General features: G+C 46.7%; 1 protein-coding gene across 1 annotated transcript; it reads left to right on the top strand.

Annotated features, from left to right (window-relative positions):
* The first annotated feature begins 18,211 nt into the window (after positions 1-18,211).
* On the top strand, positions 18,212-42,427 carry GRPEL1 (GrpE like 1, mitochondrial). Its single transcript, XM_077477832.1, has 4 exons — positions 18,212-18,369; positions 28,207-28,357; positions 30,846-30,927; positions 41,745-42,427. Exons 1-4 carry the CDS (start codon positions 18,305-18,307, stop codon positions 42,089-42,091), a joined length of 645 nt encoding a protein of 214 aa, XP_077333958.1. The 5' UTR covers positions 18,212-18,304; the 3' UTR covers positions 42,092-42,427.
* Positions 42,428-60,948: the final 18,521 nt, after the last annotated feature.

Genomic DNA, 60,948 nt, shown 5'->3' with positions numbered 1-60,948 from the left:
TGAAGGCTCTGTGTTCCGTGATGTATGATCAATAGATACACACACACACACACACACACACACACACACACACACACACACACACACACACACACACACACACACACACACACACACACACACACACACACACTAGCCATGTGCACTGCCAAAAGATTTGTTCGTTTTCGCTTCATTAATTGTTTGTTTTTGTTTTTCAGGTCATTCGTTATGATAGCAATTTGTGCATTCCTACATTAGAAAATTCATACATTCGTAAATTAGAAACTTTGGAAATTTCGAAATTCAAAAATCTGAAATAGTAACTAACTATTAAATTATAGGTATTGTAATTTCCTTTTACATTTGGCTGTTAGTGAAGGTAACGATTACAAATTTATCCAAAGTTACTGAAATAACGCATGCCACATCTAAACAAATGGAACGGAATAAATTAATAATAAATAATAATAAAACATTTTTATTATTATTGTTATTTATTATTATTAATTAATTATGTTCCATTCGTTTGGATGCGCCATTTGTTATTTCGGATAATTCATAACTTCGGATAAATTTGTATTTGTTATGTTCACTAACAGCCAAATTCGAAAGGAAATTACAATACCTATAATTTAATAGTTAGTAATAGTTGAGTTATTATTCGTTAATTATTATTTCAGATTTCCGAATGTACAAATGTAGGAATTTACAAATGTACATATTTACAAATTTAGGAATGTACAAATTTGCGAATGTACGAATTTACGTATGTATGAATTTACGTATGTACAAATGTACAAATTTTCGAATGTACGAACTTCCGATGGACTTTCCAAACGAACGGACTTCACACACAAGCACACCAAAGTCCGTGTTTTAAATCTAAAGTCCGTCTGATTTTTAGACAGCAAAGGTCCGATGAAGCCCACACATGATCGAATTGTCAGGCAGATTTGTTCCGTCGAAAAGTCCGGTTGTGGATACGTGACATTAGTCTCTATATTCAGCTATCTGGATCAGCCTTTCCTTGCCATACTGGGAACCATATTGAGGGGCTAGCCTAAGATGTGACCTTTGGGCATTGAGTTCAGCATTGTGGTCCATTCCAAGTCATGGTGCAGCAATGCCTCAGTGCACTGATAGATACCTCATTATTAGAACCACTGAGTGTCTCTAATGCCTCATACACACAATCAAACAATCTGGTGGAAAAGTCTGGCGGAAATCCGCCCATGTGTAGGCTCTGGTGGACTAAGAAAGTATTTTTGCACTCCAATCTGTCCGCCGGACTCGCATTTCGGCGGACAATCCGGCCGTGTGTGTGCCAGTCCGCCGTACTTTTGAAATGAATGGACTTTTCCCGCCCGGAGAAAAGTCTGCTCATTTTGAGCGCGTCTCCAGGTAGCCAGGGCCAGCGAAGGAGGCGTCTCTGGCCCCGTCACCTGGTATGGACTTAAAGGGGAATCCCTACGCCGAAAAATCGGCGTGGGGGTCCCCCCCCTAAATCCATATCGGACCCTTATCCGAGCAACGCTACCCGGCCGGCCAGAAAAGGAAAGCATCCTCTGGGACTGTGACATCATAATGGGTGGGGACATCATCCAGTGATGTCCCTATATAAGTAGCCGCGCGCCACGTCCCTGCCATTGTGACCAGAGACAGCGACGAGGCATCATCTCCAGAAGAGAAGAACAGAAGACCGCAGCAGCGGCGACAGAAGACCAGCCTACCGCTTGTAAAAGAGCTAGAAGAAGGCGCGGTGGCCCGGCAAGAAGAACCGAAGAGGGGGACAAGACCCCCGAAGAGGGGGACAAGACCCCCTAAGTCAGAAGAAGAGGGTGGCGGCGAAGAAGAAAGCCGGGCTCCTCCGCTAGTGAAAGAGCTAGCAAAAGAGCAGAAGATAGCGGAGGAGTCTGGCGAGAAGACCCCGAAGACGGAAGAAGACCCCCGGAGCTGTGCAATAAACTATTTTAACCCTTGTCTGTTGTTTTTTTTTTTTTTTTACTTTTTTCACAGGTGAATGGGTAGGGGTACATTGTACCCCATACTCATTCACATAGGGTGGGGGGCCGGGATCCAAGGGCCCCCTTATTAAAGGGGGCTCACGGATTTCGATAAGCCCCCTACCCACAGACCCTGACAACCAACGGCCAGGGTTGTTGGGAAGAGGCCCTTGTCCTCATCAACATGGGGACACGGTGCTTTGGGGTGGGGGGGGCCGCGCCCCCCCCCTTCCCCAAGGCACCCCCCATGTTAATGGCACGCGGCCAGGTATGGCTCAGGAGGGGGGGCGCTTGCTCGTCCCCACCCCCTTTCCTGGCCGGCCGGGTAGCGTGCTCGGATAAAGGTCTGATATGGATCTAGGGGGGGGGGAATCGATTTTTCGGCGTAGGGATTCCCCTTTAAGTCCATACCAGGTGACGGGGCCAGCGACGCCTCCTTCGCTGGCCCCGGCTACCTGGAGACGCACTCAAAATGAAACAGGACACACGGCGTGCGGCGACTTATATAGGGTCATCACCGGATGATGTGACGATGATGGGGCTGCGACATCATAATGGGCGGGGACATCATCCGGTGATGTCCCTATATAAGACGCCACGTGTCCTGTCATAGTGACCGGAGACAGCGACGAGGCAACATCTCCAGAAGAGAAGAACAGAAGACAGCGGCAGCAGTGACAGAAGACCGGCCACCGATTGTAAAACAATTTTTCGGCGTAGGGATTCCCCTTTAAGTCCATACCAGGTGACGGGGGCCAGCGACACCTCCTTCGCTGGCCCCGGCTACCTGGAGACGCGCTCAAAATGAGCGGACTTTCCTCCGCGTGTGTGGGCGAGTCCATTCATTTCAAAAGTACGGCGGATAGTCCGATGGACTTAGTACGCTGTATTAGTCCGCCGCAAAAGTACTGTGTTGGCAGGTAGCTCGTTCGGAAAGTCCGGCGGAAAGTTCCTCCAGACTAAGTCCGCCGGATAGTCTGCTACGTGTGTACGCGGCATTAGTTTCATGGCCTCTGTAATTTCTACCATGGAGGCAGATAACATTGAGGTATTGAGCACTGGTGTCATCTGCTGGAGAAGGGCGGGGGGAGCCAGTCCCGCTGTGCCAGGTGCCATCAGCTCACAGTCCATGGTTTTAGTGCTGTCTTCCTGGGCTGTCTGACACTGACTACCTAGAATTTTGCCGTTTTTAATGTCGTCCCTATCTCTTTCAGTCATGGCCACTTCCTGTGCTCCATCCAGGGATGATTTAAATACATGTAGCAGCTACCTCTCCAGGCTGATTGAATCCACAAGGGAGAGAGCTGCCTGCTAGCAGCTGAGTGGGCTTTTCTCCCCACGTCCTGTCCTCTCACACACACACACACACAACTGTTTACTTTGTAGTCTCCCTATTGGAAGAGACTAAGAGACAATCATCAGGGAGCAGCAGCAGAGTACTGTGGAATATAAAGTCCCAGCACAAGGCAGCCTGACTGACTGTGTGAGGGGGCAGGACTGAAAATCCCAGGCTGCACTGCCGAGAGTCAAGAGGATTGTGGGAGAGATTATAAAAGTACAGGGCGGACTAGGCCAAGGAAGCCTTGTTTCCTGGATCCCATCGAGAGAGCAACCTTCTGCTGCTCTGTGAGGGGATTGCGGCCTACCAAGTTGAACACAGCCTGCAGTTCCAGCCCAAAGGGACAGAGCCCTGAATGCTTCCAGAAGGATGCTCTTCAGTAGCCCGGAATGTCAGGGATTATGCCGATTCACTGGGTCAGCAGACTGAAAGCCATTGCGACACATCTGCAGCCAAGAGAATTGTTTGATTGCTCTTCGGAAGACCACTGAATGTGTACAGGATTTGATGAGGGGGCTTTGCCCAGGAATCTTATTGCCTTTCATAAAACACCACACTTGAACACTGTGCACAGACACTTGTTATCCGGATCACGTAGAGGAGTGCTATATCACAGCACCAGCTATTTTACATTACTCCCCATCACTCTGTTACATTGAGGGACCCTTGTCCACAGAGCTCCAATATGTCGATGAAGAGAACAAATGCAAGGCCTTGCTCTTAGAACATTATCGTTGTTGCTCTTAAAGGGGACACGTCACTGGTGTTTATATTACTTCATTGTGTGCTGTTATTGAAGGTACTATAGGCCAGCCTGGGGTTCCCCTTTAGCCATAGTATTCTACATCAATCATTAGCTTGTTTGGGGAGTCCATTTAATCTGTGTACGTTATTCTTTTATTGTTGCAAAGTGTTATTGACTGTTTTGAAAACTGTTTCAGCCAAGTCCTAGCTACTTATACAGGATTTCGCTGACTAATGTTACTTTAAACTTTTCTCTGGTCCAAGTAAACTTGAGAGAACAGAATTGTGTCTGTGTGTTATTACTGTATTATTCCATTAATCACATTGCTAGGTGCGCCAGAAGGGCTGGGACAGTTCTTTGAGGTTGAGAGGCAGAGTAACGGACTGAACAAACAAAAGCAGCTCCTTCTGGGGTATCACTACATACAGTTAAAGATGTTTGGGCCAAATAACACTAATGATTACAAGGCCATACGTGTGCTCCTGCTACTTCGCATACAGAATCTATCTGGCCTGTCTGTGACCGTAGTGGCCTTTAAGTCTTCAGCCACCAAGATGCTGTCTGATGTTGAGTCTCTCGAGTCCTTGATGGACAAACCTGCTTCTGAGGAGTCTTCAGCCATCACCCCCAAACTAAAAGAGACCATTTTATCACTTATTAATGTGGTATGCAGAACTTTAAAACTGATGGAGCAGCCTGTGATGTCCCTTATCTAGGTTCCTTTAGGGTTTCCAAGACCATTCCAGTGCATTTGTGGTCATCCTTTATGAAGACTGGAAAAATTTTGATAGAATGTTTGTACCTATCAAGCAGCTATCAGACTTACCAATTTGAGGAGGATTTTGTTACAAAGTTGATTACTCTCTGTGGATCTGGCAGTATGCTGGCTTAACAAAGCATCTACCATTCCTGTACCAGATGCACATCTTTAACCTCTTGCTAACTCCTTCCTTTAAGGGATTCTGAATGACAGATAGAGGAGGTGGAGTTTGTTATTATGGGCCTGCCATCTCCGCTGACAGCTGCATGTTACTAATTCAAATTTGGTAATGATTGGCAGTTGTAGGTGAGGCTGCAGGCAGCTGTACAGCTGCACCTCCACCCAGTGGTGGTGGAAAGAGCCAGGCTAACAGGCTTAGAGCTTAACTCTTGGCGTATAGTGCAGATCCTGGGAGTGCAATTAAAAGAACCCTGGTCCAAGAGGGAAGGAAGTTCGGCTCCCCTGATCTAAAAACAAGGAAAAAAAGAAAGTGTATACCCAAGCATTAGGGGCGTGGAGGAGGAGGTGGTCAGTCGGGCGGTAGATTCTATGCTTCGGCATTATTTTTCACTTTCCTCTGACTGAGATTTCTTCATCCACATTGATCAATGTGAATGGAGGAATCTCTTAGGTTTTTTTTTAGTGCAGCCCACGGACTGCAGGAAAAAAAAAACATTACATGTATGCCCAAAATTAGAAGAGTGGGTGGATGTGCGGTGGAAGCTCCTAATGTTGGGCATAAAATGGCAGGAGTTTAAACAACTGCCAAATGATCCCTTTTTGGAATGTAGGCACATCAAGTTATTTGCTGAAAGGCATGTTGAGTTCATGGGAAAAAAAATTCCAGCATGATGAACCTCACTATGCTGGTCCCAGGTTCACCGATGGGTGCAGAACCTGGAAATCCAGTGGAGGCAAAGATAGCCAGTAGGGGATATCACCAGAAGAGGAGGTTAGGGATAAGTTTAACATGTTTGTATTTTCATTAAAAAAAAAATACTGTTTAACAGGTAAGGGAGATATGCAAACAAAAGTTTTCTGATCCTCTTCCCCTCTACCCAGTGAAATCCACCTTGCAGATTCTAGATTCACCAATGGGTACACAAAGACCAGAAAAATGGAGATGGAGCATGTGAGTGGGGGGCCGACATTTTCCGGGATATGTGGAAGCGATCCGGCAGAAGCAACAGAGTGCAGATTGAAAGCCAGGACCCGGAAGTGACGTTTTTTATATGCTGCTTATGGGTCATTAACAGAAAGGGGAGATCAGTAAGCGCTGATCTCCCTTCCATCTACCCAACAGCACCCGCCATGCTATCCCAGGTTTCTGGATGGGTGCAGAGCTTGAAAATCAGGTGGAGGATTACACAAGCTTACCAGCAGGGGAAGAGCAGGTTTAGGGCCACTTTGTGCAATAGCATTGCACAGAGGAGGTAAGTATAACATGTTTGTTAATTAAAAAAAAAAAAAAAAAAAAAAAAGCTACAACTGCTTTAAAGAAAATATCCTTCCACTCTACATGCTATGGCACCAACTATGCATGTTCTGGGCACAATGAGCCCGGAAAAGATGGCAAAGGTGCATGTCAGGGGGGGACTGGCATTTTTTAGGGTATGTGGAAGTGATCCAGCGAAAGTGCTTGGATGTAACTTTAATTTTTTACACTTTTGTACATTTATTTCTCTAAACTTTTTATCCACATGGGAACAAAAAGTCCCACATGTGATGCTTTTATAGTGACAGGTTCTCGAAAAGGCCCCTGATGTTTCACCTGCCCTCCGATAAAACTAACAGAGAGCAAATCGCAGTCTGTTTTTCCTCCCCAAGCCACATTGACTGCAGAAAGTGACACCTGGACCCAGACGTGACGTTTTACATGTCGCTTCAAGGTAGTTAACAGGAAGGAAAGATTACCAAATGGACATTCACTGATTCCCATCTACCTGGTGGCTCCCGCCAGGTTTTCTGATGATCAGTAACAGGAAGGAGAGATCCTCAAAGGGACAGTTGCGGATCTCCCTTCCATCTGTCTAACAGTCCCCACCATGCTGAACCCAGCTTCGCTGATAGGTGCAGAGTGGATGGTGGATGATAAGCCAAGATTGCTGATGGGGGACCCCAGAAGAGGAGGCTCGGGGTCACTCTGTGAAATACCATTACACAGATAAGATAAGCATAACATGTTTGTAATTTTAATTATGTCAACTGCTTTAACAGGAAAAGGAGATGGCAAACAGATGTTAATTGATGTCTGTACAGTACATCACTGCCTACAGCGATGCAGGAGGATATTTCTCATCCACAGTCTGTGGGGAAAAAAAGAACATTGCATGTTGCTTCTAAGTCATTAACAGTAATTGGAGATCAGCAAATGGACCTTTCAGTGGTGGCTGAGCTCAAATTTTTTGGGGGGGCGCAAATGAACTGAAAAATTCAGAAAAATACTGAAACAAAACAACAAAAACATCAATTGCAGCCACTGTGCCCATCATATGGAGCCACTGTGCCCATCATATGCAGCCAACTGTGCCCATCATATGCAGCCACTCAGCCCATTATATGCAGCCAACTGTGCCCAGCAAATGCAGCCAACTATGCCAAAATTATGCAGCCACTCTGCCCATCATATGCAGCCTCTGTGCCCAGCAAAGGCAGCCAACTGTGCCCATCATAGGCAGACACTGTGCCTCTCCCCCAGCCCACCCGCTCTATCCATTTTACATAGAGGGGGTGGCTGGAGAGGGAGGGGTGCCTGTGCGCTCTTAATAGACACCGCCACTGGGACCTTTGCTGATCTCCATCACGTCTACCTGGTGGCACCCACCATGTTGCTACCAGGCCTAGAAATTTGGGGGAGGAGGAGCCAAGATTACTGGCAGGGGACCCCAGGTGAAGACTGCTCTGTGCAATTCCATTGCACAGAGAAGAAAAGTATTAAATCTTCATAATTTTCATTACAAAAAACAGACTTTACTGAATGCAACTTTAATTGTTTTTTCCTCATATGGGGAGAAAAGGTCCCATATGGGCCTATTTTTGGTGACAGCTTCTCCTTAATAAGACATCAGAGTTCTTAAAGACTCCCGATGCCTTACCTGTCACACATTCTTGAATTTCCGCCGCGTCCGCAAAATATGCGCCTTTCCCGATATCGTGACCTTGGACCTTTGCAGAAGACTCTTTTTGGGTCACGGAGAAGACGATGAACGCCATTCTTGATGCTTGGATTTTGGATTGAACTGGTAGCACCAGGTCTCTCCCTTGTTATGATGGTTCGCAGAAAGTATGGATCCTGGTCACACATGGAAATTAAATCTCCTTAGGTTTCCATCCGTTTTGCTTTCTGTTCATCTGTTAGCTTATGTGGCACAAACATGGAACAGATCTTCAGCTTACTTAAATCATCGTGGGTGATGGTGTGCACTTTGTCCTTGCTAATGCCCAATTCCTCCACCATCAATAGTAGAGTCAGTCGCCGATCTTATGTCAAATGGGACACTATTCCTCCCACTAACACCAATTATGGGACACTATTTCTCCTACTCACACCAATGATGGGGCATTATTCCTCCCACTGACACCAATGATGAGGCATTATTCCTCCTACTGACACCAATGATGGAACACTATTCCTCTCACTGACACCAATGATGGAGCACTATTCCTCCCACTGACACCAGTGATGGGGAACTATTCCTCCCACTGACACCAGTGATGGGGAACTATTCCTCCCACTGACACCAATGATGGGCAACTATTCATCCCACTGATACCAATGATGGAGCACTATTCATCCCACTGATACCAGTGATGGGGAACTATTCCTCCCACTGACACCAATGATGGGGCAACTATTCCTCCCACTGATACCAATGATGGGACACTATTCCCTCCACTGACACCAAAGATGGAGCACTATTCCTCCCACTGATACCAATGATGGGGAACTATTCCTCCCACTGACACCAATGATGGGGCAACTATTCCTCCCACTGATACCAATGATGGGACACTATTCCTCCCACTAACACCAATGATGGAGCACTATTCCTCCCACTGATACCAATGATGGGGAACTATTCCTCCCACTGACACCAATGATGGGGCAACTATTCCTCCCACTGACACCAGTGATGGGGAACTATTCCTCCCACTGACACCAATGATGGGCAACTATTCCTCCCACTGACACCAATGATGGGGCAACTATTCCTCCCACTGACACCAATGATGGGCAACTATTCCTCCCACTGTGTCAGGGAAGACGGGCTTTCCATGTAAGATCCTGGCGTGCACGCATGGGTACTAGCACTTTAAGACACACACCTGTCACTAATACTGAAGTCAGGCGGGCTATTTAAACAGGGCTCCTACAGAGGTTCATTGCTGTTTGGTCTGCAGCTTCTGTGTTGTATCCTGTTTCCTGTGTGACCTCTGAATCTGATCCAGCTTGTCCTTTCCTGTGATTGCCTGCTGCCTGTTCTGATCCCGGCTTCCCTTTGACTCTGATCCTGCCTGCTGATTCTGTCTGCTGATCTTCCGGTACTACTTGGCTTGTGACCTGACCTCTGTTTACAGGCACTCATACCCCACCGTGCTCCTGTGGCTGCTGTATCAATACCAGTGGTCTGTGAGCCGGAGTTGTACGAGAGGCCTTTCTCTGCACGTCAGGCTCACATCCCAGGTACGTAACAGTACCAAACAGCCATGTCTGAGCCTGCAAGAGGACCCTCTCCAGTGGATGAAATATGTCAGCCTGTACTATGGAGAAGCCGGTCACTTTGTACGTACCTGTCCTGCCAAGCTGCGTAAGTGTCTTTCCCTTTCTTCACTAAACCAGTCACCCCTGCCCACCTTATCTGCCAGCTCAGCTCATATCTCTCTGCCTTTTTCCTTCCAGCTGTCGGGAAGAACCGTATCAGTGACCGCTATTATTGATTCGGGAGCATGTAGCTGTTTCATCGACCAGTCCTTCGCAGCTCAGCAACACATTCCTCTACAAACCAGAGGACAGGGACTCACTGTATTTCTGGCTGATGGGTCTCACATTAAATCTGGACTGGTAACCAAGGAGACCCCACCGATGCTAACCATCTCTTCCACCAACCATCGAGAGCTGCTGCGTTTAGACGCAATCTCTTCACCCTTGTACCCCGTCATCTTGGGTCTGCCCTGGCTACAGGCCCACAATCCACAGATAGACTGGGAATCCGGAAGTGTCAAGTTCCAGTCAGCATATTGTCAGAGACACTGTTTGGAAACTTCACCACCATCACCTGCTACCCTGCTGTGTATGGACGCAGACCCTGAATTATGTCGAGTAGTTCCAGATTCCTACCACGAATACCTGGACGTTTTCAGCAAACGAGGAGCAGACACTCTTCCTCCACACAGACCTTATGACTGCCCTATTGAGCTCCTACCCGGGGCCGAGATTCCATTTGGGCGCATCTTTCCTTTATCTGAATGGGAATCAGGAGTTTTGAAGGACTATATTGATGAGAATCTGCAGAAAGGATTCATCCGTCCCTCTACCTCACCGGCTGGTGCTGATATATTTTTTGTAGAAAAGAAGGATCATTCCCTGAAACCATGTGTGGACTATCGTGACCTAAATAAAATTACAGTGAAGAATCGCTATCCCCTTCCTCTAGTTCCTGAACTGTTCCAAAGACTCAAATCAGCAAGTATCTTTACCAAGCTGGATTTAAGAGGGGCCATTTAACCTGGTTCGTATACGAGAAGGGGATGAATGGAAAACTGCCTTCCGTACCCGATTTGGACACTTTGAATATCTGGTTATGCCCTTTGGCCTTTGTAATGCCCCTGCCACCTTTCAGTACTTTATTAACGATATTTTCAAAGACTTTCTGGATATTTTCGTGGTTGTCTAGCTTGATGACATTTTGATATTCTCCGTATCACTAGAGGTGCACCGAGGACATGTTAAAAGTGTATTGTGCCGGCTCCGCAAATATGGACTTTATGCCAAAGCCGAGAAATGCGACTTTGAGCAGCAGAGCATCCAGTTCTTAGGTCTGATCATATCGACCGAAGGAATCAAGATGGACCCACAGAAAGTCTCAGCGATACTAGATTGACCAGCCCCCACAGACAAGAAGGGAATACAACGCTTTGTGGGCTTTGCCAATTTTTATCGCAAGTTTATCAAGAACTTTTCCGCTATCATTCACCCTATTACACAGCTGACCAAACAAGGTATCCGTTTCTGTTGGACTTCTGAGGCTCAAGCTGCTTTTGAAACTTTGAAGAGACGGGTTACCATTGCTCCTGTCTTAAGTCACCCAGACTCTACCTTGCCGTATATTGTGGAGGTGGATGCTTCAGAAAGTGCAGTTGGGGCCATTCTGTCACAACGTCAAGGCCTCAAAGAAGTGATCCATCCAATGGCATTCTTTTCACACAAACTCACGTCAGCTGAAAGAAACTACGATGTAGGTGATCAGGAACTTCTGGCGATCAAAGCTGCATTGGAGGAATGGAGGTACTTGCTGGAGGGAGCGGCCCATCCAATTCTGATCTACACGGATCATAAGAATCTTGAATATCTGTGATCCGCTAAACGCCTCAAACCACGCCAAGCTCGTTGGGCACTCTTTTTTTTCAAGATTCTCATTCCATATTACGTACAGGCGCGGATCAAAGAACACTAAGCCTGATGCGTTGTCGCGCATGTTCGAAGATCCAAGAGACATCCTAATACCAGACACCATCTTACCAGCTGAAAACGTCCTACTATTACACGCTGACCTTTTGTCTCGGTTACAGCAAGCTTCTGCAGAAACACCCAGTCCTGCAGGGGTCACACTACAAGCAAAGAATGGACTATTATGGAGGGGTAAGCAGATTTTTGTACCTAAAGAGGTTCGAGCAATGATCTTGGGGGTTTGTCATGACCACCCTTTGGCAGGCCATTTTGGGGTTCATAAGACTGTCCAACTTGTACAACGCTCATTTTGGTGGCCAGGATTGGAGAAAGACTGCAGAGCCTATGTAAATACATGCACCACCTGCATCCGGAGTAAAAGTTCCCGTAACAAAGCTTGGGGATTACTCAGACCTCTGCCTATACCTGACAGACAGTGGCAGATGATTGCTATAGATTTTATAGTTGAACTTCCACCATCTGAAGAATGTACTGCTATCTTTGTGGTAGTAGATCGCTTATCAAAGATGGCTCATTTCATTCCTCTAAAGGGTACATCATCGGCTTCAGAAACTGCTCGGGTGTTTATAAAAGAAATTGTCGGACTCCATGGAGTCCCTGCAAATATTGTATCTGATCGCGGTGTCCAGTTCACATCCAGATTTTGGAGGGCCTTGTGCGAGATCCTACAGATTGAACTCTCATTCTCTTCTGCTTACCACCCACAAACTAATGGGCAGACGGAGAGGACTAATCAAACCCTAGAGCAATACATCCGTTGTTTTACTTCTTTTGTCCAGGATGATTGAGTATCATTATTACCCCTGGCGGAATTTGCCTATAATAATGCCAACCATTCTGCCACTAAGCAATCTCCTTTCTTTGCTAATTATGGATTCCATCCCACCTTCTTACCTAATCTTGTTGCAGAATCTTCCGTTCCAGCTGTCCAGGATACTCTGGACTTTTTCTCTCGTAATAATATGTTGTTACAGGAAACCATCGCGAAAGCACAGGAAGACAGCAAGAAATCATTTGACAGGAAAAGAAGGGGGGAACTGACCTTGCAACCAGGAGATCAAGTATGGGTTTCAACAACGAATTTGAAGATGCTATGTCCTTCAAGGAAGCTGGCACCAAGGTTCATAGGACCATTTCCGGTAAGGAGAAAAATTAATGATGTTTCTTTTGAATTAACTTTACCTGAGTCTTTTAAAATCCACCCAGTGTTTCATGTATCCTTGCTGAAGCCTGTTGTGCCAGATCCATTTCCAGATCATAGACCAGGTCCTCCCACACCTATTATTATTGATGGGGATGAAGAATTTGAGGTTGAGGCTGTTTTAGACTGCAGGAAAAGAAGGGGTCAGACGCAATATTTAATCAAGTGGAAGGGTTATGGTCCAGAGGAGAATTCCTGGGAACCTGCACGAAATGTACATGCCACAGACTTGATCCGTGCCTTCTTCCGCAGGAACCCGCAAAAGAGGAACCAGTTGGGCACCCGGAGGTTGCCCGTAGGGAGGGGGCAATGTCAGGGAAGACGGGCTTTCCATGTAAGATCCCGGCGTGCACGCATGGGTACTAGCACTTTAAGACACACACCTGTCACTAATACTGAAGTCAGGCGGGCTATTTAAACAGGGCTCCTACAGAGGTTCATTGCTGTTTGGTCTGCAGCTTCTGTGTTATTTCCTGTTTCCTGTGTGACCTCTGAATCTGATCCACTTTGTCCTTTCCTGTGATTGCCTGCTGCCTGTTCTGATCCCGGCTTCCCTTTGACTCTGATCCTGCCTGCTGATTCTGTCTGCTGATCTTCCGGTACTACTTGGCTTGTGACCTGACCTCTCTTCTGCCTACCGTCTATGCCTGATCTGCCTGATTATTACCGACCCGGCCTGTCTGACCCTGCATCTCGTTCATCCAGCCTGCTTCAGCTCCCAGCCCTGCAAACCAGCATCTGGTCCTGCTCGTGTGAGTTCATCCACTACCTGCCTGCTGATCACCACTACTACAGGGACTATTGAACTGTTTACAGGCACTCATACCCCACCGTGCTCCTGTGGCTGCTGTATCAATACCAGTGGTCCTGACACCAATGATGGAGCACTATTCCTCCCACTGATACCAATGATGAGGAACTATTCCTCCCACTGACACCAATGATGGGGCAACTATTCCTCCCACTGACACCAATGATGGGGCAACTATTCCTCCCACTGACACCAGTGATGGGGAACTATTCCTCCCACTGACACCAATGATGGGCAACTATTCCTCCCACTGACACCAATGATGGGGCAACTATTCCTCCCACTGACACCAATGATGGGCAACTATTCCTCCCAATGACACCAATGACAGGCAACTATTCCTCCCACTGACACCAATGATGGGGCAACTATTCCTCCCACTGACACCAGTGATGGGGAACTATTCCTCCCACTGACACCAATGACGGGCAACTATTCCTCCCACTGACACCAGTGATGGGGAACTATTCCTCCCACTGACACCAATGATGGAGCACTATTCCTCCCACTGATACCAATGATGAGGAACTATTCCTCCCACTGACACCAATGATGGGGCAACTATTCCTCCCACTGACACCAATGATGGGGCAACTATTCCTCCCACTGACACCAATGATGGGGCAACTATTCCTCCCACTGACACCAATGATGGGGCAACTATTCCTCCCACTGACACCAATGATGGGGCAACTATTCCTCCCACTGACACCAGTGATGGGGAACTATTCCTCCCACTGACACCAATGATGGGCAACTATTCCTCCCACTGACACCAATGATGGGCAACTATTCCTCCCAACGACACCAATGACGGGCAACTATTCCTCCCACTGACACCAATGATGGGGCAACTATTCCTCCCACTGACACCAATGATGGGCAACTATTCCTCCCAATGACACCAATGACAGGCAAATATTCCTCCCACTGACACCAATGATGGGGCAACTATTCCTCTCACTAACACCAATGAAGGGGCACTATTCCTTCCACTGACACCAGTGATGGGGAACTATTCCTCCCACTGATACCAATGATGGGCAACTATTCCTCCCACTGACACCAATGATGGGGCAACTATTCCTCCCACTGACACCAATGATGGGGCACTATTTCTACCACTGACACCAATGATGAGTCATTAGTCCTCCCACTGACACCATTGATGGAGCACTCTTCCTCTCGCTGATATCAATGATGGGGTACTATTCCTCCTACTGACACCAGTGATGGGGCATTATTTCTACCACTGATACCAATGACGGGGCATTATTTACTCCCACTGAGGCCAGGACATTTTCTTCTCCCAATGGTCACAGTCTGGTCCCCCTAAAGTCTGAAGGACTGTAAACCGGTTCCTTGCTTAAAAAGTTTGGAGACCCCTGTTCTACTCTATAAAAAACAAAATGATAATAATAATAATGACTCCCAACTGTCCCTGATTTGGAGCAATGTCCCTCTGTTCCTCCTTATTGTTCCCTCATTTTGGTCTGATCCATATAGTTGTATATAAAATGCACTTTTTCACTTTCATAAAGTGTTTCCCAGTGCTAAACCTTTCATCCAATTTCTAAATTTCTGCATTTGTAAATTTCAAAAGCCAATATAAAGGAATAGTAGTGGTAAAAGAAAGCACTTGTGGGTTTAACTAATTTTTTTAGGTTAATTCTCCTTTAGGGGGGGCGTGTCCTATGCTACATGCTTTTGCTAGTAGGTGTCCCTAATTCCCATCTCATAAAGTTCGGAGGTATGTAATGATTGTAACCCTCTTCATGTTCTTCCATATAGGAATACACACTAGAGATGAGCTGCTGTCATTGGCTGACATTACATTCTACAAAAACTGTCACAACTGATATGGTTACACAAGTCTTACAGGCCCCGCCCAGTTGCCTCTAAAGTCTCCACCCGCTGCCGCCCCTTCTCACAGGCTCCGCCCACTATCTCTTGCAGGAGTCTTTCGCCATTCACATGTTTGACATTTCAACTCCTCTACAACCCACCTTGATTAGGTTCGCAAGCCGGAGCGTGGGCTCTGTGCGCATGCGCGATAGGAGATCGGGAGCTGACGATTGGCTGGTGTAGTGTCACAGTTTGATGCCTATCACAGGATGGTGCGGAAGTGACGTTGTTGCGTACTGCGCATGCGCGATGCGCTCCAAACGCTCGCGCCGTGCGTTCCAACATAGTTTCGGCAATACAGTTCAGCGAAACCATCACATAATGTTACGGAAGTGATGTTACACACAACACAAACACGGGCCACGTTGTTGCGTACTGCGCATGCGCGATGCGTTCCAAACACTTGCGCCGTGCGTTCCAACATAGTTTCGGCAATACAGTTCAGCGAAACCATCACATAATGTTACGGAAGTGAAGCTACACACAACACAAACACTGGGCCGTTCGTTACAACACTAATACTTCCCTTGTTACCTAGTAGGTTTTGCATTGCTGGGACTTGTAGTGCCTATCCTGAGCTACATGCTTCAATGTTCAGTGTCCTCATCCCTATCCCCATGCTTCAATGTTCAGTGTCCATCCTTATCCCCGTGCTTCAATGTTCAGTGTCCTCATCCCTATCCCCCTGCTTCAATGTTCAGTGTCCTCATCCCTATCCGCGAGCTTCAATGTTCAGTGTCCTCATCCTTATCCCCCTGCTTCAATGTTCAGGGTCCTCATCCTTATCCCCGAGCTTCAATGTTCAGTGTCCTCATCCCTATCCCCCTGCTTCAATGTTCAGTGTCCTCATCCCTATCCGCGAGCTTCAATGTTCAGTGTCCTCATCCTTATCCCCCTGCTTCAATGTTCAGGGTCCTCATCCTTATCCCCGAGCTTCAATGTTCAGTGTCCTCATCCCTATCCCCCTGCTTCAATGTTCAGTGTCCTCATCCCTATCCGCGAGCTTCAATGTTCAGTGTCCTCATCCTTATCCCCCTGCTTCAATGTTCAGGGTCCTCATCCTTATCCCCGAGCTTCAATGTTCAGTGTCCTCATCCCTATCCCCCTGCTTCAATGTTCAGTGTCCTCATCCCTATCCGCGAGCTTCAATGTTCAGTGTCCTCATCCTTATCCCCCTGCTTCAATGTTCAGGGTCCTCATCCTTATCCCCGAGCTTCAATGTTCAGTGTCCTCATCCCTATCCCCCTGCTTCAATGTTCAGTGTCCTCATCCCTATCCGCGAGCTTCAATGTTCAGTGTCCTCATCCTTATCCCCCTGCTTCAATGTTCAGTGTCCTCATCCCTATCCCCCTGCTTCAATGTTCAGTGTCCTCATCCCTATCCACGAGCTTCAATGTTCAGTGTCCTCATCCTTATCCCCCTGCTTCGATGAGGACACTGAACATCGAAGCATGGGGATAAGGATGAGGACACTGAACATTGAAGCTTGCGGATAGGGATGAGGACACTGAACATTGAAGCACAGGGATAAGGATGGACACTGAACATTGAAGCTCGGGGATAGGGATGAGGACACTGAACATTGAAGCAGGGGGATAGGGATGAGGACACTGAACATTGAAGCTCGGGGATAAGGATGAGGACACTGAACATTGAAGCAGGGGGATAGGGATGAGGACACTGAACATTGAAGCTCGGGGATAAGGATGAGGACACTGAACATTGAAGCTCGGGGATAGGGATGAGGACACTGAACATTGAAGCTCGGGGATAGGGATGAGGACACTGAACATTGAAGCATGGGGATAGGGATGAGGACACTGAACATTGAAGCTCGGGGATAAGGATGAGGACACTGAACATTGAAGCAGGGGGATAGGGATGAGGACACTGAACATTGAAGCAGGGGGATAGGGATGAGGACACTGAACATTGAAGCTCGGGGATAAGGATGAGGACACTGAACATTGAAGCTCGCGGATAGGGATGAGGACACTGAACATTGAAGCAGGGGGATAGGGATGAGGACACTGAACATTGAAGCAGGGGGATAGGGATGAGGACACTGAACATTGAAGCTCGGGGATAAGGATGAGGACCCTGAACATTGAAGCAGGGGGATAAGGATGAGGACACTGAACATTGAAGCTCGCGGATAGGGATGAGGACACTGAACATTGAAGCAGGGGGATAGGGATGAGGACACTGAACATTGAAGCTCAGGGATAAGGATGAGGACACTGAACATTGAAGCTCGCGGATAGGGATGAGGACACTGAACATTGAAGCACAGGGATAAGGATGAGGACACTGAACATTGAAGCACGGGGATAAGGATGGACACTGAACATTGAAGCATGAGGATAGGGATGAGGACACTGAACATTGAAGCATGTAGCTCAGGATAGGCACTACAAGTCCCAGCAATGCAAAACCTACTAGGTAACAAGGGAAGTATTAGTGTTGTAACGAACGGCCCAGTGTTTGTGTTGTGTGTAGCTTCACTTCCGTAACATTATGTGATGGTTTCGCTGAACTGTATTGCCGAAACTATGTTGGAACGCACGGCGCAAGTGTTTGGAACGCATCGCGCATGCGCAGTACGCAACAACGTGGCCCGTGTTTGTGTTGTGTGTAACATCACTTCCGTAACATTATGTGATGGTTTCGCTGAACTGTATTGCCGAAACTATGTTGGAACGCACGGCGCGAGCGTTTGGAGCGCATCGCGCATGCGCAGTACGCAACAACGTCACTTCCGCACCATCCTGTGATAGGCATCAAACTGTGACACTACACTGGCGCTGGAAGGAGCGGTGTAGGTTGTGTCCTCTGCGTGCAGTACGTGTGAGCGCTGATAGGAGACTGACATGGCGGCCGGGAGCGTGCGAGTGTTTGGAGTGAGGCTGGGGGCGCTGCTGAGGTCACCTCTAGGGTGAGTAGTGACAGGCTGACACCTATCATCTGTTCGGTATAATATACAGCAACTCGGGGCATGCTGGGACCTGTAGTAGTTCTAGGTCATATGAGGTCCCTCTACAGTGTGAAGACCAAGCTGGTACTTGTAATGCTGTGGAGCTGGAAGCCTCATGTGACCTCAGGAAGGAAATGTGGTCCCCATGTATTCTACATTCCAGGAAATGTTTGTAACTTTGTTTTATTTTAGAATGTATGATGACAGTAAGATGTGTGATCTCTATTCTTCTTTTTGATTGGTGCTGTCACCATGGTAGAGTGTTCATGGACTGTACATATATCCCCTATTACAATACATGGAAGAGGGCAACATACAGCTGGGTGAATATTTCCCCTGTAAACTTTGGGTTACTATTCGAAAGGGCACGCTGCCATGGGAGAGAGAAGAGTCCTGGTACACCCATACCTGGTGTTATGGCTCATGGGGACCCGGGAAAACCTGCTTCTGGGTGCACCCCAGAGTCGTAGGAGATGGTATGGCCCATGGGGACCAGAGAGAAGCTGCTTCTGGGTGCACCCCAGAGTCGTAGTAGGTGGTATGGCCCATGGGGACCAGAGAGAAGCTGCTTCTGGGTGCACCCCAGAGTCGTAGGAGGTGGTATGGCCCATGGGGACCAGAGAGAAGCTGCTTCTGGGTGCACCCCAGAGTCGTAGGAGGTGGTATGGCCCATGGGGACCAGAGAGAAGCTGCTTCTGGGTGCACCCCAGAGTCGTAGGAGATGGTATGGCCCATGGGGACCAGAGAGAAGCTGCTTCTGGTTGCACCCCAGAGTCATAGGAGGTGGTATGGCCCATGGGGACCAGAGAGAAGCTGCTTCTGGGTGCACCTCAGAGTCGTAGGAGGTGGTATGGCCCATGGGGACCAGAGAGAAGCTGCTTCTGGGTGCACCTCAGAGTCGTAGGAGATGGTATGGCCCATGGGGACCAGAGAGAAGCTGCTTCTGGGTGCACCTCAGTCGTAGGAGATGGTATGGCCCATGGGGACCAGAGAGAAGCTGCTTCTGGGTGCATCCCAGAGTCATATGAGATGTTGCGGTCCATGGGGACCAGAGAGAATAGGGCTGTGGGTGTACCCTAGAATAATAGATGATGGTGGAGGCCGTGGGGACAGCAGAAAAGAGGATTCTGGGTGCACCCAGGTTATTGGAGATGCAATAGTCCATAGCAGCCTTTTTCAACCAGGGTGCTCAGGCACCCTGAGGTATCTTCAGGTGTGTTTTGGCAAAATGCCTAAAAATTGTATACAGGCCTGCCTTTTAGTTACACAAAGCCACAGACGTTTATTGTGCACCATTACAACCTTCTAATAGGGATGAGCCGAACCCCCTCCTGTTTGGTTCTCAGCAGAACATGCAAACAGGCAAAAAATCCAGCAGAACACACGAACACCGTTAAAGTCTATGGGATACTAACATGAAAAATCGAAAATGCTCATTTTACAGGCTTATATGCAAGGTATTGTCATAAAAAGTGTTTGGGAACCTGGGTCCAGACCAGGGGGACATGTATCAATGCAAACATTTTATTTATTTTTTAAACGGCCGTTTTTTTTAGGGAGCAGTGATTTTTTATTTATTTTTTGCTTAAAGTGAAACAATAAAAATGAAATACTCCTTTTAAATATCATGCCTGGGGGGTGTCTCTAGTATGCCTGTCAAGTGGCACATTTTGCCCATGTTTTAGAACAGTACCGCAGCAAATTGACAAACTGATCGCAGCTATAATGAATTGTCGGGTCTCGGCAATATAGATAAAATCCATTGAAAAAAAGAGCCCCCCCCCCCCCAAGTGCATTACCAGGCCCTGAACATGAATATTAAAGGGAACCCCGAACCAAAAAGATAAGTGTCTGGTATGGATTTGGGGGGGGAGACCCCTATGCCATTTTCTTTTAATTTGGTGCAGGGTTCCCCTTAATTATCCATATCAGACCTGAAGGGCCTGGCATGGATTTTAAAGGGACCCCCCATGCAATCAAAAAAATAATAATATATATATATATTATTTTTTTGATTGCATGGGGGGTCCCTTTAAAATCCATGCCAGGCCCTTCAGGTCTGATATGGATAATTAAGGGGAACCCTGCACCAAATTAAAAGAAAATGGCATAGGGGTCTCCCCCCCCCCCCCCCCCCCCCAAATCCATACCAGACACTTATCTGAGCTCTCGGGCTTTCACACTGAGACTGCAGGGGAGCAGTTTTGCAGGCACTTTACAAGCACTATTTTTAGCCCAAAAGCACCTGAAAAACTCCCCACTGAAAGGGATCGAACTGTTAGGTTAGGCCAATTTTATTTTTTCCCCCCCTTCATCTCATAAAATCTATCGGCCCACAAAAATTAGCATCATATATATCGGCCATTGGCCACCGTGATTTCTAAATACCGGCATCAGCCAGAGAAAAACCCATATCGGTCAACCTCTAGAGAAGAGACACGTTTGCTGTGAAACAATAAATCACCTCTAACGCTGGGTGTCCTACGTGTGTGGATGTTGCTGCATTATGTAAAACTATTAGAATAGTTTTTTACATTTTAGAATGGGGTGCCTTGAAATTGTCCATAATTGTAAAGGATGCCTTGACTCTAAAAAGGTTTGTAAACATTGGTCCATAGGAACCAGAGAGAAGAGGCTTTTGGGTGCACCCTGGAGTCATAGGAGATGGTACAGTCTATGGGGACCAGGGAGAAGAGTTCTGTGTGCAATCCAGAGTCCTATGAGATGATACAGTCCATGGGGACTGCAGAGAAGAGGGTTCTGAGTGTCCAGCTTATTGGAGATGGTATTTGGGCACCAAGGAGAAGAGGCTTCTGAGTGCCCCTAAGTTTTTGGAGATGGCATGGTCAATGAGGACCATAGAGAAGAAACTTCTGGCTGCACCCCAGAGTCATAGGAGATGGTGCAGTCCATGGGGACTAGAGAGAATAAGGTTGTGGATGCACCCCAGCATCATAGAAGATGGCGTTCATGGGGACTGCAGAGAAAAGGGTTCTGGGTGTCCAGGTTTTTGGAGAGGGTATGGTCCATTTGGGACTAGAAAGAGGCTTCTGACTGCACCTGGGCACCAAAGAGGATATGATTCTGGCTGCCCTTGGTTTATTGGAGATATAGTCATTTGGGACAAGAGAGAAGCAGCTTCTGTGTGCACCCCAGAGTCATAAGAGAAGGTGCAGTTCACAAGGGCCTGGATCTCATCACATTGTCATTGTGGAGAATTCCTTCCATATACTGTACAGTAAAACCTTGGATTGCATGTAATGCGGTTCATTAACGTCTCGCAATACAAGGTGTGTGTGTTTTTTATTTATTTTATTTTTTTAAATCCTGACTCAGGATTCAAGCCCTGGGATGTGCAGTAACTCATGTGGCCAGAGGTGCGGGGACGCTTGGAGCCACTCGGTAACACTCCGTTCCCTAGTGTCTCCTGCGCCCCCCCACCTCTGGCCACATGCGGACTGCATTCACTAGTGGTGAAAACGGAACAAATTATCTGAGTTTCCATTGATTCCTATGGGGAAACCCGCCTTGATATACGAGTGCTTTGGATTACAAGCATTATTCTGGAACGGATTATGCTCGTAATCCAAAGTACTACTGTATTTGATTCATCAACCTTTGTGTAGTAGGCGGAATTTTTTATTTTATTTTTTACATCATGCAGCAAGAAGAAATAGTTTGACCTGACAGACATATAAATGTATTTACAAATTATATTTAATTTTTTGCTGATTTATTAGGCATCTCCATTTGAACAAATAAAAATAACAAACTTAAAAAGTGCCTGACTTATTGATTATTATTGCTCAATTGTCAGTTTGTGCTTTACAGACTAGTTCCTGTAATATTGGGACTGGGGGACCTGGTGAATAAGGGTTCCTGGTGGGAGTTGAACCGAGGACTCCAGTGATTTAGAAGCTACACAATATTGTTCAAAGACAATGCATTGCAAGCCCCTATTCTGGATTGACTCATTTGCCCTTCATGTCTGTAACTAGTGAATGATTGTACAGCAGTTGCATCATTACCAGACACAGCATCTACCAACGTACTGAGTTACCCAATACCTTTTTAATACTGTTTTCATACAAATGTTCCTAAGGTAAAAGCTGAGCAGCTGTATTTTCTGATATACAATAAGATATCTGAACAATATTTCAGTTTTTTTTTTCCTACTTATTGCAAGCAGAACTTTCAGAAATTGCTTGTGAAATAAGCCTTTAATGTCTGCTAATCCCTTTTATTGGGATATGTGAAATGGTATTCTCAGCTCTTGTTGTTAAGCACACTAGTTCTATGAATGTCCAGCATGTATATGGTGGTGGGATGTCCTGTGTGCCATACATAGAGTAAAACGTGTACGTAATGAGAATGAGTAAATCTATGTAGTCGTAGGGTAAGATGTGTGCTATAAAGTGAAGGGACAACTGTGGAGAGTAAGCCTAGGTTCACATTGATACATAGTAGGGGAGGTTGAAAAGCAGACACAAGTCCATCAAGTGCAACCCATGGATGTGATTATATGTCAGTATTACATTGTATATCCCTGTATGTTGAGGTAGTTCAGGTGCTTATTGATGCTCCCTGCTGAGGCCACCGCCTGTGGAAGGGAATTCCACATCCTTGCCGCTCTTACAGTAAAGAACTGTCTACGTAGTTTAAGGTTAAACCTCTTTTCTTCTAATTTTTGAGTGGCCACGAGTCTTATTAAATTCCCTTCCGCGACATGCTATACGATTTGACATGTCAAATATTGCCGGCAATGGCACCATCCGAATCGGTGTGGTGCCGCACCAATTCCCAAAAGTAGTTCCTGTACTACTTTTGTTGAATTTGGGGGGGGCGATTTGTATAGACATCTGTGCAGGAACCTGCAACAGATGTCTGTGAAATCACCACTGAAGTCAGACTACATTGCCGGGTTGAACTTGCACGATTTCTAACCTGCAGCAATGTAAACCTAGGCTAAGATGTGTGCCATAAGGAGGAGGATCAGTCCTATGTAGAGCAAGATGTGTGCCATAAGGCGGAGGATCAGTCCTATGTAGAGTAAGATGTGTGCCATAAGGAGGAGGATCAGTCCTATGTAGAGTAAGATGTGTGCCATAAGGCGGAGGATCAGTCCTATGTAGAGTAAGATGTGTGCCATAAGGCGGAGGATCAGTCCTATGTAGAGTAAGATGTGTGCCATAAGGCGGAGGATCAGTCCTATGTAGAGTAAGATGTGTGCCATAAGGCGGAGGATCAGTCCTATGTAGAGTAAGATGTGTGCCATAAGGCGGAGGATCAGTCCTATGTAGAGTAAGATGTGTGCCATAAGGAGGAGGATCAGTCCTATGTAGAGTAAGATGTGTGCCATAAAGAGAAGGAACAGTTCTACATAGTCAACATGAACATGTTGCATAAAAACTTCCCTTTGTTATGAATACACAAAACTTAAGTTTTGTGTATTAGAAGTTCAGGTCAGCTGGGCTAAGAACCTGAGCAGACAATTGTTATAAGTGGCAATGCATAACCGGGAATGAGGGGGAAAAAAAATGTGTACGCGTTGAACTATATAAAAACTATACAAATACAATATAAAATACCACAACCATCGTAACTTTGTCAATATTACTATGCAGTAGAACTGCACGATTAATCATTTTAAAAAGTCACAATCTCGATCAACCTCCCCTCATGTTCTTAATCTGCCATTTCCACGATTCTATGTAACAAGTGCAAATCCGTTCTCTGCTTAGAGCTGTAAAAAAAAAAAAATGCTTAGCATTGTTCAGCGCTGAGAGATAACTATAAACATTTTGTATAATTTGGTTCTTTTAGATCAAAGGGATGAACTCTGTCTGTAAATTAGGCCAATTTAACCACTTAGACCCCATTCACACCTGAGCATTTTGTAGCTTGAAGCCTGAAGCTACAAAACGCTAAAGGGGGGGAAAAAAAAATCTATTATTCTCATTGGAGATGGTTCACATCTCCAATCCATGTCGCCTGAAGCTCAAACAAGTTCCGAACCCTTTTTTGTCGCTCGAATTGAGCAGATTTGGGTGTTTTTCTTCTTTTAACACAGGGGTTGACAAATTTGCTTGGAATCTAGGAGCCAGCTAAAAAAGTTAGGAGCCAGGTCCGTGACGGCGATCTGGACCTGTCCCTGGCCTGACATGGAGACGAGTGAGGGGAAGATAGCGCCAAGCCCCTCACCTGTCTCCAAGTCATTGCCCATAGCTCTTAGAGGGACATTTTATTTTTTTTCAAATGAGAAATTTTTTTTAAATTGCATTTCAGTGTAAATATGAGATGTGAGGTCTCTCTGACCCCAGATCTCATTTACAAGAGGACCTGTCATGCTTTTTTCTATTACAAAGGAATTTTTACATTCCTTGTAATAGGAATAAAAGTGACACAATTTTTTGTGTGCTTGTAAGTCCGCTGTGCAAATACGGTGTGACAGACAGTATTGCAACGACCACCATTTTATTCTCTAGGGTGTTAGAATAAAATATATATATAATGTTTAGGGGTTCTGAGTAAAGGGAAGGAAGATAGGCTGGCAGGCAGGGGAATTAGCATTGCTGGTTGTAATTCCAATGGCCACCACAAGAGGGCTCCAGGTTCCAGAAGGAACCATAGGATCGTAGAAGGCCTCAAAGCCGGGGGCTCAATTACCGGCGGCACGGCCCGACGCGATCGTGTCGGGGGGGTCCGCGGAGACAGCATACCCCCAGCTGTGCTGCCCCAGGCGCCAGGTCACTAATTCAAGTTGCAAATACGACCTGGCGCCTGGGTTTTGTCAAGCCCTGTTTTAACATTTGGTGACCTTTAGCCCTGCACGAATCGCGGTAAAAAAACGCCGCAAAATTGCGGTAAATTCACGCGATTTTTCGGCTTGAAAACGCTACACTCAGGTGTGAATGCAGCCTTAAAGACTAAGCCTTTTACTGTCACTTGTTGCGTTCAAGTTAAAATCAGTATTTTTTTTGCTAGTTAGTGTTTGGCTAAAGCCATTTATTACTCAACTGTGTTTACTCTTTTTAAATCATAATGACATCAGAAACTACCCAAATAACCCTGATCAAAAGTTTACATACCCTGGTGATTTTGGTCTGATAACATGCACACAAGTTGAATGGCTATTCAAGGTAACCATCCTCACCTGTGATCTGTTTGCTTGTAATTAGTGTGTTTTATATATTTATGTGTGTGTGTGTATATGTGTGTGTATATATATATATATATATATGTATGTGTGTGTGTGTGTGTGTATATATATATATATATATGTGTGTATATATATATATAAGTGTGTGTTTCTGGACTCCTGTCAAACCCTTGCATCTTTCACTCAGTGCTGCACTGACGTTTCTGCATTCTGAGTCATGGGGAAGGCAAAATAATTGTCAAAGGCTCTGTGGGAAAAGGTAGTTTAACTGTATAAAACAGGTAAGGGATATAAAAAGATATTCAATGAGTTGGGCATGCCAATCAGCAGTGTTCAAACTCTAATCAAGAAGTGGAAAATTTGGGGTGCTGTTGAAACCAAACCACGGTCAGGTAGACCAACTAAAATTTCAGCCACAACTGCCAGGAAAATTGTTTGGGATGCAAAGAAAACCCCACAAATAACTTCAGGTGAAATACAGGACTCTGAAAAAATGTGCTGTGGCTGTTTCAAGATGCACTTGAAGAAAGATGGGCTACATGGTCGATTTGCCAGAAGAAAGTCATTACTACGCAAATGTCACAAAATATCCTGCTTACAATAAGCCAAACAGCACAGAGACAAGCCTCAAACCTTCTGGCACCAAATCATTTGGACCGATGAGACCAAATTTGAGCTTTTTGGCCACAACCATAAATGCTACATTTGGAGAGCAGCCAACAAGGCCTATGATGAAAGGTACATTATTCCTACTGTGAAACACGGAGGTGGATCAGTGATATTTTGGGGATGTGTGAGCTACACAGGCACAGGAAATTTGGTCACAATTGATGGCAAGATGAATGCAGTATATTATCAAACAATACTGGAGGAACATTTGTATTCATCAGCCAGGAAGCTCCGCATGGGACGTACATGGACATTCCAACATAACAATGATCCAAAACACAAGGCCAAATCGACCTGTCATTGGCTACAGCAGAATAAAGTGAAGGTTCTGGAGTGGCCATCTCAGTCTCCTGACCTCAATATCATTGAGCCACTCTGGGGAGATCTCAGATGTGCAGTTCATACAAGACAGCCCAAGAATTTACAGGAACTGGAGGCTTTTTGCCAAGAGGAATGGGCAGCTTTACCATCTGAGAAGATAAAGAGCCTCATCCACAAATACCAGACTTCAAGCTGCCATTGATGTTAAAAGGGGCAATACAGGGTATTAAGAACTGGGGTATGTAAACTCTCGATCAGGGTCATTTGGGTAGTTTCTGTTGTGATTTATGATTTAAACAGAGTAAACACAGTTAATTATAAAGGGCTTCAGCCAAACAGTAACCATGAGTGAAAGAAAAGTTTGTGTGTTTATCATTCATATTCTCTGAAAAATGGCCAAGAAATCATAAATTCTGCCAGGGTATGTAAACTTATGAGCACAACTGTGTGTGTGTGTGTCTGTGTGTATATTTCTCACAAAAGTGAGTACACCTCTCACATTTTTGTACATTTTATTCAATCTTTTCATATGACAACACTGAAGAAATGACACTTTGCTACAATGTAAATTAGTGAGTGTAAAGCTTGTATAACATTGTCAATTTGCTGTCACCTCAAAATAACTCCGTCATTAAGCACTTGGCGCCCACACTACGTCATGTGACGTCGTGGGCTTTGTGGTGTTATATCTGAATGATGCCTGAGGCTACAGACATCATTCAGATATCAGCGTTTTCAGCTGGCGACTCCCTGCACCATAAGAATGATCATAGCGGCAATTTCTATTTGTTAAAGTAAATATAATTCAGGGGACAGCTATGCCCTATTTTACTTCGTTTACAGGGGGTAGAAAAGGGGCTATGGGCATGACAAAGAAAAACAAACAACATCAAGGGAATATACCTGATGTGTGAAGACTGAATAGTACAGAAACCACATGTACTGCACACACTACCGGGGGAAAAAAAATATATATATAGCAGTGTTTGCGCCCTGGACCCTGACTGCCTGAGCCAGAAATTAAAAAGTACTTTATAGGTACGATATTACAAAGTATCAAACAGTAACACAACTATATAGTGAAGTGTCCATCCGGCCATGTGTATAGTACATATATGGAAACCTAAGTTGATAAAAAGGGCTGTAGATTTAATTCTGTGTTTTAGGCCTCTCGGAATGAGCGAGCCTAAACGGAATATCCATCTCCTCCCCCCTTTTTTTTTTTTTTTTTTTTTTTTTTTTTTTTTTTAACTGATGAAAGTCCCCCCTCCTGTAAGACAGATTTAAGGCATATATGCTTTTTTAACTTTCATGCCCGTCAGTTTGCCCTGGTGAAATTGGGAAAAGTGGCGGGACACCGGTTTATCTGGATTCTTCTCAAGAATTTCTCCCATATGGATTGTAAACTGTCGTTTGGTTTTCCCAATGTACATTTTATCATATGGACAGGTTAACATGTAAAGCTGCATCAAATTCTGGGTGCTCCCGGTTTAGTAAATCATCCCCCTTGGCGTTTTAAAATATTGACTTGTAGGTTTTAGAGGAGACTTTCTTGTCTCCAGGTTGGCTTTAGTGACCCTAATAAAGCATCACTATAGACTGTCTGGTAGTTTGAATGACATGATGTATGTGCTTGTTGCTTTGTGTAGGAGGTGTCCCCGACTGATGTGCACGGCGGCTCAGCAGCCCAATAACCCCTCAGTGGAGGAGGAAAAGAAGAGTAAGAGCCCAGCAGAGGAGAGCGCAGAGCAACTGGCTGCAGAGAAGGCTAAACTAGAGGATCAAATCAAAGAAATAACAGTAAGTTATGGAGTATAGTTTCCTAAAAAAAAAAAAAAGCCAGTGATTCTGCTCAAGGAGATCCTCATCAAGTATGTCATGGTGGCTGACTTACGTTTTTAAGGACAGTTAATGGCGATTTCACGAAAAATGTTTGGAAAGGAAAATGTGTATTAGATCTGGGTTTTGCTGCTTAGTAACATAAGAGGGAACTTCTCCTCGCCATCTTTTTATGAGTTACAGCAGAGCCTTAATTTGCACATTGCCATTTTACTAGTAAAATACTCGAGTTCCTTTAGAAAATTGTTTTTGTTCCATAATACTAGATTTCACATACAGTGCATCTGGAAAGTAATCACCTTTTCCACATTTTGTTATGTTGCAGCCTTATTCCAAAATGGTTTAAATTCATTATTTTCCTCAAAATTCTACAAACAATACCCCATAATGACAACGTGAAAGAAGTTTGTTTGAAATCTTTGAAAATGTATTTAAAAAAATAAAAAAATAAATCGTATGTATACAAGTATTCACAGCCTTTGCCATGACACTTAAAATGGAGCTCAGGTGCATCCTGTTTCCACTGATCATCCTTGATATGTTTCTACAACTTGATTGGAGTTCACCTGTGGCAACTTCAGTTGATTGGACATGATTTGGAAAAGCACATACCACAGTTCCAAAGTTAACAGTGCATGTCAGAGCACAAACCAAACCCATGAAGTCCAAGGAATTGTCTGTAGACCTCCTGAGACAGGACTGTATTGAGGCACAGATCTGGGAAAGGGTACAGAAAAAGTTCTGTAGCATTGAAGGTGCCAAGGAGCACAGTGGCCTCCATCATCCGTAAATGGAAGAGGTTTGGACCCACCGGGACTTTTCCTAGAACAGGATGCCCGGCCAAACTGAGCAATCGGGGAAGACGGGCCTTAGTCAGGGAGGTCACCAAGAACCAGATGGTCACTCTGACAGATCTCCAGCATTTCTCTGTGGAGAGAGGAGAACCTTCTAGAAGAACAACCATCACAATCGGGCCTGTATGGTAGAGTAGCACATTACAGCCCATCTTGAGTTTGCCAAAAGGCACCTGAAGGACTCAGACCATGAGAAACAAAATTCTCTGGTCGTCTGAAACAAATATTTGAAAACATCTTAGGCCTGATTGGCAAGCAGCGTGTCTGGAAGGAAACCAGTCACAGCTCCTTACCTGGCCAATACCATTCCTACAGTGAAGCATGGTGATGGCAGCATCCTGTGGGGATGTTTTTCAGCGGCAGGAACTGGGAAACTAGTCAGCATTGAGGAAAAGATGAATGCAGCATGGTACAGAGACATCCTTGATGAAAACCTGCTTCAGAGCACTCTGCACCTCAGACGGGGTGGAGGTTCATCTTCCAACACAGCCAAGAAAACAAAGGAGTGACTTTGGGACAACTCTGTTAATGTCCTTGAGTGGCCCAGCCAGAGCCCTAATTTGAACCCAAATAAATATCTCTGGAGAGATCTGAAGACGGCTGTGCACCAATGCTCCCCATCCAACCTGATGGAGCTTGCGGTCCTGCAAAGAAGAATGGGAGAAACTGCCCAATTAATAGGTGTGCCAAGCTTGTAGCATCATACTCAAAAAGACTGTAATTAGTGCCAAAGGTGCTTCAACAAAGTATTCAGCAAAGGCTGTGATTACTTATGTATATGTAATATGATTTATTTTTTTAAATTAAATTTCCAAAGACTTTAAACAAACTTCTTTCACGCTGCCATTATGGGGTATTGTTTGAGGGAAAACAATGAATTGAATCCATTTTGGAATAAGGCTGAAACCTAACAAAATGTGAAAAAGTGCTGTAAATACTTTCTGGATGCACTGTATATAAGTATGGGGAAAATTGCCACAAAGTGTAGAGACGGAAGTGCCTGTTTTGGGACACTTAAAACATAGAATGGTCAGAGAAGGCCGTCATATTTAAAGGTCTTCCCTAAAGTAAGTGGACAGTATTTCTTATTACAGAAACATACACACTCCTGCATTAAACATATTATTTTATCTTATGTGTTAGCTGCTCCGAGTAGCTGACAACTTATTTTGTTTTGCTTTTCTTTTTCCTTGTGTTGTGCTGCTGAGATTTTTATGTTGACCCCCAACAGAATCCATGGGAACAAATTCCATATCTTAAGTTGGCCATAGAGTGATCAAAATTTGGCTGGTTCATCAAGGACTAGACTAATTTAGATGTAGCTGTTCTTAAATGGGTTGTTGGTGGTTTTGCGGCTGCAGCCTCTGATCAGTGTATTTTGGCGGTGGAGATTCCCATTGTCCAGAATACAATGTCCTGGCAGGGAGATTTCTCCATCCTCTTCGTTTGTGTGAATGGAGGACTTTTTTTATTTTTCTGTTCAACCTTCTGGCTGAACCAAAAGAAAGCGAATCATTTATATCCAGATTAAGAGTTTGGGTACAGCATTTGAATAAGGAGTTTGTGCACCTCTAATCTTTTTATTATATTCCCAGGACAAGTACAAACGAGCCTTAGCAGACACTGAGAATTTACGGGTCCGGAGTCAGAAGCTGGTGGAGGATGCAAAGCTCTATGGTAAGTGGTAGAGCTGGGGAGGAAAAGGCTAGTATATCTTGCAGCATGTCATTCTACAGGACCACAAAATACAGTATTTTAAGATGCCTAAAGACTTTACCAGACTACTTATTATTAATAATAATAAACAGGATTTATATAGTGCCAACAGTTTGTGCAGCGCTTTACATCAAGGAAGCCAGTACAGTTTCAATACAGGAGGAATCAGAGGGCCCTGCTGCACACTAACATACTTGTAATTTAACCACTTTCAGACCGGACCATTTTGCTGGTAAATGACCAGACGTCTTTTTACAATTTGGCACTGCGCTGCTTTAACTGGTAATTGCGCGGTCATGCAATGTTGTACCCAAACAAAATTTGCGTCCTTTTCTTCCCACAAATAGAGCTTTCTTTTGATGGTATTTGATTGCCTCTGCGATTTTTATTTTTTGCGATATAAATGGAAAAAGACCGCAAATTTTGAAAAAAAAATGATATTTTCTACTTTTTGTTATTAGAAAAATCCAATAAATTCAATTTTAGTCATACATTTAGGCCAAAATGTATTCAGCCACATGTCTTTGGTAAAAAAAAGTGTCAATAACTGTATATTTATTGGTTTGCGCTAGGGGTGCACCGAATGGGTTTTTTGGTGCCGAAACCGATACCGAAAATGAAAAATACACTAGGCCGAAAACCGAAACCGATACCGAAACAGCACCGATACCGAAAATGACTGTTTTTAAAAAATATTTTCATACATCAGATGGTCAGAGACTGAGGACATATTACAGGAGATGGTCAGAGACTGCAGGCATGGTACAGGAGATGGTCAGAGACTGCAGGCATGGTACAGGAGATGGTCAGAGACTGCAGGCATGGTACAGGAGATGGTCAGAGACTGCAGGCATGGTACAGGAGATGGTCAGAGACTGCAGGCATGGTACAGGAGATGGTCAGAGACTGCAGACATGATACAGGAGATGGTCAGAGACTGCAGACATGATACAGGAGATGGTCAGAGACTGCAGACATGATACAGGAGATGGTCAGAGACTGCAGGCATGGTACAGGAGATGGTCAGAGACTGCAGGCATGGTACAGGAGATGGTCAGAGACTGCAGGCATGGTACAGGAGATGGTCAGAGACTGCAGGCATGGTACAGGAGATGGTCAGAGACTGCAGGCATGGTACAGGAGATGGTCAGAGACTGCAGGCATGGTACAGGAGATGGTCAGAGACTGCAGGCATGGTACAGGAGATGGTCAGAGACTGCAGGCATGGTACAGGAGATGGTCAGAGACTGCAGGCATGGTACAGGAGATGGTCAGAGACTGCAGGCATGGTACAGGAGATGGTCAGAGACTGCAGGCATGGTACAGGAGATGGTCAGAGACTGCAGGCATGGTACAGGAGATGGTCAGAGACTGCAGGCATGGTACAGGAGATGGTCAGAGACTGCAGGCATGGTACAGGAGATGGTCAGAGACTGCAGGCATGGTACAGGAGATGGTCAGAGACTGCAGGCATGGTACAGGAGATGGTCAGAGACTGCAGGCATGGTACAGGAGATGGTCAGAGACTGCAGGCATGGTACAGGAGCTGGTCAGAGACTGCAGGCATGGTACAGGAGCTGGTCAGAGACTGCAGGCATGGTACAGGAGCTGGTCAGAGACTGCAGGCATGGTACAGGAGCTGGTCAGAGACTGCAGGCATGGTACAGGAGCTGGTCAGAGACTGCAGGCATGGTACAGGAGCTGGTCAGAGACTGCAGGCATGGTACAGGAGCTGGTCAGAGACTGCAGGCATGGTACAGGAGCTGGTCAGAGACTGCAGGCATGGTACAGGAGCTGGTCAGAGACTGCAGGCATGGTACAGGAGCTGGTCAGAGACTGCAGGCATGGTACAGGAGCTGGTCAGAGACTGCAGGCATGGTACAGGAGCTGGTCAGAGACTGCAGACTTGGTACAGGAGATGGTCAGAGACTGCAGGCATGCTACAGGAGCTGGTCAGAGATTGCGGACATGCTACAGGAGATCAATGCAGCCTCACTGTGCCAGCAGCCTACCAGTGCCCGCCATGTAGCCTGCCTGTGCCTCACCAGTGCATATAAACATACACATATAAAAACGCGTGCACACACACACACACACACATATAAAACATACAACACACATAACACATACATGCGCACATACACACTTAACACACATACATATAAACATGCACACATAACATACATACATATAAGCATGCACATACATACATATAAACATGCACATACATATATATATACATACATACATACATACATACATGCACACATATAACACACATACATACAATACACACAACACACAGGCATACAAACATATATAGACAGTCTTTTTTTTAAATTGGCAGCTGCAGCTCTTCATTAATCTCCATGCTGGGTACTGCACTCTAGGGGGAGGCAGAGAGCACAGTACACACTGCTAGACGCCTCTGCTTTGGTTTCACTTTCACAGTGAACATCGTGCCCAGCTCCTGCACAGCCGATTTACACATCGGCTGAGGAGACATATGCAGCCACCACTGTGGAGAGGGGGACTTCAGAGCGAGACCCCACAGGCTGACTGCAGCATAGGTGAGGAGGGAGGGGAGCAAGAGAGCTAAGGATAGAAGGACCCCCCCCGTGATGGGCGGCACCGGGGGCGGGGCCACGCCCCGCAAGCCCCGCCCCATTTTCGGCACCAGTATCGGCGGAAATTCTCTTTCGGCTTTTTGCCGAAAGGGCCATTTTCGGCCGATATGTTTCGGCGGCCGAAATTTCGGTGCATCCCTAGTTTGCGCAAAAGTTGTCACATCTACAAACTGAGGTACGTTTTCTGGAATTTACGCAGCTTTTAGTTTACGACTGCCTATCTCAGTTCTTGAGGTGCTAAAATGGCAGGGCAGTACAAAACCCCCCCCAAATGACCCCATTTTGGAAAGTAGACCCCCCTAAGGAAATTGATAAGTGGCATGTTGAGCCCATCGAATATTTTATTTTTTTGCCTCAAGCGATTGAATAATGACAAAAAAAAAATTTTTTTTTTTTTTTTTTACACAAAGTTGTCACTAAATGATATATTGCTCACACATGCTATGGGCATATGTGAAATGACACCCCAAAATAAATTCTGCTGCTTCTCCTGAGTACGGGGATACCACACGTGTGGGATTTTTTGGGAGCCTAGCCGCGTACGGGGCCCCGAAAGCCAAGAACCGCCTTCAGGTTTTCTAAGGGCGTAAATATTTGACTTCACTCCTCACTACCTATTACAGTTTTGAAGGCCATAAAATGCCAAGATGGCACAAAACCCCCACAAATGACCCCATTTTAGAAAGTAGACACCCCAAGCTATTTGCTGAGAGGCATTTTGAGTCCATGGAATATTTTATATTTTGCCACAAGTTGCGGGAAAATTACAAACTTTAATTTTTTTTTTTTTTCACAAAGTTGTCACTAAATGATATATTGCTCACGCATGCCATGGGCATATGTGAAATGACACCCCAAAATAAATTCTGCTGCTTCTCCTGAGTACGGGGATACCACATATGTGGGACTTTTTGGGAGCCTAGCCGCGTACGGGGCCCCGAAAACCAAGCACCGCCTTCAGGCTTTCTAAGGGCGTTACAGTTTTGAAGGCCATAAAATGCCAAGATGGCACAAACCCCCCCAAATGACCCCATTTTGGAAAGTAGACACCCCTAAATTTAGGGGTACACTAGTGAGACTAGGTAATAAATGGCGGGTGCCCTGAAACTATAAAAAAAATAACTAACCAACCAGCGTCACCTGTAACAGTTATATGGTGATCACTGGTGAAAGGGTTAACTAGGGGGCAATCAGGGGGCTTTATGCGGGAGTATATGGGGGTCCCTGGTGGTATAAAAAGCTGCGGCGAACCTAAATACCTACCTGCCTAACTAGCGTCACCTGTGACACTAATACAGTGATCAGAAAAACGATCGCTTATTAGGCTGGGTTCACACTGGAGCGATGTGGGAACGCCACGAATGTGCGGCGGGTTCCCGCATCACATGCCTCCCGGCGGCAGTTCACACTGCCCTATGCGAACTGCTGGGAGTGTCAGTGAAATGTTAATGACACCCCCAGATCAGTTCGCATATCGCAGTGCGATCTGCAAACTCGGATCGCATGGTGTGAACACCCATGCGATCCGATTCTGATGCGGACCAAAAAAAGGGTCCCGTGCAAGTTTGCGGCGGGTGCGGCGGGTGCGACACGAATTCAGCCATACTATCTGTATGGCTGAACTCGAATCGCACAGAGATCGGATGTGATTTGCACTGCAGTGCGGTGCGAATCACATCAGTTCTCATAAACCGCTGCAATGTGAACCCAGCCTTAGTGACACTGGCGACGGGGGGTGATTACGGGGTTAAACCTTTATTGGGGGGGTTAGGGGGGTACCTTAGAACTAAAGGGGGCTAACCCTAACTGCCCTAACAGTTATTACAGTCACAAATGACACCAATGCGCAAAAAAAAAAAAAAAAAAAAAGCAATTGGTGTCACTGTGACTGGGGGGGCAGGGGTAATTGGGGGGGTGATCGGGGGGTAAAGGGGGGGTGTGAGTGTGCCTGGCATGTTCTACTGTATGTGTGGTGTGTTGGTGCAACTCACCGAACCTCTCTCCTCGGTGCCGGAACGAAAAATACCGACACGGAGGAGAGAATACATCACTTCCTCTCCTGTGTTTACATTACAGGAGAGGAAGTGATGTCACGAAGGATTTCCATTCGTCGAGAGCGATCGCGAGGGGGTGGCCATGAATGAATGGCCGCCCCCTCATCCCGGATCGCTCTCGAAGGAATGCCGACCGCCGCAGGCACCGGGGGGGGCCCGATCGGGCCCCCCACCCGCGGGCAGGCAGGGACTTGTATATACGCCCATATGCCTGCCCGTGCCATTCTGCCGACGTATATCGTCGTGCGGCGGTCGGCAAGTGGTTAAAGGTAAGCATGAGACACGCATAACTGCATTATCGGCCCTTTTTTTTTTTTTTACTTACCTGAACCCTCTCTATCACGTCCCGGGGACGAACACGCCAGCAAAAGCCTGTGTCTCGGGTCCTGATTGGATGGATTGATAGCAGCACAGCCATTGGCTCCCGCTGCTTTCAATCAAATCCAATGCGCTGGATAGCGGGGCTGAGTCATACATTCGGCTTCTGTGGGACTTTGAGGGTTACCCACAAGGTAACCCCCGGGAAATCGCTTCTCCTAGGGGGTTATCCAATGCGGGGAGGAACCGCCGAGGGACCCCAGAAGAGGCTGTTCGGGGCCGCTTTACTGTCACTTTGACACACGTTTAGCCACGTCAGGCATTTTTACAGCTTAACACTGCTGTTCCAGATGGCCCCAGGTTTTTATTTTTACAGCTTAAAAATGCCTATACCACTTACAGCTCCTAAAAACCTGTGTGTTCATGGACACATAGAATAACATGGAGAGGTGTTTTGAAGCTGTAAAAAAACATCTGGCACTGCTAAAAGGCAGTAAAAACGCCCTGTGTACATGATGCCTTAGTCGGCTTTCAATCTAAGCAGTAGCTCTCTTATGGATCTGCTATTTAAAGCCTCGTACACATGATCGGTTTTTCTGCAAAGCCTCAGACTTTTGTCTGAAGGGCGTTGTCCAAAAACTTGTCTTGTATACAAATGGCACACAATTGTCTGCCAACAAACACGAACGTAGTGACATACTAGACGTGCTACGAGCCGATAGAGGAAGTTCAATTGTCAAGCGCCACCCTTTAGGCTCCTTCTGCTAATTTCGTGTTCGCAGAAGTTTGGCGAGTGTTGATTCATGCATTTCATTTCGTGCCTTTCATTTTGGTGCTTTTCAGTTCGTTTCTGAATGGCCGTTCGTCAACCAGACATGTTATCTCTTCCGATTCTGCAACATGTTATTTATTATTGGACTTGGAGTTATTGCTTTGACCCAAGTCCAGGAACAGAAGGAGGAGGATTAATTGGACCAAAAATTGGTTGCTTTATTAATCGTGACCAATTGTGTCATATGTTATTGCTACGGGAGCTCCAGGAGAATAGTCCGGATGATTTTTGGAATTGCCTCCGGATGAAAAACCCCTGCTTTCACCAAATCTTGCCATTGTTGACCCCCTATATTAAGAAGCAGGACACTTGCATGAGGCTTTAATTTTATTTTGAGGCTTTTATTTTTTTTTTTATCAGGTTTCTCTGTGCCAACCGGGTGGCTAGAGCCAGGGGCAAGCTGCAATGCCAGGGCCAGGTCCAAAGCTCTTCTAAACCTGCCAACAAGCCCTCCTTTTTGAGGGGATGCCCCACTCTATTGGGTGGGGTGGGGGGGGGGAGGCTGCTGCACTTTGAAAACATTTGGAGACAAGTGGGTCACCTCAACTATGTTCCGTGGTTACAAGCTGGAGTTACCCCTCAGGTTTCTAAGATCCAGTGTTCCCTTGGATCCTCCAAAAAAACTTGTTTCAGGCACTACATCAATTAATGCATCAAGGAGTGATTGTACAGGTTCCTGTATCCAAAAGGGGCGTGGGGTTTTATTCTAACCTGTTTACGGTTCAAAAACCAAACTGGGACACAAGGCCCATTTTTGGATCCAAGATCCCTGAACCAGTATCGGGTGCACCAGATAAAGGGCACCAGACAACCCTCTATTCAGCTCTGTATGAGTCTTCTAGGAAGGATGGTGTCCTTCAAGGTAGTGCCCTAGGCCCAGTTCCATTCCAGGCCTATACAACAAGACATCTTGTTGGCTTGGAACAGGAGACAACAAGCCCTGGATTATCCAATGCTCTTATCTCCTCGGGCACGCTTAACCCTAAACTAGTGGTTGCAGGATCAGAACCTGCGAAGGAAGATACTTCCTCCTGTTAACTTGGCGATTACTGACCAGATGCCAGTCTCTCAGGCTGAGGAGCGACCCTAGAGGGGCTCACAGCTCAGGGGAAATGGTCAAGGACAGAACAGATCCTGCTCATCAGCCTTCTGTAGATTTCCGGGAGTACGTCTGGCCCTACGGCCCTGGACAGTGGAGCTTCAGGACTGCCCCATCGGGGTTCAGTCCAACAATGGCACTGAAGTGGCCTATATAAACCACCCAGGTGGTACCAGGAGTCGTTCAGCTCTGAAGGAGGTGAGCCAAATACTAGCTTGGGCAGAGAGCATTGGCAGTCCATATTCCGGGAGTAGAGACCTGGAAGGCAGATTCTCAGCCGCCAGCAGATCTGCCCGGGGGAATGGTCCCTACACCCAGGGGTATTCCAGGAAATTTGCCAGCGTTGGGAATGAGCAGAGGTTGACCTATTGGTATCCAGGTTCAACAACAAGCTACAGCAGTTTGTGTCACAAACAAGTGATCCTCTGGCAATCGGAGCAGTTGCTCTGGTACCGTATATACTCGAGTATAGGCCGACCCGAATATAAGCCGAGGCCCCCAATTTACCCCCAAAAAAACTGGCAAACTTATTGACTCGTGTATAAGCCGAGGGTGAGACATGCCTGTCCATCCCTGTGTGTGTGTCCGTCCATCCCTGTGTGTGTGTCCGTCCATCCCTGTGTGTGTGTCCGTCCATCCCTGTGTGTCCGTCCATCCCTGTGTGTCCGTCCATCCCTGTGTGTCCGTCCATCCCTGTGTGTCCGTCCATCCCTGTGTGTCCGTCCATCCCTGTGTGTCCGTCCATCCCTGTGTGTCCGTCCATCCATCCCTGTGTGTGTGTGTGTCCATCCATCCATCCATCCATCCATCCCTGTGTGTGTGTGTGTCCATCCATCCATCCATCCATCCCTGTGTGTGTGTGTCTCCATCCATCCATCCATCCATCCCTGTGTGTGTGTGTCTCCATCCATCCATCCATCCATCCCTGTGTGTGTCTCCATCCATCCGTGTGTGTGTGTGTGTGTGTGTGTGTGTGTGTGTGTGTGTGTGTGTGTGTGTGTCCAGCCTACCTTTGTCCCGAGCCTCCGTCCCGTGCCTTGCCTCCTTGCCTCCGTCCCGTGCCGTGCCTTGCCTTGCATCCGTCCCGTGTCGTGCCTTGCCTTGCCCCCGTCCCGTCCCGTCCCGTGCCGTGCCGTGCCTTGCCTTGCCTCCGTCCCGTGCCCTCTTCGTCGCCGGCCATTGTAAAATTCAAAAGCTGCGCCGCCGCCTTCGCCTGTGATAGGCGGAACACTGAATTTCCCAGCAGCCTGTGTTCCGCCTATCACAGACGTCGTATCATCCTCGTCCGTAGTACGAGGATGATACGATGTCCGTGATAGGCGGAACACAGGCTGCTGGGAAATTCAGTGTTCCGCCTATCACAGGCGAAGGCGGAGCCGGAGGCGCGGCTTTTGAATAGAATGGCCGCTGTCTGTCTGCTCGACACGCTGATCGAGCGGGCAGACAGCGATGACTCGAGTATAAGCCGAGGGGGGCACTTTCAGCCTCAAAAAAGAGGCTGAAAATCTCGGCTTATACTCGAGTATATACGGTAGTTCCATGGAGCCAGTACTCCCTGGTTTATGCTTTCCCCCCGATCCCCCTCCTTCCACATTTGTTGCGCAGGATTTGGAGAGTGGGTTTCAGTCATTCTGGTAGCACCAGCCTAGCTCAGAAGGTCCTGGTTTCTGGAGGACGGGCCTTTGACGTTTCCACGCTGCCCCGATCTACTCTCTCAAGGTCCTATATTCCACCCCAATTTATGGTTTCTAAATTTGACGGCATGACTATTGAAGCCAGGGTGTTGACGGGTCGTGGCATCTCAAGACCAGTAGTATCTACCCTAGGGAATGCTAGAAAAGCTGTCACTAGGAAGATCTATCATAAGGTTTGCTTCGACCCATTAGGTCACCTATGTATCCTTGGGACTTGAACTTTGTGAGGTCTGTGTTACAGAAACAAACAATTGAGCCCATCAAGGGAATTCCATTAGACTTGCTGTCACGCAAGCTAGCCTTCCTGATGGCCATCACTGGGGCTAGAAGGGTGTTTGAGTTGGTGGCCCTTTTGTGCAGGGAACCATACTTGATCCTTCACCATGACAGGGTCGTGTTACGACCTGTTCCAACCTTTTTGCCAAAAGTGGTGTTGGCCTTTTATTTAAATAGGGACATTTTGCCTTTTTTCTCTCAGCCTCATTTGGTGGCAGAGAGACGACTGCATTCCTTGGACGTGGGCTGGTAGTCGAGGTATATTTGTCTAGATCTGCAGAGATATCTGCAGTCTAGGGCAGGCAGCTTCCATTGCCAATTGGGTCCATCAATTGGTCATTCAGGCCTATGGTCTGAAACTTAAAGCTCCTCTGTTTTTAAAGTGAGAGCTGGTTCTACCAGGGGTGTAGAAACCGCCTGGGCTTTTCGCCATCGGGTATCTGTGGCTCAGATTTGTAGGACTGCTACCTGGTCTTCAGTGTATCTGTTCACAATTTTATCAAGTGTATGTTTGAGGATTTGACTTTAGGCTGCAGTGTACTGCGGGCTGCCGTCTAAGGTCTGATGGCTATTGTTTGGCAGGCTGTCTCCCTCCCCTCAAGGCTATTGCTCTGGGACTTTTCAGTAGGTAATGAATATTAGCCTAACTGTGTGTCCCATGATGTATGAAAAAAAAAAATAGGATTTTTTTCCTCATACTTGCCTGTAAAATCCTTTTTTCTTTTGAGTACATCATGGGACACAGAGATCCCTCCCCTCTCCTCTCCTTTTTTTTTTTTTTTTTTTTTTTGAGGATTCAGTACTTGCTATAAAACTGATTTACTTCCTGTAACGGAGGGGTTATATAGGGGATCACTTCCTGTCTAAGACTTGTCTACCAATGTCCATTCACCTAGAGATGTCATATAACCCACTAGGTAATGAATATTAGCCTAACTCTGTGTCCCGTGATGTATTCAAAGAAAGGGATTTTACAGGTAAGTTTGACAAAAAAATCCTATATTTTTGTTGCAGGGGATGCCCAAAATATGACATGTATCTTAGTGTAGACTGCTGGGAAAATCAGTGAACCAATCGCACAACGGGAAATTATGTTTCTGGGAGTGTTCTGTATACCATCTGTGTACAGAACACCTCCAGGTTGCCATATTGAATTGCATTTTACAAGAAAAAAAGCTGCAGATTTAAAGTGAAAGGTCATTTTTAAATATATTAAGCCTCATTTCCATGAGGCGGATCCGCTCAGCTATGTCCGCCAGCTCAGCAGGGGATCTCCCCGTTGATCTCCGCTGAGCTGGCGAATGACAGGTCCGTTTCTGCTCACTGAGCAGGGAGGGGCCTGTCAGAGCGCCGCCGATCCCTATGGAGGGATCAGACGAAAACAGAGTGTCCGTTTTCATCAGATCTCATCCGCTCCGCCAAAACTGATGTGAATGTAGGGCCATACGTCCGATTTTATTGGATGTCAGCGGACATGGTAACTGTTGACATCCGTCGCTCCATAGACCTGCATGGTTCAGGTCCGCCTAAAAACTGCCTTCGTGTGAAAGGGGCCTAAATTATATATATTTTTTACCATGCATGAAAAGGGAGTTCTCTTTTTAACCTCTACTCACATTGGTCCAGCACCATCCTACACCTTCCTCAAGTGCTAACATAGACAGACGTAAGTTTTAACCCTACTGTACTCTGCCCAAACACAATGCATTTAGGATGTTTCACTTGTATAAGGTAGCGAGTCTCCCAAATACAGTGGTTCTGTTCAAATTAGTTTAATGTATTTGGATCAGGGAAAACTACATTTTGACCAGCTGCTATGTATTACTGTGCTTCACCCTACCCTATTTAATTGGAACCATTCTTGCTGATTTTTCTCAGGTATTCAGGGGTTCTGCAAGGACCTTCTTGAAGTAGCAGATATATTGGAAAAGGCAACCCAGAGTGTCCCCAAAGAGGAAATCAAGCCTGACAACCCCCATTTGAAGAACCTCTATGAAGGTCTGGTCATGACTGAAGGTCAAATGCATAAAGTTTTCAAAAAGCACGGCGTGCGCAAACTGGATCCTTTGGGTGCTAAGTTTGATCCCTATGAACATGAAGCCTTATTCCATACTCCCATGGAAGGGAAGGAGCCTGACACTGTAGCTTTGGTCACTAAAGTGGGCTACAAGCTCCATGAACGTACCTTACGGCCTGCGTTGGTGGGAGTTGTTAAAAGAACTTAATATATTTTAAATGTTGTAAAGTTATTAAATGCCTGCATATGGCCTTTCATTCCAGGAAACTTCAATTTTTAATTAAAAAAGCCATTTAACTTTGGCTTGTTACACAAATCACCCAAAGCAGAGATTAGTATTGGACTATGGAATGTTGCAGACTTTCATTCCAGTGTTGTATAAGGAAGAGACATGGTGATGAACTTTATAATTGTCCTGAGATGAATGTACATGATTGCTATGTTGTGTAGTGTTTATGCTGTACAGTTACCAGCTGAGGTTTCCTTCACAGCATGTTATTGGGATATATTACCCTGAATAAATTTTTTTTGTTTTTTCCACAAACCTCAGGCTTTGTCTTTTTATGTGCAAAAGTTCAGATTTCCATTGGAACTGATTACTGTTCATAGCTTCAAGCTTTGCCCTGAACTCAGAGGGTAAGTTTTCCTGATTTTGGGGGTGGGGGGGGGGGATAAAACCTTAAAATGATTTTGTAGGCAAACATTAGACCACTTCTTACAGCCTGATGAGGTTCCTGGTCTTATTTGCAGAGGCATTAGATGGAGGAACCCAAGGTGGCTGAAGATTTATTTTTCATAGAGATAATTGTTCATGTTGGGTTTTTCTTAAAAATGCTACTCTCTGCCAATTGTATATTTACTAACCATGGTGCCAAATGTTTATTTGTACACCAAGTGTGGAAATCGCATTCGAAGGCACAAATTCCACGTTTTTGGGCAGTACTGGTAATAAGAATGATTTAAGGCAGCGGCCCCCAACCCCTTTGGCACCAGGAACCAGTTTCATGTCAGCCGATTTTTCTCGGGGGGGGGGGGAGGGGGATTGAGTCTGGCCTTGGCCCCCTTTATACAACACAGTCCCCCCTTAATATCAGTGTCATCAGTTCTCCTTCACATTATATCCTCCCTTTACATTACAGTGCAGTCCCCCTTACATTAATGTAACAGGGACTGCTCTGTAAAGGGGAGCTGTGATCTAAAGGGGATTGCATTGTAATGATTACAGTGCCCCTGTATGGTGCAGTCCCCTTTTACATCACCGTGCCCTGCCTCCTTTGCACAGGACTCCTACCTTTTGGCAGGGCAGAGGCTGTACTCGGTCCTCTCCAGGCTGGGGGAACTTTCCATTCTGATCTCCTTCCGCCGCCTGCCCTGCTGATAGAATGACATCACTGGGTGAAAGGCAGCTGGGAGAGGACATACGGGCATGGCCACACAGCAGGTGGTAAGCAGCAACTGTGGTCTGTGATAGGCCTGTGCTGACTGCAATCGCCGATCACCTCCCAATGTGCGGTCCAGTCGCCCTGGGGTTGGGGACCCCTGCATTAAGGGGTACTTGGTAAAGTGTGCATAGCAACAATGCAAACTAAATGTGCTTTCCATGTTTAACTCCGGACTCTGCATTGTCGCAATGGCCACACTAAGGTGCTGGATAAACAAAAACTTTATATATATATATATATATATATATATATATATATATATATATATATATATATAAAAATTTAAAGGAGCATTCTACCTTTTCCAAACAAAAAAATTCACCCATTTTCCAGAAATGTACATTTATTTTTTAGCATTTGAGGCTCAGTGGAACACAGGTGCAGTGCTCTGGCTCCTGCAGATTGTTACTCCAGCCCCTGGTCTGTACAAGGGTCAGACCATTTTATTTATTTATTTATTTTTTTTTTTTTTTTTTTTTTTAATCACCTTTTAAAATAACAGGTATATACAAGACCCAATGGGCCACACACAAAAATAAATTATGTACATTTCTTCAGCATTGACTCTCTCCACACTTGTGCTTCATTGAGAGCGATGGTCTCTCTGCAAAGAAATGAATGATGTGGCTGTGTGGGCAGAGCCACACACAGCTGCGCTGATTTTGAAATATATGACAGAAGCTGATGGGAAGAAGCATTCCACAATCTTGTAAGTGTGTTGGGGTGATGTACACACTAATCATGTTTCATCCTAAATATGGGTGTAATGTGAAACATGCTCTGAAAATTAGAGCTAGCTTTTAAGCTATATGCACACTATTGCGGGTGCAGTAATAAGCGTAAACCGCATACAGAAATGTGCTGCTCTTTTGCAGATGTGCCACTCATTCTTGACCACTTGCCGACCGCTGCACACCGATATATGGCAGCGGTGGGCAAATGGGCGTACCTGTACGTCCCCTCCCTAGGACACACTTAACCCCTTCACCTCCCCCTAGTGGTTAACCCCTTTCATGCCAGTGTCATTTAGTGCATTTTTATAGCACTGATCACTGTATAAATGACAATGGTCCCAAAATGGTGTTAAGTGTCCAATGTGTCCGCCATAATGTCGCAGTCAGGATAAAAATTGCAGACTGCCGCCATTACTAATTTAAAAAAACTAAAAAAAAAAAAAAATTAAAAATAAAAATGTCCCTATTTGTGTTACGCTTTACCTATTGTGCAAACCAATCAATATACGCTTATTGTGATTTTGGACCTGCCTTTTTTTCCCCAGTTGTCTTCCAGGACAGCCCCTGAGAGACGGAGTCCCTCCCATCGCCATAGGAAACACATTGCCAATCAGTTCAAAAGGCGGACCTTCAGGTCCCTGGTCAGTCATTTTGTGTTTCCTCCTTCGGAGGAACATGTTGCTAGAAGGAACAGGAGGACTACAGCTCTCAGGGGCTGCCTGAAGAGGGTGAACCTGCGCTGGGGGACTGGGTCCTGTCCGGCAGGTTCTCTGCTAGTCCTTTTTTTTTTTTTTTTTTTTTTTTTTTTTTTTAGGGCTCGGGTACCGTCCAGCATTGTAGGAGCAGACCCGCTCCCTTCCTCTCTCCAGTGCTGAGGTGGCCAGCGTCAGGATGATGCTAGTTCCCCCTGAGAGCAGTGCGGCAGCCTGTATCCTCCTCTGCTCTCTGCGCTGATAGCGGTGGGGGTCGGTGACGCCGTTGCGTCATTTCCGGCATAACTGCGTCATCCCTGTGTGCCGAGACTTCCGGTTCTGGGCCTCTGAGGGCACAGGGAGGAAGAGGAAAGCCCACGCTGTGCCTGTACGATCCCGCCAGCGTCCAGCTGCACCGGACTAGCGGCGGGATCCGGATCTCAAGGGGGACCATGGAGGCTAATCCCCAGGATGCTCCGGTGGAGGCAGGCACCAGTCAAAACCAGGTAGGCTGCTGGGCACGTCATTACACTGGTGGATGGTGGTAGTGCTAAGGCTGGGACTTGTAGTACACCAGGGCGGTGTTCACTTAACAGGTCGGGTGATTGTGTGTGGTGGTGGTACAGCACAGGTGTTCCCTAGCGTATTAAGTCTAATTACTAAGGATGCCCTCTTTCTTGATTCAGACTAAGGAAGCCCCAAGGGAAGATAAATCTGGCCGCAAAAAATGTCCAAACTATGGCAATAGGTTATCTTCGGGTTCTGGTAAAGCCTTATGCAGACAGTGTATTGCAGGCATTCTCAAATCAGAGGCAGATTTCCCCTTGGCTAAGTTTCTTGGCTCCTTTAAAGAGGAAATGGCTTCAACATTTAAATCATTTTCGTGATTTGATTATGGACGTAGGTACAGCTGTTTCCACCACTAAGGCAACCACAATCTCCTCCTCACCATGCCTTACGACACCTAGTTCTGGGGAGCCCCGTATAGTCAGGGAGCATAGCCCCGCGTTAGTTAGTCCTAAATCCTCTGTTGATTCGGATCAGGATGAGGATCAGGCTGTAGCTAACAAAGGCGTAAAGTATAAGCTTTCTCTTGAGGAGGTAGAGGAGCTTTTGAGCCCCATTTATGATACGCTGGAAATTGGTGAAAAAGAGACTCAATTATCCAGGCATGATCTAATGTATGAGGCTCTGGGGAAAAGAAAGGCAAAGGTTTTTCCCATACATAAGGTACTTTCTGATCTGGTTCTTAAGGAGTGGTCTGAACCAGACAAAAAAAGTCTTCTTTCCCAATTCCTTAAAAAGAAGGTTCCCTTTTGACGAGAGCCCAGAGGCGGTCTGGAATAAGAATCCAAAACTAGACGCACCTCTTTCCAAGGTCATAAAGCAATCTGACTTTGCCTTCGAAGACATGGGTCACCTAAAGGATACAATGGATAGAAGGACAGATGTGGTTCTAAAGAGGGCCTGGGATGCCTCTATGGCTGGGTTAAAACCGGCTCTAGCCACATCTTGTGTGGCTAGAAATTTGAAGTTCTGGCTATCACAGCTGCAAGAGCATCTAAAAGCAGGCACTCCTAGGGCTGAGCTATTAAAGACTTTTCCTATGCTCTTTAAGGCCACAAGTTTTATCTCTGCTTCCACTGATTCAGTGAAATTTACGGCTAAAACAGCCGCACTTTCAGTGGCAGCTAGGAGAGCGGTGTGAATGAAGACATGGGGTGGTGACACGGCATCCAAATCTCGCTTGTGTAGTGTCCCGTTTACAGGGGATTTGATCATTGGCCCTGAATTAGATAACGCCTTAGGACGGCAGACAGGAAGAAGACTTTTCCCATCAAAAAGAAAAAAAAATTTCATCCCTTTTAAGGAACCCACCAAAGGGGGGGGAGTTCAAGCCTAAAAAGCACTGGACAGGTCAAAAGGGGAAGGGAAAAGGGGGCTTACTTTTTAGCCGCCCCAGTGACGTCAGGCTCCCTGTGGGGGGAAGGTTATCGAGCTTTCTTCCGCAATGGGAGAAGATAACCTCAAACAAGTTTGTTTTAAACATATTAAAAGGGTATGCGCTAGAGTTTCACAGCTGCCCACCCTCAAAATTTCTTGTAACAAAGCTCCCGAGCCATTCAGAGAAGGCCAGGGCTTTACCTTTGTTGATATGGGAAATGGTGGATCAAGAGGTATTGACACCAGTCCCCGTTCAGGAGCAGGGGGACGATTTTTACTCTCATATATTTGTGGTAAAAAAGCCTTCCGGGAAGTTCAGACTGATTATGAACCTCCCGCCCTCTGAATCTCTCCGGTACAAGAAGTTTCGGATGGAGTCGATCTATTCAATAAGGAATCTCCTCCAAGAGGGGGTATTTATGGCTACCCTGGATTTAAGGGACGCCTATCTGCATATACCTATAAGGAAGGAATGCCAGAAATTTCTTCGCATGGCTATTAAGATAGATGCAAAGATTTATCATTTTCAGTGCAGAGCTCTTCCATTCGGACTGTCAGCCTCCCCGAGAATCTTTACCAAAGTTCTCGGGGAAGCACTAGTCCCGTTAGGCTTCAGTCGGTCTCTATCATTCCATATCTAGACGACTTACTACTGATGGCCCACTCGGAGAAAAAGCTCTCTCAGGACTTACAGTTAACACAGCTCAGTCTAGGACAGCTGGGATGGATTATCAATCAGGAAAAATCCAAGACTGTTCCTACTCAGGAGATCCTATACCTAGGCTACAAAGTCAGCTCAGTGGAGCAAACGATAGTACTACTGTAGGAAAAGATTTTGAACCTGTGGCGCAGAATCTCTTTTCTCCAAACCTTTTCCAAGTGCACAGTAAGAGATCATGTCAGTGCTAGGCCTCATGACGGCAGCCATTCCAGCTGTGCAATGGGCCAGGTTCCATCAAAGAGACCTCCAGGGTTTCTTGCTAGATCACTTGAAGGGCAAGGAATTGGAGGAAGAGGTATCAATTCCCAGAAGAGTAAAGCAGTCCCTCTGGTGGTGGAAGGACGCAGGGAACCTAAACAAGGGGGTTCTCTGGGTCTTGCCCATCACCTCTACTCTGACCACAGATGCGAGCAGTTGGGGTTGGGGAGCTCATCTCAACTCAGACTGGGTCCAGCGCCGGTGGACTCAGGAGGAGAGGCTTCTCTCCTCCAATTGGAAGGAGTTAGAGCCGTGATGGCTAACCTTGGCACCCCAGATGTTTTGGAACTACATTTCCCATGATGCTTATGCACTCTGCAGTGTAGCTGAGCATCATGGGAAATGTAGTTCCAAAACATCTGGGGTGCCAAGGTTCGCCATCACTGAGTTAGAGGCAATCCTCAGGGCTATGTTGGCCTTCCAGACCTTGCTACAGGCTCAGACAATATGACGGATGTAGCATATCTAAACAAACAGGGAAGGTACCAGAAGTCCTCGTTTTAATATCAGTGGCCAGGCACATTTTTCAGTGGGCAGAGTCCAATCTAAGATCCATTTCTGCGATTCATTTGAAGGGGGAGATGAACTGCACTGTGGACTTCAGTTGACAACAAGTTTCGAATCAAGAATGGTCGCTACATCCAGAAGTTTTCAATCTAAAGTAGCTCACTGGGGAAGGCCAGTAGTGGATCTTTTTGCAAACCGGTCGAATGCAAAAGTCCAAAAATGTTGCTCTCTATGCCCAGGGGATCGCCCCTTGGCAGTAGATGCTTTACAAACCCCATGGTCCTTCAGCCTGGCATATGCGTTTCCGCCTCTCCACCTTATCCCAAGGGTTCTAGCAAAGTTCCTTGCAGAGGAGACTTGCTTAATCCTTGTGGCACCATATTGGCCCAAAAGGCCATGGTTTACAACGCTGCTCCAGCTGTCAGACAAGTCTCCACAGACTTCCCTGCAGACGAGATCTCCTGTCGCAGGGACCTCTTTTTCACCCTCAGGTAACCTTGTTGAGCCTCTCGGTGTGGTTACTGAGGAGGAAATCTTGAGAAGTAAGGGTCTGACAGGGTGATTCAGACCCTGTTACAGAGTAGAAAACCAACTACCAGGGATATATATATATATATATATATAAGTCTGGAGAAAATTCAATAGTTGGTTGGACAACTGTGGGAGGAAGGGCATGCACACAGCTGATATCCTTCAGTTCTTACAAGAGGGGGTAGACAAGGGGTTAACCCCTAGTACTATCAAGGTTCAGATAGCTGCCTTAAGCATGTACTTATTAAGACGTTTGCTTTACAAAATCTAGAAATGAAAGGATCTTCCTGCAATCTCTAGACGTAAATCAGTCAGAGTCAACCAAACTCCTTCCTGGGATTTAGCTGTCGTTCTGAAAGCTTTCTTAGGATCTCCTTTCGAACCTATATCAGAGTCCTCTCTAAGATTGGTCACATTCAAGACAGTCCTGTTGGTAGCAATCACTTCAGCCTGTAGGGTTAGTGAGATGCAAGCTTTTTCTATAAGAGAACTGTTCCTACAGATCTTGGAAGATAGAGTGATTCTAAGACAGACCCTGAGTTCTTGCCAAAAGTGGCATTTAAATTTCACAGGTCGCAGGACATCGTCCTTCCTTCTTTCTGTCAGAATGCATCAAATAAGAAAGAGGAAACCTTTCATTTGTTGGATGTTAAACGTTGTATTTTAGAATACCTTAAAGTAACAAGTGCGTTTAGAATCTCAGATTCCCTCTTCGTCCTCTTTTCAGGTCAACGTAAAGGACAGAAGGCCTCAAAAGCCACCATAGGTAGGTGGATCAGGTTAGCTATAGCAGAGGGTTATAGAGCAATGAACAAAGACCCTCCTGGGGGTGTTGGGGCCCATTCCACAAGGGCATTGGCGGCTTCCTGGGCAGAAAGGGCTGGTGCCACCCCGCAGCAAATTTGTAAGGCGGCCACGTGGTCAAGCTTTTCCACCTTTACAAAACCTTATCGACTGGATCTAATGTCCAGTCAGGATTAGGCTTTTGGGAGGAAAGTCCTCCAGGCCGTGGTCCCACCCTAATCTGGTGAGTACTTGGGGATCCTCTCAGGGGCTGTCCTGGAAGACAACTGGGGAAAACTGGATTTAGTACTCAACGGTAACTCCTTTTCCAGTGGTCTTCCAGGACAGCACAATCCCACCCTTTATTTATTTTTTCATAAGTTTAATACAATAACGATATTGTTTGTTGTGGTTATGTTGTTGTTTCTTACAGTTCCATCCTTCGGTTCTTGGTAAATGACTGACCAGGGCCCTGAAGGTCCGCCTTTTGAACTGATTGGCAATGTGTTTCCTGTGGCGATGGGAGGGGCTGTCCTGGAAGACCACTGGAAAAGGAGTTACCGTTGAGTACTAACTCCAGTTTTTTTTGGACAGGGTTGCAGTTGCGTCTTTGAGACACTAGTGCAGTGATGGCGAACCTATGGCACGCGTGCCACGGCTGGCACGCAGAGCCATCTCTGTGGGCACGCGAGAGGGTCCTGGTTCAGGGTGGGGAGAACATGGCAGCAAACTAACTTAACATGGCAGGAAATTAACTGCACGAGTGAGTGGGTGGCTCCGCAGCCTTCGCGCGGAAGGCTACAGACCTGAGAGCATGCAAGGGAGAGAAGCAAGCAGCGGTGAGGTGCGGGAAACTGTCTGCACGAGTGAGTGGGCGGCCCCACATTCTCTGCGTGGTAGACTACAGGCCTGACAGCACACATGGGCGGGAGAGAAGAGCTTCACTGCTTCATTGTATGGCTGAAGAGGGGCGCAGCAGCCCTGGCGCCTTCTGGAGCTTGGACTCCTCAAACCTCCTTCAACAGTGAGGCCCGAAGAACAGACTGACCGTGGGCCCAGAAGACAAGGACAGGCGAGAGGCACAGGCTGTGAGGGAGCCGCTGGATGGAACAGGGATGGAGACAGGTACTGGGCACAATTATACACTGAATACCTGCAGACAAAGACTGGGGCAGGGAGGCAGAGCAGGGATTGCAGATAAGGACAGAGCTTAGAGGTCTCCCTTTCTCTCAGCTCTCCTCTCTTTCTGCCCCCGTGTCCCCCTCTTTCTGCTCCCCCTCTCTCTGTGCCCCCCCCCTCTCTCTGTGCCCTCCCCTTTATCTCTGTCCCATATCTCTCTCTGCCCCCTCTCTCTCTCTCTCTCAACATCTCCCACACTCCTCCCCCTCTGTGTCCCCCCTCTCTCTGCCACCCGTGTGTGTCCCCCCCTCTCTGTGTGTGTCACCTATCTCTATCTATCTGCCCCCCCCCCCCCCCGCTCTCTGTCACCCTTCTCTCTCTCTCTCTGTCCTCTCTCTCTTTCACTGTGCCCTCCCCTTTATCTCTGTCCCATATCTCTCACACCCTTCCCCCTCTGTCCCCCCTCTCCCTTTCGGTCCCCCCTCCCCCTCTGTGCCCCCCCCCTCTGTGTGTGTGTCCCCTATCTCTATCTGTCCCCCCTCACTCTCTGTCACCTTTCTCTATGTGTCCTCTCTCTCACAGCCCCCTTTCTCTCTCTCTCACAAACCCCCATCTCACAACCCTCTCTCTCTTACACACAACCCCCCTCTCTCTTACACACAACCCCCCTCTCTCTTACACACAACCCCTCTCTTTTGCTCAGCACCCCTCTCTCGCGAATTGCCGTGTTGGCACTTTACAACACAAAACCAACTTATTTATTTCAGTTTGGGCACTCAGACTCAAAAAGGTTCGCCATCACTGCACTAGTGTATACTCAATATACACAACTTTGAGACTTAATGGTATACTTTGAGATGTCATCAAGTCTAATGTATGATGTTTTATGTATCGACTCTGCACTATACATAGAGCATCTGTCTGAAGAAAGGATTTGTAAACTTCTTTACTGTCTACAATTAATGAAAAGGGGGAAAAAAAAAAAAAAAGTACCTTCACCCATGGCTAGCACTGCCTTTCCTCTACCTCCTCCCCCTAAAATTATTTGGGGGGAATAGAAATTTTGATCTCTCAGCCAAAAAGGTTCAGGATCTGACGAGACAGACTAAGCAGGGGAAGGTGGGGGATGCTTCTTGCTAATCCACCGCGCAAGAGCCACCTCCATCCGGGACACAAAGGACTCCAGGGCCGCTGTTGGTGCATCAATGGATGACTGGGACCCAGAGAGATCTGCAGCCTCTGACGAGGACAGATGGGGAAGCATGCTGCTTAGACTCCACACAAAGAGTGACCACTACAATGGGACATCCCCCACACCGGTAGTGGTACCGGACCACCATGACACCCCACAGCCTGGAGCACAGAGAGGAGGGATCCCCCTGACTCACCACCCCAGCAGCGTAGCACTTGCTGTTTCAGATTTATACCTGCACACATGTGGCATCCAAAGAAAAAGAAAACACAGGAGTCAGCGCTGGGTTTTGATTTGAATTTGTATTAATGCCAATGGTCCCAAAAATGTGTCAAAATTGTCCAATGTGTCCGCAATATTGTCGCAGTCACTATAAAAATCACTGATCACTGCCATTACTAGTAAAAAAAAAAAAAAAAAAAAAAAAAAAAAGCTATAAAACTAAATATAAACGTTTATTGCGATTTTATTTTTTTTTTTGTAACTTTTTTTTACCAAAAATATGTAGAAAAATGATGCATCAGCCTAAACTGAAAAAAAATGTTTTTATATATTTTTGGGGGGATATTTATTATAGCAAAAAGTAAAAAATAATGCTTTTTTTTTTTTTCAAAATTGTCGCTCTTTTTTTTGTTTATAGGGCAAAAAATAAAAACCACAGAGGTGATCAAATCCCACCAAAAGAAAACTCTATTAATGGGGGAAAAAAAAGATGTCAATATTATTTGGGAGCCACGTTGCACGACCGCGCAATTGTCAGTTAAAGTGACGCAGTGCCGAATTGCAAAACGTGCTGTGGTCAGAAAGGGGGTAAATCCTTCCGGGGCTGAAGTGGTTAAAAAAAGGCGCTTCCACCTGCCACAAACAGCATCCTGGGCTACACAGTAATGGCTGCCATTGCCTGAGCCAAAATGCACCATATCATGGCCGCCGAGCTACGCAAACATGACCGCCAGCCATAGGAAGTCGTCAGGCACTAGGGAAAATGACGCGCCACCTCCACCCCTGCCTGAATACACAGATCAGTGCTGCTGCCATTAGCTGCAAACGCTGATCAAATTCTGGTTTTCCAGTGCGAGTGTCAGACCAGCACAGACAGCGGTAACAACGTGCTGAAATTTGTCTGGTTCCTCCTAAACCGTTCAAATTTCAATACATGCTTTAGACTAGCAGATTTAAATAGATTAGACCGGGGTAGGGAACCTTTTTGGCTGAGAGACATAAACGCCACATATTTTAAAATGTAATTCCACGAGAGCCATACAATATGTTTAAAACAATTTTTTTTATTTTAATCGACTAATTTCAATTATTTACTTAATATCCACGTCATCTCCCCCACTGTAATATCCACAGCTCCCCTACGATTGTCTGCTTGCTTACCACTACACAGGCAGGCAGATCCACGAGCAGTTGAGGTGGGTGATGATGATGACGTCAGTGCCGGGTGTACCAAGATGGCTGCAGCTCCGGCGCTGCGGCCTTTCCTATGGGCTCAATCCACGGATCGGCACACCGCGCAATACGCAGATTGAGAGGTGAGAGCTAGATGCAGCCATCAAAAGAGCCACATCTGGCCCGAGAACCGTAGGTTCCCTACCCCTGGATTAGACTAACAAATGCAGCTGAACTCCAGCTAACACCTTATAAGTAGTTACTGTACAGCGAACAGTTGTGATCCTTTTGGAAATGGAGCTTTTACATATATAAATAAAAGCTGACCATTATAAGCAACCTATCGGTGTCAAGTTGTTTGCCTCAACCCTCTAACTGCTACTTAACAAAGGGGGAAAGAAGCCTAAAAAAGAATGGAATTGAATTGGAGCCACCACATCTAAAAATTGGTAAGCTGGAATTAAATAAAGGTTTGTTTTGGGTTAATACTGCTTTAAAAAGGAAGGACCACCCTCAATAGGAACTGTAAGATGTACAGCACAGAAATTGCAGAATCCATTTTCTTTTTAAAATTCCATAGGATAATTATCAGCAAAAAGCTCAAGTGGTCTACACATTGAGGGCTGAGCCATACCTCAATGTGCGCAATCTGTGCATGCATGGGGAAAGCCTGCAATGGCCTACCCTGGGCCATGTGGCTTGTGAGTTGCCATCCAGATAGTATTACTGCTCACGTGCTTGCTCCTGCAGTAGCCGACCCGGGGCCATGTGGTGTGAGAAATGCTATCCAGCTAGGATTGTCGCATGTACTCGCGCTTCTGCAGCGGCCTACTCAGGGCTAGTGATGGACGAACTTCCGACGGGACGTTTCGCGAAAGCGAAATGCGAACGGACCCAAACGTTCGCGAAACCGAACGTTCGCCGCGGGCCCCATTGACTTCAATGGGAGGCGAACTTTGCAAACCTTCATGTCGAATTTGCGGCCACGTGGTAATTATTAGGGGGTAAAACGTAGTCCCACCATCTGGACAATGACATAATACATGTATGAGGTGAATTTGGGATCGATAACTACAAGCATTTTTATTTTATTTGGGAAATTGTTCTAACAATTCAGGACTATGGAGCTAATGAAGGCAATGGAGGAGAGGGAAGGTCAGGGACCAGGGTAGGCAAAGAAGAGGGTGCAGGAGATGATCACCAGCAGCGTGACATACCGGAATGACACATGCACCGTGATAGAGGCATCTGACAGCAGCACCGTAATACAGAGCACTGACAGCAGCACCGTGACATACAGCGCTGACAGCAGCACCGTGACATACAGCGCTGACAGCAGCACCGTGACATACAGCGCTGACAGCAGCACCGTGACATACAGCGCTGACAGCAGCACCGTGACATACAGCGCTGACAGCAGCACCGTGACATACAGCACTGACAGCAGCACCGTAAGCAGCCCCAGGAGGAAGTCAGCACAGCACAGGGATGGTGTGATCCCCTCATAATAAGAACCCCCAGGAGGAAGTCAGCACAGCACAGGGATAGTGTGATCCCTTCATAATAAGAACCCCCAGGAGGAAGTCAGCACAGCACAGGGATATCATAAGCAGCCCCAGTAGAAATATGACACCGCTCAACCTCTTCAAAGAGGAGGGTAGGGGCATATAGTACGGTGTGCTTTTTTGGGTCAAGGAAGTGAGCCAAATGAATTAAGAAGGTCTGTGTGCTTGATTAAAAAAATAGTTTATAGACATATACATGGTCTACTGGTCACATGTGTTGAATTCCTCCGAGATCCATGCCTCATTCATTTTTAGAAATGTGAGGTAGTTAACACTGTCGTGAGCTAGGCGAGTACGCTTATCGGTCACAATCCCCCCTGCTGCGCTGAACGTCCTTTCGGACAGGACACTGGATGAGGGGCAAGCCAACAGTTCGATTGCAAATTGGGCAAGCTCTGGCCAGAGGTCAAGCCTGCCCACCCAGTAGTCTAGGGGTTCATCACTCCTCAGAGCGTCCACATCGGCCGTTAACCCAATGTAGTCGGACACCTGACGGTCTAGGCGTTCCCTGATGCTGGATCCGGATGACACCTGTCGATGGGTCGGCTGAAAGAATGACCTCATATCCGAAGTCACCAACACATCTTCAAACCGGCCTCTTCTTGCAGGCGCTGTTGGATTGGTACCCGCAAATCCTTCTCTGGGAGTGGGAATTGCTCCTCTGCCAGCGCACGCAAAAGCAGAATGCAGCATTTCTCGAAGCAAGGCCTGGAAGTGCTGCATTCTGACAGCCCTCTGCGACGGCGGTAACATTTCCGCCATTTTGTGTTTGTACCAGGGGTCTAAGTACGTTGCCACCCAGTACTGGTCCTTGACCCTCATGCTTTTTATACGGGGGTCCCTATTAAAACACTGGAGCATGAAGGCCCCCATTTGCACTAAAGTGGAAGCGGTGTGGTGGCCTGGCTCCTGCTCATCATCCAGGATAATGTCGTCCTCTTCATTCTCCTCTCCCCATCCTCGCACAACAGGGATCCCAGAAAGGTTTAAAGCATGCTCTTCTTGCTCCTGCTCATCCGCCCCGGCACCATCCTCCTCTGACTCCTCATCAGACTCCTGTTGTTGACTTGTCTCAGATAGAGTAGCCCCCCCTGGGAATTCATCCAGCATTGCGACTTCCTCATCTTCCCGCTCCTGCTCCTCCACAGCCTGATCAATGACACGACGCAATGCACGCTCCAGAAAGAAGGCATAAGGTACCATGTCACTGATGGCGCCATGGCTGCGACTGACCAGTTTGGTGATCTCCTCAAATGGCCGCAGAAGTCTGCATGTGTCGCGCATGAGCAGCCACTGGCGCGGTGAAAAAAAACCCAGCTCCCCAGAACCGTTTCTTTCGCAGAGTTCATACAGGTAGACGTTAACTGCACGTTTCTGCTGGAGCAGCCTATCAAGCATATAGAAGGTTGAGTTCCATCGCGTCGGGCAATCGCAAATAAGACGTCTGACCGGCAGATGGTGTCGCCGCTGAATGTCAGCAAGGCAAGCCATGGCCGTGTAAGATCTTCTGAAATGGGCCGAGATTTTCCTTGCCTGCCGCAAGATGTCCTGGACCCCAGGGTATTTGACAAGGAATCGCTGCACGACCAAGTTTAAGACGTGTGCCATGCACGGCACGTGCGTGATTTTGCCCTGTTTCAATGCGCTAAGCAGATTGGCACCGTTGTCACACACCACTTTACCAACTGTCAAATTGAGCGGTGTTAGCCACTCATCTGCCTGTGAACGCAAAGCTGAAAGGAGTGCCGGGCCAGTGTGGCTCTTTGCTTCCAGGCACAACAGACGCAGCACGGCATGGCAACGTCTCACCTGGCATGTGGAATAGGTTCTGGGGAGCTTGGGCGGTGCAGTGGAAGAGACGCTAGCAGCGGAAAAGGAGGAGGCAGCTGAGGAGGAGAGGGAGGAGGATGGAGTAGGAGGAGGAGAAGAAGAGTCAGGCCTGCATGCAATCCGTGGCGGTAAAACCAAATCTACACGGGTGCCACGGGTTACATGCTTGACGGCCGTCAGAAGGTTCACCCAGTGGGCAGTAAAACTGATATACCTTCCCTGCCCGTGTTTGCTAGACCACGTGTCTGTGGTCAGATGTATCTTGGCACCGACACTGTGTGCCAGAGATACATTCACTTGCCGCTGAACATGGCCATATAGCTCTGGGATGCCCTTCTCTGAGAAATACTTCCTTCCTGGGACCTTCCATTGTGGTGTTCCAATGGCCACAAATTTGCGAAAGGCCTCCGAGTCCACCAGTTTATATGGCAGTAGTTGGCGGGCTATGAGTTCTGACAAGCCAGCCGCCAACCGTTGGGCAAGAGGGTTATCCGGCGTCATCATTTTTTTACGCTCAAACATTAGGCCCACGGAAGCCTGCCTTTTTGCAGAAAAATGTGAGCTTGGCGTGATGGAAGGTGGAGTGGAGGACAATTGTGAGGAGAGAGGAGAAGGAGAAGTAGAAGACGAGGCTGGACGGTGAGAGCCTGCAGTGTGGCTTTGTGTGTTCCGTTGCTCCCACTGGGCTCGGTGATGGCTGCTCATGTGCCTTCTTAAGGCGGTCGTCCCTAGGTGAGTATTGGGCTTACCGCGACTAACGCGTTGACTGCAAAGATTGCAGATGGCAACGCTATTGTCAGCAGCGGACACGTTAAAAAAAGCCCACACTGCGGAGCCATGTGCCGGTGTCCTGGGAGCGCCAGATGTGACCGTACATGGTCGATGACTCGCTCCTGATACATTTGCAGTCTGCTTTGTCCCTGCTGTGCAATGTAAGTCATTGCTGCTTCTCCTCCCTATCTGCTGGTCCATATCTCCCTCTGAACTCCCCTCCTCTTCCTCTCTTGTGGGCACCCACGTGACATCACTAGACACGTCATCATCAACGTCACCTTCCCCACCGCTATAAGTAGAGATCTCGGAGTAGGCAGCAACACCGGGGACCAACCTCCTCCTTGGGCTGATCTGGGTACTGTCGTCAGACTGCTGAGTAGCGCTTGTTGCTACCTCCTCTTCCTGATCCAATACCAAGAGTGGCTGCGCATCAGAAATGTCCTCTTGATATGGATCGGAAAATAATTCCAGTGACTCAAGCGGAAGGTATGTGGTGGTGGTGGTGGTGGTCGTGTTGTTGGTGGTAGTGTCTTTGGGGGTGCACATAGCAGAGAGTGAAGAAGAGGGTGCAGATCGAGAGGATGAGGAGGGTGCAGAAGAGTAAGGCTGAGCGAGCCACTCAACCAAGTCTGGTGCATCCTTTAAAGTAATTGAACGCACCTTCTGCAACTTCCCACTTTGGCTCAAGCCTGTTGCTCCTGCCCTACCCCTACCACCCCTGCGGAAGGGCCTGCCTCTTCCTCTGCCTGTCATTTTTTAAATGACCCTGTGACAAAACTCTTAGTCCCTATACCGATGAAGGACTGCTGCAGTATAGGGCAGCAGTCAGCAGTGGTGCACGTCAACCCTATCTATTGTGGACCGATAGCGGTCCTTACAGAACAGCAGACTGTACCGCACTCAAGCCTATGTACCGTAGCACCCTATACCAAGTTACCAGTCCTTATAAGAACTTTTGTGGACCAAGCAGGTTGTGTATTAGTGTTTAGCAGACTGTACGTCAGTCCCTATACCGCTGAAGGACTGCTGCAGTATAGGGCAGCGGTCAGCAGTGGTGCACGTCAACCCTATCTATTGTGGACCGATAGCGGTCCTTACAGAACAGCAGACTGTACCGCACTCAAGCCTATGTACCGTAGCACCCTATACCAAGTTACCAGTCCTTATAAGAACTTTTGTGGAACAAGCAGGTTGTGTGTTAGTGATTAGCAGACTGTACGTCAGTCCCTATACCGCTGAAGGACTGCTGCAGTATAGGTGAGCGGTCAGCAGTGGTGCACGTCAACCCTATCTATTGTGGACCTATAGCGGTCCTTACAGAACAGCAGACTGTACCGCACTCAAGCCTATGTACCGTAGCACCCTATACCAAGTTACCAGTCCTTATAAGAACTTTTGTGGACCAAGCAGGTTGTGTATTAGTGTTTAGCAGACTGTACGTCAGTCCCTATACCGCTGAAGGACTGCTGCAGTATAGGGCAGCGGTCAGCAGTGGTGCACCTCAACCCTATCTATTGTGGACCTATAGCGGTCCTTACAGAACAGCAGACTGTACCGCACTCAAGCCTATGTACCGTAGCACCCTATACCAAGTTACCAGTCCTTATAAGAACTTTTGTGGAACAAGTGAGTTGTGAATGTTTAGCAGACTGCAGCAGAAGGGCAGCAGTCAAGTATAATATCCTTTCTATATTTGGAAGAAAGAATATTATACATGTACAAGCCTATTACTGTACCACTGATACCAGTCCTGAAAAGAACCTTTGTGGAACTAATAATAACAGCAAGTCTTTAAAATTACCCTCACTGCCTGACAACACTGCTTCCTTCCTGTCCCTATACAAATTGGCAAAAAAAGAGAACGATTAGTGGTTACTGGAACAGCTCTTTTGTGGACCTTGATAGTAACAGCTAATGATGATGATGATGATGAAAGACTAATCTGGCTGTCCCTGTAGCATACACCGTCCTTTCCCTTTCTCTAAACTAACAAAAGACACTCAGGCTGCTGCAAGAATCAGCAGCACAGCAAACCTATCAACACCTAACACCTATACCAGTCCTGAAAAGAACTTTTGTGTACCAAATAGCTAGTGGTTTATCTCTCCCTACTCCACACAGGAACCTGTCCCTATCGTAACAGAAGAAAGAATGTAAAATGGCCACCGGATCGGGTGTATTTATAGGTTAGGGGGAATGTCCAAGTGTCCATGTGCTGTCATGTCTCAATTGGCTGTCCTGTATCACATGATAAACGTGTCACCAAAGGTTAAAGTTCTTGTATACATTAAACACGTAAGTCCGCCGCGGCGAACGACGGAAAAAGGCGTTCGAACGTGCGGACCGCGAATGTCGGAAATTCGCCGCGAAACGACCGCCGGGCGAAACGTTCGTCCATCACTACTCAGGGCCATGTGTCATGAGAGATGCCATCTGGCCTTGGATTACCGCACGCACTTACACTCCTACAGCGACCTACCCGGAGCCTTGTGGTGTGAGAGATGCCATCCAGCTAGGATTACCGCACGTGTGCTCGCTCCTGCAGCAGCCTACCCGGGGGCCATGTGGCATAAGAGATGCCACTTGGATAGAATTACTGCATGCACTCATGAAGCATCCTACCCCGAGTCGTATGGCCACAGAGATGCCATTCCGGTGGCATGAATAGGATTGCCTGCATGTAATACCTGTGCAATCCCGTGAAGGTAAACATGGCACTTACATGGGTGTTCACCATAGTACTCTCTGTATGAGCGAGGCTCTACAGCAAAAGCTGCTTTTTTTTTTTTTTTGCTTTATTTTGCAATGAATTCATGATTTTTTTATTTTCCAAAGTGGAAATGAGCTTTAAAGCTGAACTTCACAAATTATTTTTTTCCCATGCAGTTGGGTTATGTCCACATTGCATGAGTTAACTGCTTGTTCTGTCAAGGGGTGATCAGAGGCGTGTACGGACCCGATCCTCCACTCCAGTGGCAAACAGCATTCCCAAGCAGTGGACTGTACCTGAGAATTTCTATGGGCTAGATGACATCAGGAACAGTCCACCACACAAGACTTTTATTTTTTTCCTATAAAAATAACAAACATGTTATACTTACCTGCTCTGTGCAGTGGATTTGCACAGGGCAATCTAGATCCTCCTGTTCTTGGGCCCCTCTTTGGTGCTCCTGTCCCCACCCCCCCCCCCCCTTTGAGTGCCCCCCACAGAAAGCAGCTTGCTATGGGGGCACCTGAGCCAAGTCACAGCTCTCTGTGTCCATTCAGAACATGGAGCCGCGACCCGGCCTGCCCCCTCTCTCCCCTGACTGGCTGACAAATTTTTATTGACAGCAGCGGGAGCTAAATCGTGCCACACTGCTGTAGCAGCCAAATGAGAAGTGGAGTGCCGGGCAGCTTAAACATTCCTGCAACATCGCTGGGGCTTAGGTATTAGGGGAGGGGCTGCTGCACACCGGTTTTTATAATAAATTAATAAGCCCCCTTTCCCACTGAGGCGCTTCTAAACTGCCAGTAGACTATTGAGTGCTTTTAACCACTTACAGACCAGACCATTTTGCTGGTCAAAGACCAGACCA

This window comes from Lithobates pipiens, unplaced genomic scaffold, assembly GCF_037356315.1.
Source record: "Lithobates pipiens isolate NorthernLeopardFrog02 unplaced genomic scaffold, aLitPip1_a1.2 Scaffold_13, whole genome shotgun sequence".
Classification (NCBI taxonomy): domain Eukaryota; kingdom Metazoa; phylum Chordata; class Amphibia; order Anura; family Ranidae; genus Lithobates; species Lithobates pipiens.
This window is presented reverse-complemented; position numbering and strand designations above follow the sequence as displayed.

Coding starts and splice junctions, on each gene's coding strand:
- GRPEL1 (XM_077477832.1), top strand. CDS start 18,305: ATGGCGGCCGGGAGCGTGCGAGTGTTTGGAGTGAGGCTGGGGGCGCTG. Junction 28,358..30,845: donor ATCAAATCAAAGAAATAACA/GTAAGTTATGGA, acceptor TTATATTCCCAG/GACAAGTACAAACGAGCCTT. Junction 30,928..41,744: donor GGAGGATGCAAAGCTCTATG/GTAAGTGGTAGA, acceptor GATTTTTCTCAG/GTATTCAGGGGTTCTGCAAG.